The sequence below is a fragment of the Ursus americanus genome, chromosome 29 (genome assembly GCF_024610735.1).
Source record: "Ursus americanus isolate L20-20 chromosome 29, mUrsAme1.1.p, whole genome shotgun sequence".
Lineage (NCBI taxonomy): Eukaryota > Metazoa > Chordata > Mammalia > Carnivora > Ursidae > Ursus > Ursus americanus.
Window position 1 is genome coordinate 26,271,036 of NC_142155.1, and position 72,089 is coordinate 26,343,124.

General features: G+C 40.9%; 1 protein-coding gene across 2 annotated transcripts; it reads right to left on the bottom strand.

Moving 5' to 3' along the window:
* Positions 1-4,203: 4,203 nt before the first annotated feature.
* Positions 4,204-60,327, bottom strand: TFAP2D (transcription factor AP-2 delta). Of its 2 annotated transcripts, XM_045805226.2 has the most exons (8): positions 60,289-60,327; positions 58,789-59,286; positions 55,182-55,242; positions 45,616-45,781; positions 45,346-45,464; positions 29,222-29,363; positions 23,425-23,538; positions 4,204-4,783 (listed from the first exon to the last, which is right to left on the bottom strand). In XM_045805226.2, the coding sequence occupies exons 1-8, from the start codon at positions 60,325-60,327 to the stop codon at positions 4,564-4,566; spliced, it is 1,359 nt and encodes a 452-aa protein (XP_045661182.1). In that variant the 3' UTR covers positions 4,204-4,563. The 2 variants fall into 2 exon arrangements, with proteins under 2 accessions (XP_045661182.1, XP_087713031.1); XM_087856905.1 differs by lacking the exon at positions 60,289-60,327 and having other exon boundaries at positions 58,789-59,337.
* Between the last annotated feature and the right edge of the window lie 11,762 nt (positions 60,328-72,089).

The following is a 72,089-nucleotide window of genomic DNA, read 5'->3' on the forward strand; positions in this document are numbered from 1 at the left end:
ACATAGACAGCTCTGCTGTTTCTGCACTCTGCTAGGAGTTCTTCCTCCCTGGCCTTTCCTCTGGGATGGAGACATAGTTCCCTCAGTCCCCAACCTCACCCCCATTCTCTGAGAGATCAATCACAGGTGAGCTTCCCTACTTTTTTGTCTCCTTCTTTCCCCAACATAGGGACTATTTTCTGGTCTCCAGTGCATGTGTGTGTGTGTGTATAGGGAAAAAAAGCTCCTGACTGAGATGCTTTTAAACCTCAATTCCTCCTTAGGGCCTAAAATTTTAAAACCAAAAACTTACACAAAAGTTCAACTCTTTTGTGACCTGCATTCCACTGGGTCACATTCCCACCTTGAGGCAGTAAGGCAAAATGTTAGCTGCCCAAGAATGGGGGAGGAAGGTAGGAATAACCAGAAATACAAGGTGCATCTGTTAATTTTCAAGATAGCATCCTGCCCCAAATGGTTTTAACTCACCCAGAACCATAACGTCTCTTTTCCTGATCATCTTTCCCTGTCCCTGGTTGTAACCCCCACCCCTCCTCCCAACTTCCTGGACGGTGCTCTGGTTTGTGTTGGGACAACTTGTGCACATTTTCACTATGACACTTACCATATTCTGATGGCTGGGGTCTTCACGGGAGACTGTGAGAAGCTTGCCAAAAAAAAAAAAAAGTTCTATTCTACTTTGTATCTTCAGCCTCTAGGACAGAGCCTGGCATATAGAAACGGTCCAATAAACTGAGGAGAAACTGATATCTAGATTTTAAAAATTGTTTGCCCAAACTAAGAATTAGAGACAATAGCTAACATTCACATAGCACTAACTATGCCCTGTTTGCTCTTAGCAGATGGGATGCATTAATTCTTTGGTTCTGGCAGTGATTATGAGAGTAGGTATCTATTAGGGTCCTCACTTTACAGATGGGGAAGTGGGCGTACAGAGAGCTTCAGCACTTTGCCCAAGGTCAAGGTCACGCAAAAGCAAGTAGAAAAAGCCATGATTTGAGCTGGGTTATTTGGCTTCAGCGTCTATGCTCTTAGTCACTAGGCCAGGCCACCTTGCACATACTGACTTGGCTTTTACAAGGACACGGAATGCTCCTTGTGTAAAAGATTCTGATACATCTTTTAAGTCATGCCATTCTAAAATGCCTCCAATGAGGCATAAAAGGAAGAACATATGGGGCAAAGAAATTCTATTATTTTACTTATCATTAACAAGGATAATTTACCGACACATTTGCCTTAAAAGCACCAGGTGACAGAAGGTCAAATTCTTATCACTGCCACAGTAGGGTCGGGATGCTCATAGGTGTGCCAAAGGGACATGTTCTGTCCTAGACATTAAAGAGAATAGACCTTCAAAGAAGGAAAAGGAAAAAGGAACTGCAAAGCCAGAAAGAATTATCCCTATTTTTAAAGCATCTGAAAAGAAGTGAGCAGGAGAATAGACTAGAAATCTTACCAAGTGCTCTGATCTTTCCAGAGGAGAAAAATATAGAGTAGTTCAGTTTCATTTCTTTTTCTAGAACCACTAAGCTTAACTCAAATGGTAACTCTAATGAAATACCCATGGAGGTGGCATTTAAATTGGTTATTGAAACAGCCGTAGACATTTCTTTTCATAGGAATTTGGCTTAATCTTTCACAAGTTTAAATATAAAAATTGCACATTTATTAATTGTGGGTGAATATGAGATTTGGACAACTTTTCTGGGCAAGTAGTAACCTGAAAAACTTTTCTGTTGCCTTATTATTTCTTATAACACTGAAAATAAAATAAATTTTTATGAGCTACCTTCCTTTACTATAAATTAGGATACTGATTATAACTTCACTTTTGTTAAAATTCGGATACCTACCTAGTTTTCTTTATTGTTCTATATTGAGTGTATCTACCTGAAACCAATATGAAATAGAGGAAATGTTATCTTATTCAAATAAAAAGAGCTATTTATAAATTACTATGAAAGAAGCAAGCCAGATTCAAACACTGAGTATTGGGAGGAAAAATCAAAAGTAATAGGTCCTTTGGCCCATTTTGGACAAAGAACACACACACATTCATTTACTCATTTATTTAGAAAGTGTTGAGTACCTTTTATATACAAGGCAAAAGTTGGTATGTTAACAATGTCTATTAGAATATGATAATAAATGACTCTAAACATGACCAGTCCATCAATTCATTTATGGCCTAATGGCTGGTTAAGTTAAACAATGGGTGCTGTCCATTTAAGGCTCTTAAGACACCCAGAATCCTGGTAAATAATATGCACTGTAGTTATTTATAGTTATACTTTTGTTTCCAAGGCTAATAGAAAATAACACCCCACCAAGGTGTTAAGAACCCCAGCTAGTCACAACTATGGGTGGAGAAGTTGGTACTATAAGCCAGATCTAATTTTTCATCTGATTATTGGTAACATTTGACATGGTATATAACTACATTAAATATCTAGCAGATATGCATATCAAAATGCCAATATTAAATACATATGTAATTGTTAATAATAAAAGGAATAAAAGTTAATGTGGAAATTTCATTAAGGAAATATTAATAGCCCGTATTATCTGTATAGAGCCTTCCTATTACTTATTAAACTGAAATAGTCATCATTTTTGTTTCATGTGTATATTTTACAATATGGGAAATTTCATGTAAAATGGAATCATTTACTTTGTGATGAAATTTGGAACTGCAGTAGAATCCCTGCTTTATTCTACTTTATTTCAAAAACTTTTAAATCCACGAATAATGGTAAAATTTAAAAAATGGAACTAGATAAACACATGAAATCACAATTCATTACTTTCACATTTATTTTAAGCTCTTCTATGGTATCACTATAAAACCCTTTTATCACAGAATTCCTTAGTAGTGTCTTCTCTTAATTGAATTTAGTCTAGCAAATTTAGAGTTTCATTGATTATGGTTTTTTCTGTACAAGGTCGAAGATAAAGATCAGATAATTTTAAGAATTATTGTTAGGCAAAAATATTTTGTGTGTTCTCTCCATGAAAAATCTCGAGCAATTTCCTCTCAATTAAAAATACTAATATTTCCCATGGGATTATAATATGGCAGAGACTTTTTGAAAGTAATTGAAATGTGTTAGTAAGAGGACAATATTTTCATGCTAAATTTGTATCAGGAATCCATATATTATTAAAATAATTTTTTTTCATACACGATGACCTACATCTTTATTTGCCTAGAAATCTGAACATTGTTAACAATAGAAAGGTCAGTACAATGTGGTACCAATCAGGTTTCTTGACACATTCAGGTTTAAATGGACCAAACTTTCATTCAATTAGCCCCTGGCTTTTGCAGCCAGGAACCTCTTGTTCTCAGTGTCTTAACTAAAGGACAGTGAAGGTATAAGAACAAGCTATAAAAAAAAGAGGGATTTTAAAAGCAAAAGTCTTCTCTGATCATCCTGGTTTTGTTTTCTTTATTGAACACAGACCTGGATGCTTCTGTGCCTCTAAAGGTTTAGAACACAGCCATCAGGCATGTAGAAGCACAAAGGTAGAAAGAGAACAGCTCTTACTGTTACCATACAATCATTGGCCACCAGCGCTTCAAGGCGCCTCCACGAGTCCCCTGCGCTCCTCTTCTGTCTCTGAGGGGCAAGGATTCCTGGAAACATCACTGCTCCTATTTCTGTTCTTTTCCAGGCAACACAATATCACTGCTTTCCTTCTGGAGCCTGAGTGGCAAAGCTACCCTTTCCTGTGTCCATCCTGCCCCAAGCCACTAAGTGCAAGTCTATTTCCTTGAACTGTTGGGTTGGCAATGTGAAGAAAATGAATAGAAGAGTTCATCTCTTAGCTCTTCCATATTATGCTGTTTTTTCTTAGTTATGGGTGGGGGGAGGTCCTAAGGTGCAGTGGGAATGTTCATACCTAAAGAGGGCAGAGTTTTCTGGAATTTTTAAAGACCACCAAGGCACTGGTAGTTAAGTGGGCTAGGGGTGACCAAAATTTCAGAATTTCTGTCAATCCACAGGACAAAGATTCGTAACTGCCCTTTTCAGTTCCCAAAGCATTTATTGATGGATTGATTGCCAGACTGGTCTATTTAATGGAAAGAGGCACTCTTCTGTTACCAGGGAGTTAAGTGAAGACAGACTGGAGCTGTAGCACTGGTGGTGGATTCCAGCTGGTCATGCTTTCTAATCCCTAACTACGTAGTTGGATAAGAAAGTGCATCAGTTAGATGTGAAAAAGCATGGGCTGCCTCTCCAGAGTCCAGAAGTGCTTAAAAACTGTGATGTATATAATCCGGAACAATAAATTACGTGCACAAAGAGTTTATCATAACATAAAATTAAAAAGTGACAATTTCATCACACGGTTACACTGCTGTTTTCCTTTTTTTTCTTTTTTTTTGGGGGCGTTTTGTCCTTTTTGTTTCATTTTTCATTTCCATTTTTGTTTTTTATGGAGAGTTGGGGGAGGGTAGAGATTTGGTCCACTGAAGATTAATCACCCTCAATGATATATATATTAGAAAAAATATCAGCAGCAAGACTCTCTAGAAATAGATTCTGTTTGATGTAGCTAGTCTGTCTTTTCTGTTTTGCCCTCTTTCACGGCAGCCTCTGAAGTTTTCCGCAGGGGGGCTTTCTCCGAGTTGGCATGTCCTTGGCCAGAATCCGCCGCTCCGCCATTTTTGTGGGTAGTGTGTTTTTCCAAGTAGTTCAGCATTTCACTGAGGACTGTTTGGAAAGTGCTTAGGGCTGCACATATTGCTGGAGTCCCAAAGCCATGAGTGATCAAACTGGAAATGAGAAGTGGTAGGGAAAAAGAAATGAACAACTTATAGTATGATACAGAGCAAGCATGTGATCCAGAACATTCAATTAAACAGGCATTTATTGTGTTCCTAAGTGGTGTCAAGTATTAGGAAAGATAGAACACAAGTCAATGTATCGCTTTTGACCGTAAGAAGTTCAGGATGCATTTAGAAGATTTGTCATTGATAGACTTGATATACACTAATGATCAGCAAGCCTAAGTATTTAACACGTGATTTGGCTCTGATTCTCTATCTCATTAAGAGAGCCAAAAACTACAACTTTCTGTGTGTGGGAATCATCTCATTTTTGAGAACGGCATATATGCTTGTATGAGCATAGGTCGCACAAGAAGAAATAAAGATTGGCTGAGAATGCTTGATGGCTAGCTGTTCCTCCAACTTCTTTCTTCTCTTCTTCATAGTAGCAAAGTTTCATCTGGCTACACGGTCATCTAGCTGGAGACTACATTTTTAAGCGTTCCTTGCAGTTATGTTTGGACGTGGGACCGACTTTGCCATGGTAGGACATGAGGGGAAGTATTGTATGTGATTCCCACCTGCTTAAAAGGAAACTGATTGCCCTTTATTTTTCTCTCAAAATAGTTATGCAGCTCTGCCGCTGGTGGGGGTAGAATAAGACTGAAGAAACCCACTCACCTTCAGTGTCCTCAATGAGAGAAAAATAAAATTCTGTCTTATGTAAGCCACTCTATGTTTGGGTTTTAGCAGCTAACTAATTAACTAGTAATCATAAATAATGGAAAATGTAGGGAGTGTTGTTGGCAACTTCAGCACAGGTAACCCTTCCAGTCATGACAAATACCATCTCTAGCTGAACAAATACGTAATTGTAGATTCTGTCTTGTGAACAGCCCCCCCCCCAGGTTGTTCATTTGGTCAATTGTTTCTGAAGTGAGACTCTGTCAGGTTGCTCCCATAATTAATACCTTGTAATAGTATAGAAAGATATGCTTTGACATATATTATGCATGTTATAATGTATACAACATAGTATATATATTACACATTCAATAAATAGCGCTATTAACTGCTCACAAGTCCTAGTATCATTGTTATGACATTAGCAGTTTTTAAATCGGACAGTATCATCTTCCATAATATGTTAACTAGCTTGTTACCCCTTGTAAGGTATGTAACCTTTAGGAGCAAAAAGAAGAGTTTAAAACAATGCAAATGAGGAATTTACAGTCCAAGGCAGCCTGCTGATATGCCTGAGTGGTGATAATAATAGGATCTATCACATGGGATTGCTTATATTAGTCCATAAGAAGGGCTCAGAATGATGCGAGACCTATAGTAAGTTTCCAACCCTAAATGGTAGATACTGTTGGCTATGGGATATTCATGGTAAGGGTAAAATTTTCTGCATGTCTCACATTATACTCCACGGGTTGTTAGCATCTTTCATCTGAACATTTTACAAAGCCTGCTCTGTGCCTAGGTCATAATCAACATATATTAAAACGGAAAAAGTCTTCAGTCTTCAATTACTTAGAAAATAAGAATGGTTAGTGCTTAGGCAACTATGCACACCAAAATCTGAAGTATAAGACATCATCATAGTTCAAGCATCTGCATATCTTTGCTACAGTATCTTGCATTGCTGAGCCAGAAAACTGACCTCAGCTCCATTTCTCAATGAGATAACTAGAAGGGAATCCATATGCTTTAAGATCTATCAGGGAATCTGGCCCGCACATGGTATGGATTGGAGTGGTGGAGGAATTAATTGTGGCTGCACCACAAACACAAACGAGCGAAGCCATTCATTAATGTCTAAATCCTTGGCTCTGGTTACACACTGCCTCTCTGCTCACGCTTTCTTCCTGTTTCAAGCTCCTTGTACCACTGGATGAATTTTATTTTCCTCCAGAGTGCCATGTCCTCCTGGTGGGGACCACCCTCTTTATCTCCGGCGGCGTATGCAGAATTTACTTTCACTAGGCTAAATATTAAAGTTAACAAGCCGATATTTGAGTTCTGAACATATGCCAGGCCCTGTTCTATGTGTTTCCTTCTGTATCACCTTCTACAATTCTGGAAACAACACTAAAAATTAAGTATTGTTGTTTCCATTTTTACAGATGAAGAAACCAATGCTCAGAGAAGTTAAGTAATTTGCCTGAGAAATCTAATATTCTGTATTGCCTCTGTGCTTATGTTCTCAGGATGTGGGCGTGTTTTAATTTTTTTTTTTTTTTTTTTTTTTTAGAAATCACATTCTGTTGGCAGTTTTAGCTTCATTTCTCAAATTTTGTTCAGTCGGCAGACTTGTAGGCCTGGAAGATGAGAATTCTTCTTATTCTTCTAAGATTGGGGTTTTTAAAAATCAAGTACAAAGTGGGTAGGCCTACAGAAGGGCTTTAATTCTCCAGGTGGAGAGGAGGTGTCCCCGTAATGAAGGATTCTTAAGCTGGTCTCCTTTCTTGGCTGACGGCCTTGCTTACTTCTCCACTGTGCACTACCGTTAGCAGGATGCACTCTCGTCTCTGCCCTGCCCTGAGGACCAGGCATGCCAAGTCTTCACACTGGCTCTGACTTTACACACTTTGTGATCTGGAAGGAAGAAGTTATTTAGCTTCATAAGGTGACAAGGGTCTGACTAGGACATCTGCACGTTCTTTCCAACCCTAACCTTCTATCCACAGCTGCTAATGCTCTTCTTTAAACGCAGGACATGGAAAGAAGGTTATGGATATTGGAAGACCACTGAGCTGAACAGAAAAGTCTGAAATTGATTTTGGAATCTTCAACACGAGAAAGGTAACTGTCCATGTTGAATACCTGAAACTAATGTTAACGTTGTATGTTAATTACACTTCAATAAAAATAAACAAGACTTAAAAAAAAAGTAAAGTAACTGCTTGAAATGTTATCTTTCAACATGGAAGACATCACGTAAATTGTTAGTTTCCTTCATTTAACATTTCCCGCACATCAAAAAAACATACGTGGCACACTGCATAGGATGATAATAGGTACAAAAGATAGCTTCTATTCTAGCAGTTTTCAGTGAGGTTTATTAATTCAAGTAATTCAAGTAATTTAATATTGTATTAAAAGAGCACAGAAAAAAAGTGTGAAATCACAGGATGATTAAAAGGAATTTCTGGAAATATCATGTTATTCTGTTGGCCCCAACCACTCCAGAAAAATAAGTGTATATCTCATTTACAGTAACATACAAAAAGGTGAAAAGGAATAATGTAGAATCTACAGAAAAATAATAGAAAAAACTGAAATAATAAGTCTGACTTTCAGTCCTAGACAGAAAATAAACTGAGGTCATCTGTTAGTCAAATCTCTAAAATCTTTGATAACAGAGATCAATTTTTGCCTTTAGAAAATATTATTTTTCAGCCACAGACTTAATATTGACTTAAAATTCCTATTTCAGGATAAAGATTTTTCAGCCACATTCTTTGCATTTGCATACATTTTCATCAGATTAACAGGAGAGGGTATTTCACAGGCAAATATTACCTGGGTTAGATAGTAGCCATAAATGGTTTGAAGTAGGTAGTCAAAATTTAGAAGTTCTTCCAAATTTTTTTTTTTTAAGATTTATTTATTTATTTATTAGACACAGAGAGACAGCCAGCAAGAGAGGGAACACAAGCAGGGGGAGTGGGAGAGGAAGAAGCAGGCTCATAGCAGAGGAGCCTGATGCGGGGCTCGATTCCGGAACACCGGGATCACGCCCTGAGCCAAAGGCAGATGCTTAATGACTGAGCCACCCAGGCGCCCCAGAAGTTCTTCCAAATTCAAATTCATCTAAAAGTGTATCCTCAGGAACGAGACAAGTGAAAGCGACAACGAGCATTGTGTTCAACGTGTCCTCTTCATGCCACAGTTTCAACATTGTTGCTGAAGGTGGCAGCCAGGCTTGATGCTGTGTCAGATTTCCTATCATATTTGCATTTCTCAGGCCTCCTTCCTCCCTCCTTTGCAATCATGTGTTCTATTCTTTATTTTTAAAAGGCTTATCTCAGGCTCCTCTCTTCTCTATCCCCAAACCTGTGATGGTCATTCCTACTTGGGTACCTTCGTTTGTCCTCCCTCTTCTCAGCTGCTCTAAAGTCCACTGACCCATCAAAGCTCCTTGGATGATATGGAAAAAAGTGTTAGTTTCCTGGTCCCTTGATTAAGACATTGAAAAAGATGTGCTCCCGCCAAAGGATAGAAACTTGCCAAAGTGATAAAAGAACTTAAATAGAATTTTTAGGAGAACGGAGTAACATTCCCCCCCTGCCCCCACCACCAAATTGTACAACCAGAGCCTGGAAAGACCATGGGAAGACAAAGACAGGGGAGGGTAAGATCTCAGTCACCAAAGGGAGGAAGAGGACTGGGAGCCATATGCGTGGCCTTATAGCCCAGTGAGAATCAAAGTATGTAGATATTCACAGAGAGGCAAAGAAGATGCTGTACGTGTCTCTAAAACTTTGTGGTTTGAGCTCTTACTATACATTGGTAATCTAAAGTTATAGTCTCATCTTAAAAAATACAAAGAGCTGTTAAAATAAAAAACAAACCACAAATGAACAGCAACAACAAAAACAAACAGGGCTGAGATGGGACACTATCAGCATCAACCTACACTCTTCCTGACACTGTCAGCCGCCAGCACTTGGCTACTGGTGACCTCCTGAGGCAGGAGCATCGGGGGAGAGTGGTGGTAGGGGGTGGGGTACCTCAGTGTCTGGAATGACTGACTTACCAAAAGGCTAAAGTTTCCCTGGCTTCATTGAGGAGTCTCTGAAGCCCAGGGTAGTAGGATTCAAAGTTAAGTTAGGTTCCAAGAATAGGGAAGAGGAACGCTGCAGAGAAGGGCGGGGAGGGGTGGGGAGGGGAGATGGTGCTATGTTAGCAGACAAAAGATTAAATGGTAATTAAGATACTTGGCTTTCTTTTCAGACAGTTTAATGTTTAAAACTGGCAATGATAAAGAATGGAGTTGAGACTTTTTTTAAGTATAGGAAATTCCTATTTCAGGATAAAGAAAACAGGCATGCGTTTTTGAGACACCGAAGTTGTTAGGTAACCTTTGAAAAATCTTGTAAGATGGGAGAGAAGGTGTGAAATAGAACAGAATAAACTGCCTTAATAATCAAAATGGGGGGGGGCGGAAAGAGAAAGATTTTAGGCGCTCTAGCTTATTAAATTACATTTAATTCATCCCTTAACAAGTTTCTTACAATGGGACATTAAAAAAAAGATTTACTTATTTTAGAGAGAGAAAGAGACTAGAGAGGAACAGAAGAGGGAGAGGAAGCGAGAGAAGCTCCAGAAGATCTGCGCTAGGATAAGCTTGGAGCCAGGCTCCATCCCACCATCCTGAAATCAGGACCCTGAGATTAGGACGCTGAGCAGAAACCAAGAGTGGAATGCTTAACGGACTGTGCCACCCAGGAGTCCCTGTAATGGGACATTTTTAAAATCAGGTACATTGAATGTAAGCTTACATAGGGTAAGATTTATCCTTTTTAGAAATACAGACCGTTGAATTTTGACAAACCCATGCAGTTGTGTAACCACTACAATTACCCAAAACATTTTCTCCTGTTCCATGTCAGTCAACCCCTTCTCCCTCAGCTCCTGGGAATAAGCACTCTAATTTCTATCCCTGTAGTTATTACTTTTTCCCAACTGTCATATAAACTGAACAATAAAGTCTATAGACTATTATAACTTGGCATAATAATTTTGAGATTCATCCGTGTTGTGGTGTTTATCAATAGATTATTTTTTATTGCTGGTTAAGTGCTCCTTATCACCATTTGTTCATATAATGGGTCCTTACCATTCTGAAGTGTTAATATTTTTAAAAGGGAAGTGATCACAGAAGGGTTGAGTAAGGAACCCAATAAAGTAACTGCATTTTTTTAAAGATTTAAAAAAAAATTTTTTTAAGTACTCTCTACACCCAACGTGAGATCAAGAGTTGTGTGTTCCATTGACTGAGCCAGCCAGACTCCCCAGTACTTGTGTTTTTTCTTAACTAAAGTGTTATTAAGGGACTAACAATGTACTTTACTATAGGATTTTCGCAATGCATCTGACAAAATCTCCCCAAATACCATATGATAAGTTGAGGGGACAAATGAACTAGATGAGGGCTGACTTAGGAAGACCCACAGCTGGTTGGGCAATGGTGCCCCAAGTGTAGGCCTAGGGCATTTGTCAGCCTTGAAGGGTGTTTCCAGTGGAGTGCTGCCAGACTCTCCCATTCATCCCACTCTGCTTGCCCTGTTAACTGACAATGTGTTTGAAGGCGTCCTAGATTTAAGTGCTGGCATTAAGGGAGAGAGGAAAATTCCTGCATTAGATAAGGGAACCTAAATTTTTATATACCTTAATGTGGTGAAAAAGCACTGGTGGTGGGCCAAAATCAAAGGTGTGAAATTTAGGGGAGATTAGGAAAACATATCCATTTGCAATATGCTGACGGAGAGATCTGACCCAAGAGTAATTCTTAGGGAAAGGCTCCCCAGATCAGTAAATCTAAGCTCAAAACAACAACAACAACAACAAAAAAAAACAAAACAACAGGTCAAAATCTGAGATTCGCATCACAGCTAGTCAGGCTTCCAAGCTATATTTACCTTGAACTATTCTCTCTCTCTCTCTCTCTAACTAGATTCCAGCTCATTGATTTCATTTTCCTATTACTAATTTCACACTGAGGAGCAGGAAGGTTCTGACAACTGACTGTGAACAACACAATTACCCGCTGAGAAAATCCAGACTGTTATAGTTTATGGCACCTGATGTCAGAGAAAATGCAACTTCTATTTAATAGTCATTGTCTTAATTTTATTCATGGTTTTAAAAACTCCTATTCTGCTAGATCCCCCAATTAGCATTCTCAAGAGCATCTTTCTGCAACATAAAACATCTTTGCAAAGTGGCTGAGCTCAGGGAGACAGCAACTATGCTGGATCCAAAGGGGAAGTTCCACTTTTGACTTTCCCGGTAAGTGTTAGGGTAGGTTTGCATTTCAGCAACTGGAGGGGTAGCTCAGAGCAGAACCACCCTTTTTAGGGACAGAGTATGTCTCTGTGTGCGCATGTACCTGTGGACTTAGACTGTTCTTTTGTCCTTTCATAAGGTGGCATTCTGGCGGCGCCTGTGTGGCTCAGCCTGTTAAGCGTCTGACTCTTGATCTCAGCTCAGGTCATGATCTCAGGGTTGTGAGTTCAAGCCCTGCGTTGGGTTCAGGGCCCCACTTAAGATAAATACATAAATGAATGAGTGAATGAATAAATAAATAAATTAAATAAAAATAAAATTAAATAAAATAAAAATATATGGTAGCATTCTGATCTCTTCTTGACCAATGGGCCTTGACTCGTATAAGTTCTACTGATTATAGACTTCAACTTTGCAAGGGAAAATGTATTGCAACAGTTCAAACTGTACTCTCTATCAGTAGTGTTAAAAATGAAGAAATGGAGACAGAAATGACAGAGGTAATAATAGAAGATGGAAAAGAAGAAATTGCTATTTGAAAGAGAATAAGTTATAATCCTCTCTTCCTTTTCCCTGTGTGGTTTTGATAATAAGACATTAGGAACAATCCAGCTTTAACTCAGTGTTTATGCTTATAAACTACTTGCCGTGAATGATGAGAATAATAGAAATATATTTCTGTATATAGAAATATACAGAAATATATAGAAATATAATAGAAATTTCACAAACTTCTCTTTACACCTTGTGATCTCTCATTAAGTACTTTCTTTGCTTGTGGCTAAGGCCTTATAAGTTTATCTTGAAAATCTCCAGGGGCGCCTGGGTGGCTCGGTTGGTTAAGCGTCTGCCTTTGGCTCAGGTCATGATCCCAGGGTCCTGGGATGGAGCCCCACCTCCAGCTCCCTGATCAGCGGGGAGTCTGCTACTCCCTCTCCCTCTGCCTGCTGCTCCCCCTACTTTTGTGCACGCTCTCTCTTTCTCTCTGTCAAGTAAATAAATAAAATCTTTAATAAAAAAAAGAAAATCTCCAAAGCTTCAGTCCTTACTCGGAATATAAATTAATAGAGGATTCTGAAAAGACAACTACCGAAGGAACAAGAGCTATTTTACTTTCCTTAATGTAAGTAAATGTGGTTTATACTTCACTAGCTTTGCTGTAAGCTAGAGAGATGTTACAAAGCTGTTTCCATATGGCTTCAGGTGTCCTTCAGAAATGCTTTATCGTTACTTTTCATTGATTTGTCTACACTAATTTAAATTAAAACACTAAAGCTATTTTCTAAAACATAGCCTAAAGTAAACGCCTATGGAATCTTCCCCTGAATTCTTCTTATCTGGGCAAGAGTTGGGCCTAGGATCCAGCATACCCTTTCCAAATACTAAGGAAACACTGATTTAAGATGTATTGAAAAGGTGGGGCACCTTGCTGGCTTAGTCGGTAGAGCATGGGACTCTTGATCTCGGGGTTGTGAGTTCAAACCCCACATTGGGTGTGGAGTCTACTTGATAAAAAAAAAAAAAAAGTAAAAGATAAAAAATTAGTAAAATGTATTGAAAAGGAAATGGCAGCCTCGCTAGTAGTTGCTACTGAAGACTAGGTCGCTTGGGTGTGTCTGACAACCAAGGATGAATTTTTCTAGCTTTCTTTCGGGATGAAAAAAGCTGGACGTAATTACATACTATTATGCTGCAAACTAGGACACTGGACATGAGTAGAAATTAGCCCACTGCCATCATTTAGGTAATAAGACTAGAAGCTGATTTCATTTTGTCAAATTTCAACTTTCTACCTGGAAAATGTGTGACAAGCAAAGATCTCTTCCTGCACTTCTTTCGGTATTGTATAAAGGTTGAAATAGTTTGGGTTGTTATTCTCATTATTTTGTCCTGTTGCGTCATTCCAGTGGGTGTTTGCTATCATGCATCTTTGATTTCCTGAATTGCATACAGATGCCACTGTCACCAACCTCAGCTCTGTGTTTTGGCTTCCGGGAGGCATGCAGGCAGCAAGATTTAAAAGGAAGACAAGGCTCCTTCTCTTTCCCTCCTGGATTATTTAGCTACTGCAGGCTTAGGTCCAAATGTAGCCTGCAGCTCACTCTGTGCTCCCCACTACGGTTTTAGGTGGCAGCCAGCAAAATGCCTTCCACTCCTGAGAACAGTGGTGAGGGCAGCAGGCTGGGGAACGGCCCCTGGAGAACACCAGCAAAGGACTGTGGGCTTCTCTGCAAAACCTTCTTTTCAGAGCTACGAGGATAAGGCACTTCATCTCTTGGAAGCAGCACAAACCCTGAATATAGGTCATGGACAGAGACCTCACCCTGAGGAAAGTAACTGGGGCTTATCCTCCCAAAACATGATGGCATCTATCCTTTGTAGCCCAGCCTAACTGGCCGGGGACATAGAGGAACAGAAAAACTGTCTGATCGTGCTTATTGTCTACATAGATTATGTTGTCCCATGGCCCCAAGTGCTTTTAAAATGAAGTTTAATTCAAGTGCATAATTAAGGTATACAGTTCTCTGGTGGTGAGAGATTACCGAAATCTACTGATTAGCAAGGCCTTGACAGCACTCACAAACGTTCTGTGCTTCCTTCCGCTAGTGGTTCTCAACCCCAGATAACATAGAAAAGTCACCTGGGGAGCTTATTAAAAAAAAAAAAAAAACCCATATGTGGGTCCCACTCCAGAGATCCTGATGTCATTAGTTTGGGATGGGTCCAAAACATCAGTATTTTTTAAACAGTACCTATTCAATTTAAATGCAGCCAGGGAGCTGGGTATGTTCCCTCAGGACCAAGAAGTAACACCTAAGTAAGTACCACGTCTGCTCTCCTTCCCAGGAAAAAGAGAATGAGGAACTTCAGCATTTCCCCCAAGATCCTCTGTAGAACCTTAGTTTCATGGGATGTTAATAGTGACTCTGAGAAAAAAAGAGTTTCTGTGATCACATTTTGGAAACATGGGGCTGAGTATTTCTTCCATCCAAAGAGGGTTCTGGGGGGCTTTTGATATGCTAATGTGTAACTGGCATACTTCAAGCAGATTATAATAGGCAGGGTTTCCTGAGCCATAAAACCCTTGACCCGGAGACACTTTCAAGGAGCATCTCATGGGATTAGAGTTCTACAAAACTCAAAAACTCACTTTGGAGAAGCTTATTTACGACTGCCCTGAATCTCTGCCAGATTGGGATATGTGTTGCCCATCTACTGCCCTAAGGTCACGTTCCTCCTGTTCTTCTCAGCCACCTACTCAGGTCCCGAAAGGGATTGAGTCCTTATGACTCCCTTTTACTTCAGGCCAGCTCATAAGCAAAGGAGGCTACGGATATAATCATTGCACACGCAAAGTCAACACCAAAGTCAATCACGTCCAAGTCAACTTTTTGAAGGTAAAGACATTTTTGACATCTGCACCCTATTTTTGCATATAGGAATAGAGCTTTTAGGAATAAATGAACCATCTCCTTATATTTCTCCCTATCAGGCAATTCATATTTTCTTTTTTTTTTTTTTAAGATTTTATTTATTTATTTGACAGAGACAGCCAGCGAGAGAGGGAACACAAGCAGGGGGAGTGGGAGAGGAAGAAGCAGGCTCCCAGCGGAGGAGCCTGATGTGGGGCTCGATCCCATAACGCTGGGATCACACCCTGAGCCGAAGGCAGACGCTTAAGGACTGCACCACCCAGGCGCCCCAGGCAATTCATATTTTCTATTTAGAATAAGGGAATGGAAAGGCTGAGCTTAGGGCTCTTGTGCTTTTTGGGATGAATTTTATTCAGTTGTTGGCTTTTTAAAATGAATACATTTCTGAAACATAAAGAGAAAAAATGATATCATATGGAAACGCAACATAAATAATGATTTAACATGGAGTGGTAAATGGAAAATGGGGTAAAATATCATTGGTCTAGAAGAAGCCTTCGAGATCATCCAGCTTAACTGTATCAATTTATGGATGAACGTGCAGAGGCCAGGCTGGTGAAATGTCTCCTCTAAATCCATACTATCAGCTGGTACCAAGAGGAGACTGAGTTAGATCCCTGAAACCAATCCTGAGTGCTTCCTACAATCCTGTGCTGTCTCCCCAGACTGTCCCCCAATTCATAGCTCAACAAAGATAGAAATGATTTAAATAAAAATTACCAAATTTCTTTACCAACGATGCATTCCCCAATTATCCGCACATGTTGTTTTTACAGCGCCATGTTTGAAACTTGTTAGAAACAGTTGTCTCTGGTTTCTGTTGTTTGAATTACTAGTCTCCTACGTGCTGCACCTACAAATCCATGAAGATGTCATCAAGTGACCTTCAAGGGATGCTTTTATATATGTATCTCCTGCAGCATTTGGTTTGGTGCCATGCAACTTGTTAAGTATAATAAATATTGGCAATTGATTTAATTCTTCAATTTCCTGCTTAATGTTAAATGAATGTAAGTACTTTAATGTAGATTCATACAAGAAGTTCATCGTGATTCCACTTGTCTGCTAAGGGAGTGAAAACTGTTGCCTGTTTTATTTTTAGTCTAAATTTTACTAGTGAAAATTTTCAAGGGAGACTATTTTTACTCTTATGTAAATAGAAACTGTTCGTATTTAACTAGTGAATAAGACCTGACCATTTACAGGTATGTTTTTCTTTGCACCTGGGAATTGCACTCAGGTTTTGAAGTTTAAGTTGAATTTCAACCCTACATAAAGGAACTGAAGTGGGAAATATAGGATTTTTTTTTTCTTCACAATTCAGGCTCATGTTTTTTGAATATTCTTAAACAAAATGGTTCTAGAAGTCCTCTTGAATTGGCGGAACATCCTAAAGGAGGCTTAATAATTTTATTTCTTAAATGCTAAATCTCGTTGTATAATTCATTTCATGATGTTTTCTTTTGAGATTAGAGATTAAATTGAAATTTCTCCATTTTTCTTCTGACCTAAAGAATGCTTTCACGGGATTAATAAAATCATCCACTACTGATTACCTTCCCTACCACTTTCCCATCCCCCCCAAATGAGAAAAATAAAAACAAAAAACAAAGCCTATACACACTTTAGGCTCCTTGGAGACAACCAAACATGTCACGTTCAAGTAGAGACACACATGCTCTCCTGAGTGAGCTGCCGAGCATACGGCTCTCAGAAGACAGTAGCTGAGTTGACTGGAATTCATGTCACATGCGGAACATAAAGAAAAGGGGATGAATAGCCCAGCAAGAGAAAACTCAGACACCAGAGCTGTCTTTAGAAATCGGGAGGGAAACAGAATTAAACTGACTATGGAAGACCCCCAAGGAGTAGGACATTAGGGAGACAGATGTTGCCTCAGTGGAAGGAAGGCGTTTCAGATAGAGTTGTCGGAGATAGAAGGGCTGTCTGGGCAATAAAAGAGCAGTCTATCATTGAAAATTTTTAAGCCTGGAATGGGTGACAACCTGACAAGGATGCTGGCGAGAAGATCCAAATGTTGAAGGGGAGTGGGAAATGGGAGGGGCCTTCCAACATTGAGAATCAATAAAGAAGATGTCATCACCAGCAAATATACAGATATCTGGGAAGTGTCTATACATTTCCTATTTCCAGGAATTATGGGAGGAGTAGGAAGACCTATTTCTAAGAAGGTGTGATGTCAATTCACTTTTTGACTGCAACAGAAGAATTAAGCATATTGATCATTTCACTTCCCTAGCCCAAGGTTCAATTAAAACACCATGGCCCTGGGAATAACCCAGTGGAGAATACATCCAAGACCTAATAGAGATATTATCATAATCCACATCGATGAACATATTTATTGGGTACATACTATGTGTTAAGTACTATGGATAGATACATGAAAGCCTTTCTTAATTACCCCAGGTAATTACCTATATTGTGCTTAATCCTTTCTTACAAAATCTCTCATATATTATAAGTTTTTGAAAGTAATTTTCTGCCCCATTACAAGTTCCTAAAGAACGGGACAATCCTTGAGTCCCAATCTTTCACCACTGGCCATCACCACTGTAAAACACAAGAAACAATAACATTTCAGGCTCCAAAGGTGGGTGCTGAGAAAGAAAACTTCCTCATTTCTCTGATAGGCTGTTCTTTCTGAATGGAGTGTTAAAGAGAGTCTAACTCCCTCCCCTTACTTATGTTGTCAGACGTGCTTTTGCTTGACTTCAGATTCAAGGTGATTATGAGAAAGTAAGAGACCAAGAAGGGAAAGGTTGCTAAGACGTCCTGAGATCGCAAAGAGGGGAGTTCCTAACATTGCAGAAAATGAGGCCCCTGGGCTTCTGTCTGAGCTGAGTCTGTTCTGTGCATGAGGCCCCATGCCACCTTGGTCTAATTGCCACCGTTGTTCCTGGGAATTGTATCTGCGGGGTCTTGTGCAGATGCCAATCAATTCTCTTCCCCCTTCCAGTAGGTGTTACAGTGTCTGCTGTGTTCTCTACACTTTTGATGGTACTCAGTAAATTATAAATAATGAATAAGCCTGACTGCTGTCATTTTGATGGAAACAAACAGCTTTCCAGGCTATGGATTGTGAGAAGGGTCACTGCTGTACGGTTTCCCAGAGCACACGGATATGTCAATGACCACAGAAGGCTGGAAGTAGTTATCTGTGCTTTACGAGGTCAGATCATTCCCTAGCTTTACCTGGACATATTCAATGGGCCAAAAGCAAGCCACAGTCCGCAAGGTACCAAATCAGTCACGTTGTAAGGCGTAATTCAAATTGTCTACACTGGGATGGATATTTTGGCCAAGTAAAATAATAGAAAAGTTGATGTTACTAATTAGAGTGTTCTCTATGCCTATCTAATCACACTCTCTCCTTACTTCTTTCCCAGCCAGGACCCAGCAAAAACAGTAGAAAAATCAGACTCTGCCAATGGACTGTTTTCAGAGTCAGATGTGTTCTGCTTCCTTTCTAACTCATTTTTCTCTTGAGCTTATGCTTCTATAAAAACTAAGTAGGAAATTATGAAAGAGACACATTCCATGCTGACATGTTTTTTACCCAGAGTACTGGCAGAATAATAAATGTAGAATCCTTTCAATACGTTGGTATACAAGACAGAACTTTATATAATTCTCAATGTCACTTTAAAAATGAATTAGAATTGTTTTTCTTCCCAAGTTAAAAAAAAAACTAATAGTCTAGAAACATCTTAGGGCTGTGGTTCTTAAAGCTGTCCAACTATCAGAATCAACTTCAGAGTTCTGCAAAGAGCACAGATGCTCAAATCCAATTCTAGACTTGACCCATTAAATTAGATCTTTTGAAGTGTACTCCTGTCCTTGAGATTTTTTAAAAAGCTCCAAGAGAGATTTTGCTGTGAAAACAGGTTCAAGGATTACACTTAAAAAGTGTGACATCTTGGGGTGCCTGGGTGGCTCAGTCATTAAGCGTCTGCCTTTGGCCCAGGGCGTGATCCCAGAGTCCTGGGATCAGTCCCACATCAGGCTCCTCCGCTGGGAGCCTGCTTCTTCCTCTCCCACTCCCCCTGCTTGTGTTCCCTCTCTCGCTGGCGCCTCTCTCTCTGTCAAATAAATAAATAAAATCTTCAAAAAAAAAAAAGTGCGACGTCTTTTTCAAGGTCAGGCAACAAGCTGACCTTTATTGTCCTACTAAGCTATACTACTGAGGCTTCTTTTAATAAATGCACAGTAAAAAAAAAAAAAAAGACATACATTTAAACTTGATCTATATCAGGAGACTTTGATTTGGGTTTTAATTGGAAATGTCAACCATATATCTTTTGTTTAAAAGGACATAGTTTAAGACATGCAGAAAAATGAAGTTGGACATCTACCTTACCTTACATATAAAAACTAACTCAAAATGCATCAAAAACCTAAACATAAGACCTACAACTATAAAACTCTTAGAAGAAAACAGGGGGAAATCTTCATGACTTTGGATTTGGCAAGGATTTTGTGGATATGACACCAAAAGCACAGGCAACAAGAGTGAAAAAAAAAAAAAGCAAGTTGAACAACATAAAAATTTCTGTGCATCGAAGAACATAATCAACAGAATAAAAAGGCAACCTACAGAACGAAAGAAAATATTTGCAAATCATATGTCTAAAAGGGGCTAATATCCAGAATATATAAAGAACTTACAACTCAACAACAAAAAAAGCAAATAACCAGATTAAAAATGGGTAAAGGACTTGAATAGACCTTTGTCCAAAAAATGGCATAGAAATGGTCAAAAAGCTTTTGCAAAGATACTTCACTTCATTCATCACTAGGGAGATACAAATCAAAACCACAACGAGATATCACCTCATACCCATTAAGATAGCCGCTATCAAAAAATAATTAACATATTTATTGGGTACGTGCCATGTGCCAAGTACTGTGGATGGAAAGACGAAAGCATTTCCTAATTATCCCAGGTTTACCCGTACTCTGCTTAATCCTCTATTATAAAATCTCTTTCATGTATTATAAGTCTATGACAACTTCCCCCCCAAATTAAAAATAATTACTAGATAATAGAGTAATTCTACTTCTGGATATATATCCAAAAGAATTGAAAGCAAGATCTCAAAGAGATATTTGCATACCCATTTTCATAGCAGTACTATTCACAACAGCCAAGAGGCAGAAGCAATCCAGGTATCCATTAATGAATGAATAGATAAACATATGTGACACGGACATACAATGCAATATTATTCAGTTTTAAAAAGGAAGGAAATTCTGACACATGCTACAACACAGATGAACCTTGAGAACATTACACTGAGTGAGATAAGCTAGGCACAAAAAGACATACTGTATGATTCCACTTATATGAATAGGCATCTAGGGTAGTTAAAATCATAAAAACAGAAAGCAGAATGGTAGCTGCCATGGGCTGGGGGAAGGGGGGAAAGGGGGAAATGGGGAGTTGTTTAATGGTTATAGAGTTTCAGATTTGCAAAATGAAGAAGTCCTGGAGAGTTGGTGCATAACAATGTGCATACACTTACACTTCACACTGCTAAACTGTTCATTTAGAAATGGTTAGATAGTAAATTTTATATTAAGTGCTTTTTATCACAATAAAAAAGATATGATTTAGGAAGTTTGCTATAAAGTGAACTTCAGTTAAGTGATTTCTATCATCCTACCACCTTCCATTATGAAATCAGAACATCTCATCAAAATAAATAATCTAGAATATAATTAAGGCAAAGTAAATAAAAAATCTGGAAAATATTAAAAAGGCATAATAAATAGGAAATCATAACATTCTGATATCAAAATACTTAATAATATTTATAATACTATAATATGTATGCCCATATATATTCATATATAAATAATACCAAAATTTTATAGATGATACTTTTATAAGTAGATACACCACGTAGTGTTAAATTGTTTTAAGGTATGGCTGTATATTTCAAATTGTTGTGATTGAGAATCTGCAGCCATACATAATCTTGAGAGTTTTACACCCAAAATATAATCTCTTTTTTAACTGAGGAAGGGGGGGAGCAACATTCAATATATTTAGCTCTTTCCTGGACAACACGGGACTAGCTTGTTACCATATTCTGCATGGGGGGAAGTAAATAAGAGCAAATAAAGCCCAGGAAGGAAACATTCAGCTCAAGTTTAGAAGTAAAGGTTTTCTCTAAGGAGTTCTGTGGCATTAATTTGGCAACTAACTGAAGTATCAACAAATTAGCAGATTGCACCTATGCTGAGCAAACACACGGTTTGCCTATTTATTTCACAGTGTCGCTAATATTCAATTTACACATTGATGTTGTATTTTGTTTTGAGCCTGAAAAAGGACAGCTCACTGTCTGAAGGCTGTGGCACCTGTAATTGGAAATAACCTGGTAGCTATGATATAAAATCTGAATTGTCTATGTTTTAACAGTAAATTCTTCCTTAGAGTATATTTGTAACTTAACAAACTTCCTTAAATCAAGACTTGAATTTGTATAAAAATTAAGTTCTGAATTGAACTTCTGTAAAAACTACAAATATCTTTAGTGTGGATACAAAAACATGAAAAATATTTGTATAGGTATGACAGTGGAGCAAACCATACCTTCTACATCTGGATCAGTGGCGGAGTAAACAACGCATCATTCACTGAATGCTTACTTTATATTCATTATCTCATTTTATTTTTCATTTATTTGCTTATTTTAAGTAAGCTCTATGCCCCACGTGGGGCTTGAACTCACGGCCCCAAGATCAAGTCACATGCTCGACTGACTGAGCCAGCCTGGCACCCCTATATTTATTATGTCATGTTAGCTCATTGCCACCATATAATAGAAGGGTTCTTATTCCATTCAAAGCTAGGGAAATCGAGGGCTGGAAAGAATGCATGTTACCCTAAAACCACCCAGCTCACCTGTAGGAGGGTCTGGATTTGAAGATGGTTCTATTGACTCCGAAGCCTTTTCCTCCTAACTTCTGGGCATTGTAATTTCTACCAGTTTTATTGCACTCACTTTCACTAACCCAATTGAATGCTAGGAGAAAAGTCCTGTGAGATAGATTTTTGGTATATCTGGTGCATTTTTCGAAGGTAAACCCTAAATTTAGTCTTCAGGGGTGTATCTACTACATCTTGAGGGGCCTTGTGGATGATGCAAAATAAAATATTCTATTTAAAAGTCTCTGATGCTGCAGATAAAATTCCAGCTCATTTAAATATCCATTACTTTATATAATGGAGTATCCTCCTCAACAGCATTATAATCGGTGAGAAGTGCTAAAAACATTTTAAAATTTAGCATATAATAGTCTTTACTTAACATTGTTTTAATTTGTTTGTTTGTTTGCTTTGTTTTGTTTTAAGTAAGGTGGAGCCCAAGGCAGGGCTTGAACTCAAGACCCTAAGATCAAGACCTGAGCTGAGATCAAGATGCTTAGCCAGCTCACCCAGGAACCCCTGCTTAACATTGTTTTTTAAACTAAATGATGACAATTAAAAGACAATAAAATATTTTTTACATTGATGAGAAATATCATGTAAGGCTTTAGAATTTTAGAGCTTTAAAACTGGAAGTTACCTGAGAAATTATCTTGTTCTTTTCCACATTGCATCTAGGGCATAAATTAACCAGAAAAAAATATTCTGTTCTTTTCCAAAGCATCTCAGAAGACAAAATTTTAAATATGCTTTCAATAACACATTCCAGGAGCTTTAAAATATACTTGTGTGGTCTAATTTAAGAACCATTTGCAGTTTCTAATTGGGCAGAAATTATTAACATATGCCTGTAAAATCAGTGTATGATATCCCATTAATTTGTATCATATCATCTGTCCATTCGACAATGTGCCTCACCAAGATAAAGAAGTATTTAAATGATTTCAGAATCCCGATTCAAAAATGCCATTACTTGAAATAACAGTGTTCATTTTCAAAGTCACAGTTTCCTGAAAATTGCACAAAGACACTACATTTTCTGATCTAAAGTGCTTCATACATTAGCTATTTTTATAATTTGATCTAAGATGCTCACAATTTCAAAAGATTCAGTCACTATATGAATATATAAGCGATATCTCTAAACGGAACTGTGATAGGAATACAAAAATGTCCGGGTTAATAAAGATGGTTTAAGAATTTAAAAGAGTCTGAGGAGATTGGAAAACCAGTCTTACCTGAAATGTGTTAAGTGTCTCTGGATGTCAAGGTCTAGAATTGGAGTGGGTCTGGAGGACCCCAGGGGTGATCTATCTTGGCTCAAGAGGTCTTGGAATTCTTTACAAATTTGTCTAAAAAGAAAGATTCACCGTTGAAGTTGAAGTCTTAACAAGGGGCTTTAATTTCATCCCATGATATTTTACCAAAGGTTTGTTTTCTCATTTAAAAGAGGACTAGATAATAAATAAATAAATAAATAAATAAATAAATAAATAAATAAATAAAGTAAAATAAGATAGGACTAGGTCATCTTTCATAAAGCAACCTCCAGAGTTCCATCTACAACATACAGGTGAGGTTCACAATGGCCACTTTGCTCCCAAGCACTATGGGATGATTGTAAAACCTTGGAAGTGATTAATAGCCCACGAGCACTGACAAACCGTGTATATTTTCAAGGTGAACATTCACAGTTCTACCTCAGCATAAGGAAAAATCTACATAAAGGATCACACGTAATCATTGCTTTTAAAAAACTTAAAATATGATTTTTAGAGGGGATACCACATTTGTAAAAAGCTTAAATCAAGTTACAGTCTTCTTTCAGAGCCATCGTGATTCAAGTAGACTTTGGAAAATCCTGTTTCCCAGCATTTCATTAGAATTCAGACTCTTGTGAACTGAATTTATATTTTAATATTTAAAGTGCATAATCATTTGCCACAATTCAGCCTGCTAGCCTCACAAACGATGATTATTACGTCCCATGTAATAAAGTTTCTTGCAAAAAGGTACCCTTAAGAGCAATTTTTCTGCTGCTTTTCTTACATTAAACAATTGTGATTTCTGGTCAGTTTTAATTACCACGTTACTATATATATATTGAATAACAGTTAAGCCTTTGTGATATATAGTCCAAATGATATAATTCTAAAGAAGCAAAACATCTAAAGAAAACAGATTTTCTTAAACAACAACGACAACAACAAAACACTAGATTAATATAGTAATTGAAGAATGAAGTAAAGGACAGCCAAGGAATTGCTCAAAAGAATACATCATCCAATGTGAGGCCACTCCATAGTCAAGGGATAAAGTGATAGTGATTTGGGGTTTTCTTTGGTCTGGATTTACAACAGGTAGTCGTAAAAATCTAATCATTAGCTCTGATTATAATTATCAGTGTAGCCAAAGACAAGTACAAGAGTCAAATTATTCCAAGTGAATGTCACTCCAGGCACCCAGCCACTAATTTTTCTCCAAAGCATTTGTGTCATTAACAAATAACTACAAAAAAAAAAAAAAAGCGACAAAAATGTCTTGAAGCACAAATAATTTACCACTGAGTTAAAACCAGTGGAGTTTTATTATTAGGTGCCAAAAATTTCTTCTAAAGATCATTTGTGACTTTTTTTTAATGAGCAAAAATCCTCAGGTTTATTGCTTGTGTTTTCATATGTGAGTTCATAGAATTTGCCTTTTTCCTTGTGAACACAGTTGAAAGTGAAAGTGGGTCATAAGGAGAGGAAAAACAAACAAAAAACCAGAGCTAGCTCTTATCTGCTCTAAATCAAACAGGATTCTCCATACCCTCCTGCTTATGTTTTAGGGTCTCCGAGATACAGCATCTAAGTGCACACTTTTAACAACGGCATGTGTATACTTTCATTGAGAATATTTGATCTGAATTTATCACTTTTTTCTGTTCTGAGTTAGATTTGGTTGATCGACTTCCAGGTGTATTGCCTATGTTTTAACAGATGAATAACAATTTAAACTAAGTTTTTGATGCTAGTCGGTGGCATTTGGCAGGGCATTGTTATCTGTTATGCTTTATGTTACTGGATAGAGTTAGATCTACTGTTATCTTTATTTTTTTAGGAAATTCCTAACTAAAATTTTAAATCCAGATTCTTGCTATCATTGTTCAGACTGGCAATATAAATTACTATTGGGTAGAACATCAGTATGATCCATTCCTACAAAAAAATATTGGAGCTGTTTAAAGATGAGTCTTTCAATTTTATATCAGATCAAAAGACATTTAAAAATTCAAATAAAGCTTGAAACGTTGATTTAGTTCTTGTGGTATGATATTGGTATTATTTGGATAATTGAATAAATTAATTTACAAGCTGGTAAATCAACTTCCTTACTGTATAAACATTACAGCAAGTTGCAATAAACTTAAAGTTGGTGAAGAGGTGAGGAAAAGGCAAAGTGTGGAAAAATTTAACTCGTGCTAAGCAATTCGGCTACACCACACAGGAAGCTGTATTGGGAGAAGTTCCAGAATTCTCAACCTCTGGTATTTGATTCCGCTGCTCTTAACTCACTGACTTAGGACAGCTTCTCGACTTAAAAACAGATGACAATTTTGTAGACCCCCTTAGGCAGTTATGATCATCATTTCATTACGACAGTTACGGAGTTATTATTTTTATGACTAGTTTCATCGTTATTTAAAGTTTTATTTATGAAGCTATGATAAGAAATACTCATTTCTCAAAACAAAATGTCACATTATGAATTACATAACATAAGATGATCTTCGGTGAATCATAAATTCTAACTTTATCACTTACGTCACTGTTCTTAAGGACATAATTTTTAAGCTGATGTCTGAATGTCAAGTTCTGTGTTTCTCCTTTTGACAATTATTGTTATGGGAACAATTAAAACGTGTTAACGATTCTGCTTTACCCTAATGCAGATCAAATGTTAAGCATATTTAGTTCTAAATTCAATGAAGAAGTTTAAATATGTTTTCCATGAATCAAATGTTTTGTCCAGTACATATTTAGAATTCAAAAATGGTCTAATTCAGTTTCTGTCCCTCCGATATAATTGTCTAATTACACCAGGATGTTTGGTTAATCAACTAAACACAAATTAAGAGGAATTGGGGGCTAGACCCTTAGTCAATGGGCCTTTCATACAGTTGGCAACATAATTAAATACAACTGAATCTGTTATTCCTAGAGGTAAAAAAGACACGTGTAAGCCAATCCAACAATGCAGATCAGTTATTGGCTCACTCATCCAAAGATTTCGGATTTCATACGTATTTTTGATGCAACTGTCACAGTCTTGTGAACAAAGGTGAGCTGACTAGAACGTAATGAGCATCCATGTAGGCTACTTAATTTCAACGTTGAGCATTTTAATTGAAAATAGCCAATGCTTTACTATTAGAAAATTAGAAACTGCTCAGAACACGTTGGATCCATTCATATATTGCAAGAAAGGCATGTTATCCCTACACATCCCTTAATGTATCCATTTAAATTGATGACTACTTGTCTTCTATATATTTGCTACGACTGCATAGTCTCTCATTCTTGTTTCACGTTGTCTGATAAGAAGAGGGGATGGACATAAACAACCAAAAAGACAAAAAAATTATACAGGCTGTCTCCTAATTTCTAGATGCTTATGGCCTAATTACGCTTATATAAAGTAAGGCAATTGGAATCAGTGAACCCAATTCTTGATTATTTAATGGTCTGGAAATGTCCAGCTGTGGACAGAAGGATCAAAGTACATGCTCTCACAATATTTTATGAAATCAAAGTCCCAAATTTCATCTAAAAATAGACGTTATTGAGATCCTAGCTAAAAAGAAAATAACACTCTTGAGTTGAGACGTCTAAAATAGACGTCTCAGCATAACTTTGACAAATATGGAAGTACTTCCCTTAATCCCCTCAAGTTCTTCTAACATTGGACTTCTGTGAAAACAAAATCTCTGCATCAGTGTGAATGCACAGACATTTCAACAGAGTTATGGGAACTCTCAAGAAAATGGGTCCTTGTGTTCTGAATGTTAATGGTGGCATTGCTGTGGGTGGTAGAGGTGGGCAGCTATGGAACCATCCTGGGGAAAGGAGGACAAGAAGAAGGATTTCTCTGGATTAGGGAGTGAAAGTCTTAGAATATGCATGATGAAACTACAACCAATTAATTTTGTTATAGAAAATATAAAGGTGTCTTCTCTTGGATAATTCATATCTGGGGATAACAGTGTCACTCAGAGGTGTCACATGGGTACACATATTGGGAAAATCTGTATAATCCTGCCAGCTAGAAGGATTCTATGCTTTGGGAACACCTGGAGGACACTACCTAACTTTTAGCAGTATATTCTTCTCTTAATCTGTAACATGTCTTTATAGTTCTCCCAAGATGATATTAAGGATTCAGACTGACTACATGTACTCTCAGTTCCTCCTGGAGAAACTAAAATATTACTGATGCAGACCCCTCTGGGTCTTCACTTGCAAAGGACAAGAGTAGAAGCAAAACAGAAGTAAAGGTTCCCCAGGAGATTAGCCACACAAAAAAACCCATGATCAGCTCGTTTGACCAGCAAGTTTTCGTGCTTGCCTAGCATAAGGTCTATCCCAAAATCTTAACTCCACATTTTATACCAGCCTTATAATTTTCTTTCTCTAACTCCTGGTTTTTATTTTCTTTCTCAGCTGTTCCTTTCCCTTTCATTTCCTTGTTTTTACCTTTTTTCTCCTTTTGCCACCACCTTCTGTTTTCCTTCTCTCTGGGACAAGATGAATCATCTAAGTTATTCTTGGAAGGGCAATACCCAGATAGGTCCTAACCCAAACAGTGTCAGCCACAAGCGGCACAAACCCCAAATAAGGGACTCCATATCATGGGCAAGCCTGTTGCTTGGTAGGTATCCCATTTAAACTCTTAAACTTGTAAAAAAACACACACGAAAAGACCTATGTGACATTAGAAGTTGGTAGAAGAAATATTTAGTTTGGGTTTTATGCATTTTGAACCCGTTTAAATTTTAGCCAACTTGTTGTGAAGTCCTTTTCCATCAGTTTCTAAGAAGCAACGTTTTAAACACTACTTTGAAAGTTTTCCCCAAATAAGAAACCAATTTAGAAATGATAATTTAACCCACCTGGGACTATTAGTTCTAAGGTCTGAATATACAGTAAGGAAATTAGACAAGATTATTAATAGTCTTTTGTGTAGCATAACTTATTTTAACAAAGAGAAGAGAGCAAGAATTAGCTACCACCTGAAGGATTTTTCTCGAAAAATTTGAACATGACTTGCAGCAGCATTGACTGTTTTGTTGGGTTTTCACACAATCAATGATAGTTCATCTATTCCTGATCAAAGAGCTTTCAAGTTTGTGGGAATTTGAGCTCATCTCAGGCACTCTTCCCCTTTCCCACATCATCTCTGTCATTATTTTAATTCACATTTCTGTTGGGCTTTTTACAATTTTCAGAAGCTTTCTCATACATTATACCTTTTCTTTTCGACAGTATCAGCACCGCAGGTGGGGCAGTATAGGGATTAACTGTCTAATTATACACCAGAAAAGATGGGGGCACCAATGGTGATCCTTGGTCCCAGAGGTCTCTGTGTTACCTCTCACGCACCTGGGTCCTCTTTGGTCATATTCTCCAAACGTTCATAGTGTTTTGAGATCTTCACCCTCAGGTGTGAAGGCGCAGTGAGTGGTTTAGACCAAGTAGCAGCTAATGACATATTTGCCTGGAATCGACATTTCCTAAACATACTTTTCTCCCAAGAACTCCTGCGTATTCCGGAGAGGTTTTCTAAAAACTTTCATCATCACTGAACAAAAGCAGTTTGTAAATCCTGCTATGGGCACAAGGCCGGGAGTGGGGGTATGTCCTTGTGTAATTCACCTAACTGCTGCAACGTGAGACCCCCTGCTTTTGAGAACTGGTACTTTCTAGACTGTTTCCGTCACTCAAAGAAAATGGAAAACCTGAGAGAAGGCATATAGAGACCTCCCATTCTGCTTACTTGGTTGCTAGGATCATCTTTTTTCTTGCTGTCTGTTCTTTCTGTTCCATATGTTGTCTGGCAAGATGTTCTCCTACAGCTTTGGCTGGAAACTCTGTTTCACAAGTGTAGCCAAAATCCCGAGCCAAGTGTAGAGCCTCCCCTGTTGGCAGACAACAAAAGTCAGTTTTCCACAAATGTCTAAACGCAGGAAGAGTAACACTTTATATTTGCCTCAAGCCTCATCCCTCTTTGTGCTCAGATGGATCATTTTTTCCTATTTATTCTAAATAATCATGGGGGGGCGCCTGGGTGGCACAGCGGTTAAGCACCTGCCTTCGGCTCAGGGCGTGATCCCGGCGTTATGGGATCGAGCCCCGCATCAGGCTCCTCTGCTGGGAGCCTGCTTCTTCCTCTCCCACTCCCCCTGCTTGTGTTCCCTCTCTCGCTGGCTGTCTCTATCTCTGTCAAATAAATAAATAAAATCTTTAAAAAAAAATAAATAATCATAGGGAGAGAACTTTTGGGGTGGGGGATGGAGTAGGATGAGGAGAAAATGAGGAACAGAGAAGTTACTTACCACGCAGGGGTATGTGAAAAACTGAGTGGAAAACCAGAACAACGATCGAGGAGTTTTGACCCCCTCGGGGCTCTAGACCAGTTTGCCTTCTCAGATCCTACACATTAATGCCCAAGGGAAAAAGCTCCACGGGCTTGCCATTCTGTTGTGGCTTGACCTATAATCTATCCGTAGTATACTGGAAATATTCAGCTATCTTTCCCAGGAGATTGATCAAAATATTGACAAAGGGCCCAAGTAACTTTCCAAAGAAACTGGAACACTTTGGAAAGGGGGAGGCAATGAATTTTATCGATTTCGTACCACTCTATTGGCAAGGATGCTATAGTGTGTGATTATAGTGCCAGCATTATCCGGCTTCATGGCAGGCTTCAGTGCCTTTTAGCACAGTGCACAATGCTTCTTATCTACGTTAGTAAAAACACAATGCTTTTTAAGTACAATAAAATCATAAATCACTTTTAGTCTTTCACAAAAATCTTAAACTTGAGTCACTAGGTTAGAAATGAAGTAAAAATGGCTTATCCGCGAAGGAAGGTTTGGCGATATAGTTCAACCTTGAAAACAATAGTTTTATTTTTTATTTAATTTGGTAAAGATTTTATGTATTTATTTGTTGGAGAGAAAGAGAAAGAACGGCAGGCAGAGGGAGAAGCAGGCTCCCGGCTGAGCAAGCAGCCCGAGGTGGGACTCGATCCGAGGCCGCTGGGATCATACCTAAGCCGAAGGCAGATGCTAACTGACTGAGCCCCTCAGGCATCCCAAAAAACAATAGTAGTTTTATTTATTTTATTTTTTTAAAGATTTTATTTACTTATTTGACAAAGAGAGAGAGAGAGAGAGAGAGCGCATAAGCAGAGGGAGCAGCAGAGGGAGAAGAAGGCTCCCTGCTAAGCAAGGAGCCTGATGTGGGACTCGATCCCAGGACCCTGGGATCATGACCCGAGCCAAAGGCAGCCACTCAAATGGCTGAGCCACCCAGGTGCCCAACAACAGTAGTTTTAAAGCTCAAGCCAAGTTTCACCTGAGCATGAAAACTTAAAAAAAAAAAAAAAAAGAGCAAGCTTTCATTGCACGTATACTGAGCACATATCCTGAGCACTTAACTTTGTTCTAGGTGCAGTGCTATATAGGAGTAATAAGGGATATAAAAGGGCCATCCCTGTTTCTAGGACGATGACAATCATCCCCATAATAGTAGCAAAAAAAACACGTTAGTAGCACTTTCTAATTTACATTGCAATGGATATGAACACTATCATCTGCTCATGTTTACTGACATTATGTTGATATTATATAAAACACAAGCTATTGTACGACCAGGATCACATGAGTATTACAGGGAAAATGTTTTACAGATGTTCAAAGGGAGACAAGGTGCTCAACATGGGGAATTAGATCAGATAATGTTTTGTGAATTATGGATCATGATTTCCAACGCCCCCCCCCCCATTTCAAAGCAGTGGCAGGTTTTTAGTTAAGATTTTCATATTCACATGGTAGGAAAGATCCTTGTTAGCCGTCCATTCTGAATAGGAAGAGGGCATAACTATATGGAAAGGGTCCCTACATCGATGAGCCTGGATAGTGCTAGTTATGAAGGGTCACGGTTTTAGGTAAAGCTGCAATGTACAAGGAAAATTCTTAAGTGCTTATTACCAGCAGTTTATCCCCCTAACCGATTGGGAAAGAAAATGTGTGCATATTTGGAAGAAAAATGACACAAAGATTTTTTTGGGGGGGGAAGAAGACATTGTGGGACGCCTGGGTGGCTCGGTCGGTTAAGCATCTGCCTTCGCTCGGGTCATGAGCAGGGAGCCTTTTTCTCCCTCTCCCTCTGCTGCTCCCCCTGCTTGTACTCTCTCTCTCTGGCAAATGAGAAATCTTTTAAAAAGGACTGTGTAATGCCATATAGGATGGTCACTTTTGCTAGAAAAATGACAGAAGGGAGATAATTCAAATCATTTCAGATTTGAGGTACAAAGTCTGAAACAGTGGCCATAGCACATGACCGAGGATAAGCTCACGTGATCTTGGGACTTACCAGTATCTTGCCAGTAATACAATAACCCGTTCGCAGTGTCCTCTTTGAGTTATGATTATTGATATAGCTGCATGTTGCAATATTGTCACAGAAAGATACTTGGGTAATGTTTTCAAAGACATTATTATATATCTATTTGTCCTCCACTGCTTGTGCAGTAGTGGGAGAAGTGAAACAGTGGAAACAGGAGGGTGGCAGCATGTCTCTTAAATTTTATTCTAAAACCTGATTCTGGCCCATTATATGCAAAGCTCTCACCGTAGTGGTAGTTTTTAAAACAGTTTGAATGGAACAGCTGCTATTTACATTTACACTGACAGCCAGATCCTTCCTTCCCTTAGTTCTGTTTCCTGCTTTCTCTTGCTTGCAATGTAACATTGTTCCTGGATGTATAGCGATGTTACGTCAGAGAAGTGGCAAGTGAAGACACTCTGATACGTAGTTAAGATATGTGTATCATGCCCCAAAAGCTTTGTGTGTAAGGGCCCAAGAATGAGTGAAAAAATGAATCCATGAATTAAAATATACATGATATTCAGTAAGGGGGACAAATCTGTAGTTCAATCCTGTACAGCAGGTATCTTAGAGTCTAAGTTTAAGAAGTTTAAGAATAGGAATTTTAGGATCAAAAAAGCACGTGAAGGGGTGCCTGAGTGGTTCAAGTAAGCATCGGAGTCCTGGTTTCAGCCCAGGTCATGATCTCATGGGTCGTGAGCTCAGTGGGGAGTCTGCTTGAGATTCTCTCCCTCTGCCCCTGCCCCCATTTACATGCTTCCACACACGTGCGTGTTCTGTCTCTCAAATAAATAAATAAACCTTAAAAAAATTTTTTTAGGGATACCTGGGTGGCTCAGTGGGTTAAGTGTCTGCCTTTGGCTCTGGTCATGATCCCTGGGTCCTGAGATCGAGTCCTGCATCAGGCTTCCTGCTCAGAAGGGAGCCTGCTTCTCCCTCTGCCTGCTGCTCCCTTTGCTTGTGCATTCACTCTCTTTCTCTCTCTCTCACACACACACACAAATAAAATCTTTAAAAAATGAAATAAGATAAATCTTTAAAAGCATGTGAATAAGATTCTAGGGGATCTGACTGATTCATGAAGATAAAGATCAATGAGCTTCTCTGTCTCTGTGGTGGGACAAAATGCCCACGTGAACAGGAAGCAGGTGCAGTAATCTGTAGTGGAAGGGTGATTCAGGAAGGGCTGAGAACGTTCTCCTTCTATTTCCGTACGGCAAATATTGCTGCGTCACCGCATATCCTTGTGAGATGAGGTAGGATGCCCCAGGTCTTCGTTTGCAAAACAGGTTTAAGTCATTTTTACATTTTAATGCATCGTGTCACTTGACAAACCAGTACCTGCTCCACTCTTTTTTACACAACCGAAGCAATACGCTAGCTTCAGCGTGGATGACCGTTTTATATCATGTCATTCCAAGAATATTTTAGAAGGAGGATGGATGTTTGGGGGGTAGGGTTATCACTAGCACAGGAGTATGTTAAGTGCAAGGCTTTAGGGTCTATAAGCCAACTAGTGCTTACCCCCCTTCCAGAAAAGCAAAAACCCCTATTCATTTTTTCAGTAATAACATCAGCAGTAGGTGAGTCATACTGAGTAAATTTCTCAAAAACCTAGCAGAAGTAAAATGACAAAATATGAGAAGAGCATAAAAAAAAATTTGCTCCCTGATGTCAGGGCACTTGTTTTCCACACTCAAAAGCAAAAAAGTGAACCAGTAGGGGAAAATATTAGGAAAAGTTTAAACGTCCATCCTGATGCAGCCTACGTGTGGAAGGTTAGTGGGAAAATGTTCTCCAGATCACTTGTTTTACTGAGTTTCTGGGCTCCCACATTATTTTACAAGAAGATCTAAATGTATTTTTAAATAGAAATAAATAGACCTGATTTTCAGCCTTTTATAAGTCATTCAGGATTTTTCCTCCCTTTAGAATTGTGTTTTAGGAGAAGATGTACTTGAGACAATTAAAAATCAACACCTAGTGCACTAATTTGCACTAAAGGATACTTCTACATTGTTACCACCAGATAATTCATACCACCTGCCACTGTAGCGATATTGCCTTAAAAATGATTTGTTTAACTTAGTATTGCAATACCCAATGTTATTAAATAAAGGCAACAATTCATACGTGTTAACTTCTAGTCACATATCCATGATTTCAATTTGATTTGTATGTATGGGAAACTAGCACTTTGAAATCTCTCTGTGGGATTATTCCAAGAAGTACCTATTAGAAAGCAAATGTGAGAGGTGTCTGACTGGCTCAGAAGGTAGAGCATGTGACTCTTGATCTCGAGATTGTGAGTTCGAGCCCCACGCTGGATGTAGCGGTTACTTAAAAAGAAAGTCTTAAAAAGAAAAGAAAGCAAATTTGAGAATATTTTCAAACCTGAATAAGATATTCTATAAAATAAACTGTTCAGAATATCAAGCTATTGCAAACGCTAGAGCTGAAGGATGAAACTAATATATTACAGGTTTCCCAAACTATTCTGCAAGGAATGTATTCTATAGCACTACGGATAACACGATCTATGGTAGAAATTAGTGCCTTATAATGTGGTAGTTCCCTAGTTTAATGATGATGTTGCTTAAACACCAACACTTTGTTTTTCAAAGCAATAATTTTGTTCCCCATTCCACACACACTTAGCACAGCACCTGATTCATAATAGGTACTTAGTAAACATCGGTCACACGACAAAGCTTCCAAATATGTTATTGGTTAATGAAACAATAGTCTTGTGAAGACTTCTAAAGAAAATGGTGAAAAACTAGAACAAAGAGAGTTGCTAGAAAGAATGAACTATATAGAAAATCCAAAAAAAAAAAAAAAGAAAGAGTATATCATTGTATCAGTGTGGAGCCATTTTATAAAATAGAGTCTATTTATACTTTTCAACACTTGCTGCTCCCATAACCTGGGGTTTTTTGTTTTTGTTTTTAATGTACAAGTGTCACCCCATATCAGTTAATCTCTGGGTATGTGCATGCTTTGAAGCTGCTGAAGGAATCTCAGGAAACATTAAGAACGGCTGTCCTAAGGTGAAGGGAAAGCATCATGTAGGGATTAACTGTACACCTTCACTAAATACAAGAAGTCTGTGGCTTATATGAAAGGAAGGCAGTCACTATCAAGTCAATTTTAAACTCTAAAGACCTCTGTCTATCTGGGCTCTTGCATAAAGAGTTCTGCCTTATTTGGCTGACATAGTATAAACTCTAAAAACAAAAAAAGGACAGGCACCTGGCTGGCTCAGTTGGTAGAGCATGAGACTCTTGATCTCAGGGTCATGAGTTCAAGCCCCACACGGGGCATGGAACCTACTTTAAATAAATAAATAAACAAACAAACAAATAAATAAATGAAATAAAAAATAAAAAAAAAACAGAAATGTGGTAGAAGTAGAGACAGACAGCACTGTTAAGGAAACAAAGTCATCAGTCTACTAAAAAAGTATTTGTACAAAGAGATGTGGTGTGAAATGAAGCTTGCTTTTCATACTAGTAGGGAAAAGATGGGTTTTCAAGAAAAGGTGTTGGGACAACTGGGTGGCCATCTGGAAATAAACAAATAAAATTGGATCTATACCATGCATCTAATGACAAAACAAGGTCCAGATGGATCAACAATTTAAACATAAAAAAGTAGAACCACAAAGTAATTGGAACATGGCAGAATTCTTTTATAGTCTTGGAATAAAAGAAGTATTTTAAAATATTACAATTAAAACTAAAAACCATGATATAAAATATATGAGACATATGATTATACTCATATCAAAAAGTCCGTATGACATAGACCTAAACAAATAAGCAAACCAACAGAAAACTCGTAACAGCAAACAGACAAACCAAAGCTAGTGGTGGGGAGGCTTTGCAATGCAGATCAGAGACATACAGCCAGTTTTCTGCTATATAATGAGCACTTACCAATCAATAAGAAAAACATTTAAAAATACCTCATAAGGACAAAGTAAATAAACAGACAGAGAAGCTCATTAAATTCTTCTAGGAATACTCAACTCAACCTCCTTCGTAAGTGAGGTAGCCTTTTTTTTTTTTACCCCATCAAATTAGCAAAGATCCAAAAGTTGATAGCACTCTGTTTGGGCTCAAGTACAGGGCAGTACTATCATATATGCTCCTTGCCCCCCCTTGCTGATGGGGTTATAAATATACAGCCACTATGGAGAACAGGTTTCCAATAATCTGCTAAAATTACAAACACAAATATCTTTTGACCCTGCAACATTCCTAGCAATTTATTGAATAGATGTACTTACATATTTGCAGAATTATTTATGTAAGTGTGAGGTTACTCATTGTAGCACAATTTGTAATCGCTGAAGATTGAAAACTTCTATATAATATTCAGTAGGGAACTGGTTAAATAAATTATGAGACATTCAAACAAGGGAACATCATGAGTGTTTAAAAGAAAGGGCTTACAACTTGTAAGCCCTGAGAAAAAACACTATTATAAGGTGTGAAAAAAAGAACCCAACAGAAGAATAGTATGTATAGAATACTATAATTTCTTTTAAAAGTTAAAAAATCCTTGGAAGGAAATAAAGAAACCGTTTGTTTAACAGAACATTTGTTTTCTTCCAGGAGGGGAACTGGACAACTAGGGAATAGAGTGAAAAACAGGCATTTTACTATACACTCTTCTGTAACTTCTAAATTTTCTTCTATTTGCATAAATTATCTATTTAAAATTATATTAATTCAAAATTAAAATTACTCTGACTCTGTTCTTAGATTTATTTATTATTTTTTTAAAAGATTTTATTTATTTATTTGACATAGAGAGAGACAGCCAGCGAGAGAGGGAACACAATCAGGAGGAGTGAGAGAGGAAGAAGCAGGCTCCCAGCGGAGGACCTGATGTGGGACTCGATCCCAAGACTCCGGGATCACGCCCTGAGCCAAAGGCAGATGCTTAACAACTGAGCCACCCAGGCGCCCCCCGTTCTTAGATTTAATTCTAAACTCAAATATTTGTTGTAAATTAAAACACAAGCAATTCGCAAACTGCCATTGTTATTCAGCAGTATGTAGACAGACATCAGTAGGGAGAACTACAGTCTATAATTTTATTAAAATACCTATGAATTTTGATAAATGTAAATCATGGAAATAAAGTAGAAGCTGAGTGTTTGAAAAGGACTTTAGTCGAGACATATACGTTGAAAGAGAGAATAATGGAAAGAAGAAAATAAAATCATGAGGGAAATAATGCAGAGACGTGTTTTTAAGTGAGCAGCACAATTTGCAAGAGTGAGCAGTGAGATGGACCAAAGTGGGCAAGGGCAGGCAGGACTCGGCCAAACAGGCTTGGAGACACTGCCTTTTTGCAATGAGTAAAAGCAAGAATTTAAGCACACTCCAAGCACATAGTCAGACACAAAGGCATATGGATAGTAGCCTATTACCTCTGTCCCTACATGTACACACTTTTCCCCCGAAGGTGAGTGAAATCATAAGATGCAGGTCAGGGAAGCAATATTACAAATGAAGAACACGTTTCCTAAGATGGTATCTATTTGTCCACAACGTTGTCTGATACAATCTTCGTTCACTGAGATCAATTCTTGAAAATTCGGATAAGTACTAGTTCTCAGATATAATATCTAATTGTTATCTAGTTACCAATTATCAAAGCAGAGGCTCTCAGAAACTCTTCCACAATTTAGAATAAGTAGTTTACAGATAAGGTGGGACCTATTAGTCTAAGAGGGGAAAAAAAAAGCTTTTCCAAGACAGATCTTAAAATGACTCACATAGGCTCTACTAGCGTTTGTTTTATTGAGCCCAATGCCGCTGACAGCTCTGAAATACAAAGACTGTGCCCAAGACATTGTCCCTGCCAGGGTGTTTGCATGCAAAAGGGCACACTAGGTTCTGCTAGTGATGGAGCTCTTCCATCCGACTGTCTGACCACAGTGAGCACTAGTTAGAGCTATTATCACAAAGGGCCGGTTTATTATTCTTTTTATATCACACACAGTTTAAGAAGGAAGCTGGAAACCTTCATCCTGAAGGAGGGTCTAATGTGGGAATATGAGTCTGGAATGGCCAGCCGAGGAGTTATTTGGGGATGAAGGTCCTTTCAGGCTTACAATCATGCCATGGGTCCCTGAAGGCTAGCTTTCAGCTCCAGATTTCCATAGAAACACCACTGGGGTACCATGTGAAAGTAATGAGAATATCTGTTTTGTTCTAAGTTTCATGAGAAGAACAACCGAAGCTGAGCATGCCCCGTGCGTGTATTATCACTAATACTTGGCAAAGGATTTTGGTGTTTGAATCCTATGAGCCTCAAGCAGTGAACAATACTTCTTCCTAAAATAAAAATTCATGGACTAATCCCATCAAGAAAACTTGGTATACCTATACTCATTCGCTATACCTCATCTCTAGGAAAGTTCATTGCCAAGTCAGTTGTCCCTGTCTGCGTGAGTGTACTTAATCCTACGTAAGATGTGCAAGACAGATGGGGCAGAGATGAGTGAGGGACCATCAGAGATTTGTCCTTTCTTTACACACGACACAGCATGGCTGCTGAGAAGACTCTGCCCAGCTAGAGACTACTTTTCTAGTAGCCCCCACACCCACCTCTGGAATTGGGTGTGGCCACATGACTAGTTCTTGGAATGGGGTGTGGCCACATGACTAGTTCTTGGAATGGGAACAGTAGTAATGTGGGTCACTTCCTGGCCAAGTGGGGTTAGAAGCTGTGTACTTTTGCCGCCACGTCTCTCTTTATTGCGAGCTCAATGAACGGGGCTCCTAGGACCTAGAGAAGGGAATAGCTACGGATGAAAGGACTCTGGGTCCTTGACTAAACTGTGAGAAAACGCCCCTGGTGAAGAATGCCCACGTCAGACTATGATGAGAAAGAAGCTTCTATCATGGAAAGCCACTGAAAATTTGGGAATTAACTGTTATAACAGCTAGCATTATCCTAACCATTACAGATATTATGATCTTTATTTATAAACTCAGAAAATAAAGCTGAGTCAGGTTAAGTAACCAGCTCAAAGTCTGACAAAATTTCAACAGTGTGGGGCGCCTGGGTTGCACAGCGGTTAAGCGTCTGCCTTCGGCTCAGGGCGTGATCCCGGCGTTATGGGATCGAGCCCCACATCAGGCTCCTCCACTATGAGCCTGCTTCTTCCTCTCCCACTCCCCCTGCTTGTGTTCCCTCTCTCGCTGGCTGTCTCTATCTCTGTCGAATAAATAAATAAAATCTTAAAAAAAAAATTCAACAGTAACTTTATTCGGGGCAGGGGAGGCGTACTTGCCCAAGGGAAAATACATTTTGCAAGTGAGACAACTAGTTCATATGAAGTAAGACGTGCAGGGCTGGGTCTGGAAGCTTACATTTTCTGAAACTGAAGAACGAAACAACAGCAACAAAGTATTTAAACTCGAAAAGAGTAAATGGAGATAATATACATTATTTGTAAATGAGCCCCTTTCTTTTGCTGGTATATATTCACACCCTTCTCTGCCCCACACTGTTTTGAAATACACACACACACACACACACACACACACACACACGCACACAGAGGATTTGACCCCTTGTCACAATAAACTGCAAGTCAAGGTATTTATGTTTAAGTACTTAAATGGTGCTTTCAGAACTCCCAGTGTTGCCCGAGAATGTTACATGAACTTTTGCAAATTCAGCGCAACTGTCCCAGAAAAACACCCCACTCCAGTGAACACTCTGCAACTTTGGCCATCCTGGAAAAACCTCAAGTGAGGGGGGAGCAATGGGTAGGAATAACTACATCATTGATTCCTCATGTTTGTTTTAACAACCACCAACTCTGCAAAGATTGTTCTGGAATAAAATACGGAAAAGGCAGCTAACAGAAGCTGCTGATTCATAAATAATAAATATATAGTAAGAGTATTAGAATCAGAACAATAATATTGGCCAAATTCTTTGAATGTTTTCCAAAGATAGAATTATTGCCACTATAGAAGAGGCTGGGATTATCCCAAGATCTCAGGAAGATATGTGCATTAGGTTAAACAACTCTAATCCACCATATTTTCCAGAGAATAACATCTCTCTGATGTCACAGATAACCAGAATGAGACAAAAGGGAAGTCACAGCAATATGACTAAAACAAGGGGATACAAAAAGAACATCAAGTTTATGATAAAGTGGGAAACAAGAAGTTGTATCAACCATTAGTTACATATCAAAAACCCATTAGATGAAGACATATGGATAAAAAGGGGAAATGATCTACTTTTACATTCTGAGGACTCTGAATTCAAATATTTATGTTTCATTTTAGCTCAAATGTTTGTTAGATAGACCCAAAAAGTCCCCACTCTAAATATCTGCTTTACCAAAATGTTCACTTTTCAAACAACTTTGTGAGGTAAAAAGAAGTCAGTTTCAAGTTCTTCATCCCAGTGGTTACTGGGTACAATGATATTTGTAAACAGAAATGTTGTAAATTATTTAAACATAAATTTTCATTAAATAGCCCTCTCCTTTAAGTTCCTAAAATAATCCCTAAATAATTACTTTAATATGTTGATTTGAGAGCAATGTTAGGATGGCACTGTCAGTTGAGTGACTCCATTTAAAAGAAATACAGGGGGAAATTATTATAAAACAATTAAAAACAGAATGATAGAAAGCCCAAGGCAAGCATGGAAATTTGGACTATCATAATGAAACTACTGTTATGTCAGTAACAGCGGTAGTTTTTGAAAAACAAATGTTCATTTGCTAATTTCAATCCTCATTATAAAAAGCACCTTGCTGTTCACTGACTGGATATTTACAAGCTTGTATCATCTCTGTACGTAGAGTTTTCATGCACTACTTTTTTTGGGGGGGGGATTTCTATCAAAATAGAAACAATTGACAAGGCCGTATCCAAATCTTCCCCAGAAAAGGCCTGACAAGTGCTGTAACACCATGGTAGGCTGATGTTCATGAAATTTATTTCTACATCTGGTGTATGAGAAATAAAGCCAGTTAGATATTATCACACTTACGCTTAAGTCCTGTAGCAAAATTGGGCTGGGGTGGGGTGTGTGACTGAATGCTAATAATATATTAGACCATCAGGATGTTTGAGAAATAACTCTATAAGAGTCTCAATCAATAGTCTTAACAGACATTTAAGATACATCAGAATAGGGAAGGCTGGGTGGCTCAGTCATTAAGCGTCTGCCTTCGGCTCAGGGCATGATCCCAGGGGTCCTGGGATCAAGCCCTGCTCGGGCTCCCTCCTCTGCTGGGAGCCTGCTTCTTCCTCTCCCACTCCCCCTGCTTGTGTTCCCTCTCTCATTGGCTATCTCTCTTTTTATCAAGTAAGTAAATAAAATCTTTTTTTCAAAAAAAGGTACATCAAAATAAAAAGCTGCACAGCAAAAGAAACAATAAAACTAAAAGGCAACCTGCAGAATGGGAGAAGATATTTGCAAATGATATATCTGATAAATTGTTAGTATCCAAAAGGTATGAGGAACTTATAAAACTCAAAACCCAAAAACCAAATAATCCAATTTAAAAATGGGCAGAAGACCTGAATAGACATTTTCCTGAAGAAGACATCCAGAAGGCTAAGAGACACATGTAAAGATGTTCATCCCCACTCACCGTTAGGGAGATGCAAATCAACACCACAGTGAGATATCACCGCATACCTGTCAGAATGGCTAAAATCAACAACACAAGAAACGACAGGTGTTGGAGAAAATGTCGGGGAAAAGGAACACTGGTGCACTGTTGGTGGGAATGGAAACTGGTGGAACCACTGTGGAAAACAGTATTGAGGTTCCTTAAAAAGTTAAAAATAGAATGGCCTTACCATCCAGCAACCACACTACCCTAATTCAAAGGGATTACATGCACCCCCATATTTACAGCAGCCTTATTTACACTAGCCAAGATATGGAAACAGTCCAAGTGCCCATTGATTGAAGAATGGATAAAGAAGCCATGGTAGATACACAATGGAATATTATTCAGCCAAAGAAAAGAATGAAATCTTGCCATTTGCAGCGACATGGGTGAAGCTAGAGAGTATAGCCTAGGGGGAATAAGTCAGTCAGAGAAAGACAAAATGCCATATCATTTCACTCATATGTGGAATTTAGGAAACAAAACAAATGAACAAGGGAAAAAGAGAGAAAGACAAACAAGAAACGGATTCTTAACTATAGAGAACAAACAGGGTAACCAGAGGGGAGGGGGTGGGGGGATGGGTGAAATAGGTGATGGGGATGAAGGAGGGCATTTGTTGTGATAAGTACCAGGTGATGTATGGAATTGTTGAATCACTATATTATACACCTGAAACTAATATTATACTGTATCTTAACTAACTGGAATTAAAATAAAAACTTTTAAAAAAGAGAGCCATTTAAGAGAAGCTAAATTACTAGGTACTGGTATTCAAAAATATATACAGGTTATTGCAGAAAATCGAGGAGATAAAGGGGAGATATCAGTAAAAATGATAAGAAAAATATTATTCCTTCCCATAAGACCACAGACTTATAAGAAAGTTGATGGACCATTTTTGGGGACTAGGAATCTAGTTTTGAAATTTCTGAAAAAACTAATCTGAAATGTTGCTGGCTCTTACAAAATACATTTGATAGAAGAAGAAGAAAAGTATCACCCAAATACATGGTCAATTCAAAGTCTTATCAACACCAACTGGTAAGTATGGGGAACTTTTAATTTACCACTTAAATCTGAAAGAACTGGATCAGACCCATGTTAGTTCAAAAAGGATCAAGATTCCAAAAGTACTGAAAAGAAGCATTAACTATGGCAATCTTCCAGGGGCTTGATAAATCAGAAATGCGTCACCATTATTTTGTATACATCCAGCATCATCTACAGGATTCCAAAGACATGAGCCTAATGCAGAAAATGGCATCTTGCTGGCTGGAAAAGAGTTATCAGCTGTCATCACCAATCCAACCAAAATGTGGGAATAAAAATATACAGGAGAGTCCTCAACAGTAAAACTGCTCTTCTCGTCAGCCCAGGGTGAAATAAAGCCTATTTTAATTTAGATGGACTGTCCTTGTTCTTCAAATAGTAGGTTCTCTTCATGTCCTAAGACAACTTGTAGTTTTTTAAACTGTGGGTCATGACTCAGCGTGAGTCTTGAAATAAATTAAGCAGGTTTATCATCAGCATTTAAAAAGGACACAAAAATATGGACTAGAATAAAAATCAGAGAATGTAACACATGCTAATAAAACTTTAAAGTGTGTGTGTGAGAGAGAGAGAGAGAGACAGAGAGACAGAGAGACAGAGAGAAAGTTGCGTGTGCATTTGAGGGTTATAATAGGTGGGGAGTTAAGGGATGCAAAAGATCCCTTTGCCTCTAAATGTCTTTTTCTCAGTTCCACCACAGTGTCTGGAATTAAACAAAATTAACAAAATTAAACAAAAAAGATGTAGACATCATGAAGATTTGGGGGATTTCAAAAGCATCCAATTAAAGTATCTGGAAAGCTTTAAATCTTAGGTTTTATCAGCCAAGGCTGATGTAACTCCTCCATGAACACAAGCCGAATTAATAGAACACACATAGGACACACATAGATACTTCTATGGTAGGAGACATATGTTGAAGAGTAGATGGCAAGACCACAAAGATCACCCTAGGAGGTCCCATATTTAACTTTCACCTCTTCTGTTAGCACTGATTGATGATTCCCACACAGGATAATTCAGTGTGTGGCTACCATAAAAATCAGTCAGAAGAGTTGTGAATATACCCTTTTATGTATGGCTCTTCAGCTTCTATTAGCCAGTATATTCATGGACACCACAGAAAAGTCTTTCTTAGGGCCTTTAATTTTCACACCAGTTACAAATTTCATGAGAATTCACAGTCAGTCCATCCTAGGAAGTGGAAAGGATCTCAAGAAATATTTAGACCAATGATCCTTAAACCTCATTATACATCAGAATCACTAGGGATGTTGAAAAAAAGTATAGATGCCTGGGTCACAACCCGCCCCCCGGCCAGAGATGGAGTTTCAGTTGGTTTAGGGAAGGGGCCCAGGCATTTTTTAATAAACCTCCTGAATTGATTCTCCTGCAGAGTTGGGTTTAAGAGCCAATCAAATCTTACCACCGATAGGATTCTTGAATCTACCTCATTATACTCGAAATAAGTGTTCTGTTCTATTGTTAAATAGCTATAATTATAATTATCTTCTTACTTAGATTAAGCAGGAATCTGTCTTCCCTTAGAATCAACTTGGGTGTCATTTTTCCTACCTTGTCCTTCCCCCAGTACCCCCAACCCATATGAGTGAATGATAGGTCAACTTCCTCCGTCATCTGTCAGTTCTCTGTATCAGCACACACAAGCAAACACATCACAAGACATAGAACACAGTCACAGTAACACTTATTAAATGTTGGTGGTCAATAATATTATTGTTGTTATCACTATTACAATTAGGGAACAAAGTAAAGATAACTATTCTAATCACCAAAGCAATTTTGCCAAGACCGATGTCTAGAACACACTACTTCACAAAGTTGTACAGTTAATGGGAGGAATTGATACTCTGGATAAAGGCAAGATGTTTGTTTTTGTGTTTCCCTTACTTTTCACTTCCTATAGCGCCTTATAGACAAGAGAGTAACCAATGCAAGAAAACTGTCACTCACAGGTGTGTTCAGGTGAGTTTTGGTAGAAAGGACCCTTTGTTCGGATTGAAAACAATAGCATTTCTGGGTTATGGAAGAACTCTCTTTTGGCATTCAAAACTCCCCCACAAAGTCAAAAATAAGTCTCCAATAATACCTCTTCTTGAAAGAAGTTTGAATAAGATTATATAGTTTAGTTCTTACAGAAGAAACAAAACGGGAAAGGTGAGGTGGGAAAAAAATAACTTCTGGGAATATATTTTTACCTCTGTCTCTGTATCACCGGTTAACCTTAACCCTTCTGTGACTCGGCTTATCAACCCAGAAAACCATGGAACATCACTGTACTTTAAGAGATGCCTAATAGAATTAACACAATATGCTCTCAGGCTTGGTATCATGCCTAGGCTTCTGTGAACCCTGTATAAAGGGTGATTATTTATCCTATAGATCATGTTGCACTGAATAATAATGAGTTAAGCTAGATTTATCTGAACTCTAAAATAAACAATAATAAAAATGACAATAGCACAGCCAGTTTATTTGTTGCTGTTATTTAGGAAATACTGGTTGAAGTACTTAAATCTTGCATTGTCTTCTTCTGCGTTATTGCCAACATTAGTATATTAAATGACATTTTATGAATTATCTAAGACTTATGTTGTCTAATTTAGTCATCTTTATCATGATTAATTGGGAAATTCACCTGTAACTGTAAACTGCCTTGCTTTACAGACAAAAATGAAACAGCATAATCTAACAAACCTGAATTCCAACGAATTGCTAACTTTGTATCATTACTTTGCAGAGCTGAAAAATCATACCTTCAACTAAGGAAGTAAGGAGGGTAACATTGGCTGCTTTCCGTCTTCCTGCTGGCAAATTCAGGCCAAGCCTATCCAGTTTCTCTCTCAGACAGCGGCCTCCATTCTTGGATTTTGCTCTGTCCAAAAACAAAATAAAAACTATGTTTTGAAAGTTCACATTCCGAGGGAAATGATAAGAAGATTTGACCAGATGGGGAATTCAACATGAGACAGAAGGCCTAAGGGCTTAGTTAGAAGACGCGACGTGCCAGAAAACAATGGTCTTACCTTCTCAAAATGCCTCCCAAGAGCGAAGCATTGAGGCATTCAGGTGGTGAGAGGCGTCTCTTCACCTCAGCAATCGTCACCTTGTATTTGGAAGTTGAACTGAGAAGGGACAAACGGCCAGGGACAGAGCAAAACAAGTCTGTGGGGTTGACCACACAGGTGCCACCTTGGGGAGGGGGGTGGGGAAGTATATTACATATTAGCGACAGTGAGAGAAGATAATTGCATAAAAGACAGTTAAGATCAAGGCACTACTTGAGATTTGGGAATACACGACAACAATTGTTCTCATGTATACATGACCTGGATCCTCTCAGAAAGCTGCCTGAAGATGACCTTTCAAATAACAATGAAGGTTTTAGTTTTCAGATATCATATAGAACATGTTTGTGGGGGTACAATTTTTTAATTTAAGCAAAAATTAGCATCCTACGTAGTGCTGGCTGGCCCATCAGTGCTAATTTTGACATCATACACACCAAAAAACACTTCAATTCAAAAAACCCCAAACTCCACCAGTTAACCCTACAGAGGGGATGTATGATTTTTCCATGGCTCTGTATATGTGTGTGCATGTATGTACAATATACACAATGGGTGGATGTATTTTATCCGTGACTTACTATATAGACAAAAGTTTTGAAAACTGTTTTTCAAATTGTTTGAAAACTGCCATCTCTTTTCCCTCATCCACCTACGAACTATAGGCACTGGAATCACTCAGTCCCCAGGTATCACCAAAAATAATCTGCCCATTGTCATAAACTTTCAACCCATGTGGGTGGATGATAGGTCACATCTCTCTACCACATGTCAGCCCTCAGGACTGGCACACACAGTCAAATGTTGCACAAGACTTAGAACATAGGAACAGTCACATTAAGTGTTAGTGGCCAATAATATTATTGTTTCGGTTGTTGTTGTCATTATTATTAGGGAACAAAGCAAAGATAACTGCTAATAGCAAAATCACCAAAGCAGTTTTGCTATGCTGGGTTCCTAGAGCAGAAGTCTTTGGTCTCCAAGCTCCAGAAAGTCCCTTGAGCTTTGCTCTCCTCCAGGACAACAGAGTACATTCCCTAACCTCAGGCACCCCTAGTAGACTTGAGGACCCAAGATGATAATCATTCAGGAGGGTTTCCTGCTGCCCAATGCTCCCATACTGCAAAAATCCCGAGCCAATGTCCATACTGCTAACATGGCGGCCATGCAGCCCTGGCATTCAAGGCTGCCTCCTCCCACATTGAGCAATCTCAGGGCAAAGCTAATAGGTTCACTGGTAAGTTCAAATTCAAGGCTTGCTTTCCTGAGCATACATTTGATTTCTTCAACTATGGGAGATCTTAAGTCTCCTCTCCATAAAAGGTCAAGTTCTATGACAGAAAAGAGAGAAAAGTAGGTAGAGGAAGAAAAACAAGCAGGAGAGTGTTGTCCAAAATCTTTTTCCTCAAAGGGTGGTCCTCAACTGGCAGCACTGGCATCTCCTGAGAGCTTGTTAGAAATATGGAATCTCAGGCCCAACTCCAGACCTTCTGAGTGAGAATCTGCATTTTAACAAGATTCCCAGGTGGTTCATGAGCACGTTAAAGCTTGAGAGGCCCTGGTCTAGGACTCACCACTTGCTTCCCACACAGTTCCTCCCCTCCTTTACTAAGCTGCTCAGGTAGAATGTTGTGTTGCTGGGGTCCCTGGCATTCAGATTGGGGTGTGTTCTCTGAGCACAGTGGCTAAGGAACCTGGGAGGATGTTTAAAAAGTGAAGGGGTCCTGGACCTGGGTGGAGAGAGCAGGTTAGCTCTATCTCACTCTTAAAGTGTTTCTACCTCTGTACTACCTGGAATTCTTCCAGACTGTCTTAGAGTCATCCAAGTTTCCCCTGAAAGTACTGGGACCAATGTCTTTCACCTTCAGAATTCTGAAGCTGGTGATCACCCTGAATGACCCCCCAAAACAGAAGAGAGGATATTGAGAACATTAGAGTAGGCAGCCCTCTCCAGACTGGAAGATGAGTCCTGTACACTTGGCTAAATTCCCAATGTTAGTGCCTGGAAACTGGCCCTCAGTCTGAAATCTGAGAGGTCACAATCTCAACTGTCAAACTGCAATCCTTTTCCTGGCATTAAACTTGTGGTCAACAAAGTGGAAAACCATGCAAATGCCTGCCTCAGGAGCCCCAAACACAAATTCGTCCATGCTTCCCTACTTCTCATTGTCATAGAGAATGAACAGGATATCAATGAAGCTAGCTTTTAACTTCATATTGTCAGAATCAGGACCCTGATAACTTTAGGATTTAGGTCTTTGTGGAGTCATCTGAAGCAAAAATATTAAGGAATCATAATGTCTATATTCAAAATTCACAGAGCCCTCTTCCAAAAATGGGCCTCCACCCATGGTCATGGAGTCATAAGCAAATTCACATTCTTACATAAACCCTCTTCTCTTGTACAACAGCCAATACACAACTGAGGACACAAGGAATCTCACCCAATGGGTCTCAAGTAAATTATGAGAGAAGAATGTTTGTGTGTGTGTAACTTTCCCAGAAAGCCAAGGATAAAGAAGGACACAGGTTTAGACCTTTCCTACATGTATTAACCTACAGTGGGTCAGAAACCTAATTTAGGGGGTCAGAGAAGATTATAAAAGATTTTTGTAAAAAAAAAAAAGGGGGGGGTTAATCAGGTTTTCTCCAATTGGAAAATTGCCCCCTGTTGGCAAAGTGAACCCCATGTGTTGAAAGCCAGCTGCTCCCAGGAAAGTCACTGGATCTGCTACCAAGCCAAGTGCTATCTCCCTGGGCTCTGGGTCTTTCTCTCCTGCATCCAGGTTAGGCTTCTGGCTTATGCTCAGATAAGCATTTATTAGGTAAGTTACACAGGCTGCATATTAAGAGTATGCTTTATGCACACACAAACTGCCTGGAGGATTTATTTTGTATTCAGGATTAGCCATCAACTCTAGAGTCTTTTATTTTTTATGTCACAGCATCTTTAAAGGGAATTTCTGTTGCTTTGATAGTTGGCATTGCTGCAGCCTTGGGGAACTCTCCCATCCTGGCTAAAGATTTGGCAACTTGTAGAGTTTACAGCAGCATGGGGCACCTGATATCTTTCTTCCCAGTGGTTAATTTTTGGGGGAGGAAGAAAAGAGTAATAGGTCAAGATAACCAGATTTTTGCATTTACGGTGACGGTCCAAGGAGGTGGGACTTCTTTAAGGGGATCCAGACTACAGATAGCAATGATGAGATTTCAAAGGAAAGCCATGAGATTCAACCATGCCAAGGCATTTACAGTATTCATCCCCAGTGTTACCAGCTGAAGTTCTTCATGGTGCCTGTGTTGCAGGTGGGAACTTACTGAAATTATGTAACATTCTTTCTAGATCCAGCACTCTAGTTAGAGGTGCCTAGTGCCAGAACCAGGCTACTCATGCTGAACTCTAGAATACATCTCTTTTCCATTCATAGTGCATGGAAGTAATACTTCTATGGAGGGCACTAGTTTCAGAATTGAAATTTGGAGATGGGGCTTCCTATTTCCAGTGATGCTCAAACTCAGATCTGTAGCTATAGAAACAGCATAAGAAATCAGGGACTATCTACTTAAGGTCACTTGTCTAGAACATGACTATCATAAAAGGGATAACTGCGCCATCGCTACAGGGAAAAGTCAGCCAGAGAAACTGTGCAGGGGACAAAACCAGGCATGAAACACACAGATGCAGATCCTTCACCTGCCAGACCTTGTTAGATCCCACGAGGCCAAAGAAAAACAGGGTGGGGCTGCGCCCTTCCTGGTGTGGCTGGAGACATCTGGCCCTGTGTTGGCAGGCACAGTGTGGGGGACTGGAAAAAGTACTGGACTGCAAGTAAGTGGTTGGCCAGCTAGCAATCCATGCAACCTTTGATGAATAACTCTGGGCCTTGGTCTGTCCATCTGAAAAACGGGGATGCTCACGCTTACTCAATTTATTTCCCCAGCTCGTGGGAGGTGCAACGGGAAATGGACGCACACGTGCTCAGTAACCTGAGTAAAGCCCACCCAACTTCACCACTGTGTTGAGCAACTACCACGGCTCAGGAGTGAGAGCTGTGGAGCGCAAGAAGATCCCTACCCACCTTTTGCGCGGCTACAGGATAGAACGACAAACGCGGACGCCTGAGTGAGCTTTTCCTCTTCTTATCCAGGCAATTAGGGCGGAGGAAACAGCCGCGACCGTCTCCATGGAGCTGTGGCTCTCCTGGCGCCCCCAAAGCTGCCTTTAAGCCATGCGCCCCCTCTGGGTGCCTTCGTCTCTAACAACAGAGCGGGCGACGGCTGGAGGCCCTGCGCGCTCTCCAGGTGCGATCAATACTTCCTGGCTGGCTTCCGGGCGCGGGGCCCTTGCGCGCAGCCTCTCCAAAGCCGCAGCGCCGCCCCACTCCCCGCCGCTTCGGTGTTGACATAATTAGACCAAATCTTGAGAGCAAAATAAATGTTCTGTTCGCCTTACAGCCAAACAGATGTTTACAATTCAAATGAAAGAAATACAAACGGCAGGGATTTTTTTTCTCCCCTTCTTCATCTCCAGTGATCGCTCGTTTTTTCTGACACATTAAAAATGTGTAAGCGATTATAGGAGTTTCCTGTCCCTGTTTGTTCTGCGGGTGCATTTCTGTGAGGTGCGCGTGTAAACTGGGTGGAGTAAGATCATTCTCCGCTGCTTCCTCTCTAGCCTCTCGCCCTTCTCAATCCCAAACCCCTCGTGTAATCTCCTCCTCGCTCCTCCCCCCAACAGATATTAATTGTAATCAAACAGCAAAGGGATAGTGGTTTAATTGCAATCAAATAGGCCTCGAATGATGCATCAGCCGCTAACTGCGCTGTTTGAGGGGAGGATATACCCTTACAGGTATAACTGGATTACCAGGTTTGAACGCGCTCCTCCCTGTGCACATTCCAGGCAGAACAAAAGAAAGGGAGGTCTGCACAGAGAGACATTGGTTTAATGTGGCTGTGGGTGTGTAATTGCGTGTGTGTGTGTTTGTGAGAATTAATCCCCATTTCTCAATGCAGGGATTGCTTTGATATTAGAGAGGAAGCAGTAGGCTACGGAAAGGGAGCTCCCCGCCCCCGCAAAAAAAAAAAGAAAAGATTTTTAAGAAACCATGCCTACAGATCCTTTGGTATATGAATTTTAGTCTTTCATATAAAGGACATTGAATTCCGAATCTGCAGCATCTGTATTTGGGGACTAACGAGGCAGGAGAGGTGTATTTCTGCTCTATTTTCAAAATGGATGAGCTTTAGAGATGAGTTTTGGTGATTCTAGTAAAGAGAGATTCTGGGGGCCCTGACAAAAGAAGAGGAAGAAGGCTTCTCTCCCCCCTCCAATCTTACTCCTTCTGGAAGCTGCTGAAAGAGCCAGAGGCTTTTTCTAACTCGAGTTCCAAAGCTCAGGGCCCTTGCAAAACTGAAAGAGCAGAAGCAGCTCATTCTCCTGACCAAGCAGCCTGTGGGCAGCCAACTGCGGGGGCTGCAGAAGGGAAGAGCGGTCAGGTCCACCCACCCGTTATTGGCAGACTGGGCGATTGATGCTAAACTCTGTTTCACAGAAGCATTTAAAAAAAATTAAATCAGATCTGACAATGTTTGTACCGCAGCGTAAATGCCTCCTCCTTGGCGCGCCAGTCACCTCTAAGCGATCTGACAAACTCCAGCTCTCTTAAAACGTGCGGAGTTCAGATCATATTAATTCCCCAAAAATGTTTTGATTCAAAGTAGTTTGTATTTTGTGTAGCCACGGGCAATCCGGAAAGCGCTCCCGCCTGCCCATGGCCGGGTCCGCTCCCTCTCCGCGTGGCCCAGAGGCTATGGCGGTATTTAAGCGTCTGAAATTAGCCTGGGGCTGCAAGGCAGAGTGATCACAAAGCGAAACAAGGGCGCTTCCCCTCTTCACTTTTTTCATTTTTTTCTTTCTTTCTTTCTTCCTTTTTTTTTTTTTTTTTGAGTATGCGATTCCGATTTCTCAAAAAAGACCAGGGCCAAAATGTCACTTCTCACCCAAATATGGAAAAGCTGGGTATTCTCATCTCATCTCCATCCTCATCTGAAGGCCACAGCCCCCTATCCAATTGAACCCCTACCATTGCCATTCCAATCTGGATCCATTCATTATTAGCATCATCGTCATCGTCATCATCAACATTGTTCTCCTACTATTAAATTCTCAGAGCGAGAAATGAAAGGGACCAGCGCCTGACAAAGGGGAGGGGGCCATGAGGGAGCCTCAGAAGATTCATGGGGAAAAGAAGAGTGGGTTTTCCTTTCTTTTTTTTAATGATTAAAAACACAGACGACTCCTGTAAATAGAAGCCTCATTTCTTCAAGAGACGCCTTTTGAAACCCAGTATCTGAATATTCAACGAAGGCAAAGCTCCACTCTGTACGTACAACATTAATATGATCTCTGCAGAATTTGCTACTCAGAAATATTAACATATCAAAGCTGAAGCCGGAGGCGAGAGAAGCTATCGATACGCGAGCACAGGGTAAAGTAAAGATTATTGGTTCTGATGGTTGGAGTGGCGGAGCTGCGGGCAAAATCGCGCACACCATTAAGCGAGAGTGAGCGCACAGGAGCTGCACCTCCGAGGCGGTGGCAAATATTTTATCTAGGTGGTAATTACCTTGCCGCTGCCCCCTTTCCATGCTTTCTTTGGCTAGCCGGCCTTCATTATAGGCAAAAACAATGTAACTGCCACTTACCGAAGTGAGTCAGAGAAATGGTATTTTGTTCTTTGCAAATAGAAAGGGCCAAATTTAAAGAACTGAATGCCTCTCCCCACCCCCTCCAACACACACACACACACACACACACACACACACACACACACACACTGCAAACCAGGACAGCCTCTCCCTGGTAAACTCATGTGGGGCACTTAGGGATCTTTCTTCTAGAAGAGCACTCAGGAGTCTTTGGAAGTAAAATCTGTTTTGTTCCTCCTACAGTAAATTCTGAAAATCACTAGAAATGTAAGTTTGTCAGAGAACTTAGCAAGGGAGGAAAAATGGCAAAAAGTTGTGCTTTTCAAGGAACCACGTTTCCTGTGGAGACTCACCTGTAGACGTGGATTAGAAGAGAAACAGACATTCCTATCTAAACAAAACCATTACACAGTATGGCAATATGGCAGAGTGCTTGACTTAGTGCCCTCCTGGTGTTTGATGAACGAAGGTGACTTGAGCTGTTTATATTAAGAATCTGGTGCACTACAATGACAACAGAAAGAAGGGGCTTCCTTAGGTTTTCTTCAAAAATGGGGAGTCCTGAGATGAGGGGCTGGGCAGGTTCCAGGAGGATGTACAAAACCTTTAAAGCAAGACTTCCTTGCTATCCATCCGTAAATTGTTATGAACATTGATTGTTTCAGAGTAACAGACATGCACAGACTCACACTTGGTCTCCGGGGCTCAACCAAGTTAATTGGCCTTTCTCTAAGACATGTGGAAATGGAAAAACCTCAGCAGCTAAATTCTGAATTCCTTTGCAAGGGGTGGGGGTGGGGAGGACGAGGATTTAGTCAAACAATACAGATAGAAGCCCCAAGTTACCACCCCTTTCTCTTTGGAGCTGTGCTGTTCTCCTAAAAGATCAATATTTGGTTTAAAATCACAGGCTCCACGCTGATTTTCAGGTGAAACGAAGTGACACCGAATTCTACAAGAACAATAAAACATCACCTAAGGAAGACGATTTCTGTGGCTCTAATAGGACAGGACCGCAGTTCCCATTTTGTAGTTACCCAAGAGCGTAGGCCTTTCTTGAGGGAATGCTGAGCGGGTGTCCCCTAAATCTCTCTCCTAAAACGTCAACTGATTACACAGCCACCTCCCTTCCAGCTCCCGCCCTCGGTCTCAGATAATTCCCACCCTCTGCCCAGCTATTGTAAGATCTGATGCAATTTCCAAGCGTTTGAGAAGGTGATCGCGGAGCAAGTGCGGAACTGAACGCGTCGACCGCAGTAGCGCCGGCCGGGCTCTGGGAGGAGCCGGCTCTGGGCGCTAATTAGTGGCGCTGTCCTTCAGCACCACCGACATCTCCATGCGCCCTGAGTGCTCAGCCTCACCTTTAGTGTGACCGCCCCAACAGACCCGGATCAGCACATCTCACCTGACCCCCGTTTCACTGTGCACCCCTCCCTTCAACAGTATGTGTATTTTATTTCAATTTCACTAGTCTTGGGCCTATCTCATGTCACTTCAACATGGCTGAATGTTAGCCTGGCGGAGAAGCCTAATATTACTCATTTAAAAAAAATCCTTATGGAGCAACACTAGTGGTTTTTTGAAAAATAGTTTCAACTCCCCATGGAGTGAAACTACAGAGTTGAATAGCTATTTTACATTTAGTGGAAGTTCCAAGTATCCACTATGACAATCGTCTTTGTTTTCTTTCCTCCTCAATTTAAACGGAATTTCACATTGGACACTGGGTTGTAAAACATGCAGTTTAAATATGAAAGAATCCATTGCTTTCTTTGGAAAAGCACTGGAATCTTTCAACAAGCTTTGAAAAGGATGGACAGGAACTGAAGGACATTTATTTGGTGCCATCAGAAGTGACTCATTCTTAGCAGTTCAGTTACTATAGAAAACTACGGCCCTGGAGCCGGAATTAGTCCTGGTGAATAGGCCACATCTTATTAATTCGTATGAAGTTGGGATAACAGCTGGTCCCCTTGCCTGTGTGCTCCTCGGGTTACTCAGCTTTGCTAGGAAAATAAGCTTCAGAGGCTCTGGGTACAGTTAAGTGGGGAAGCCAGCAAAGTCTGCACTGCCTTGAGGCCCTTAAAATGTCATAGTTCAAAACCTTTTGTCAAAATGGAACATCTGAGATGCAGCCCCCTTCCGTGTCTAAGCCAAAATCAACAGATCTCGACTCTTGCCTTCCCCCCACCTTCCAATTCCATGGGTAACTCTGGATTCAGATGTTTTCCTCAACAGATGGGAACAAGAAAGCTTTATCCGGTACAGTTAACACCACCTCCTCCTCCCACCTCCCTTAAAGAAAGAAATGTTCTGGACACTTAGAAAAATAAGGGCAGCTACAATATTGGTGTTTCATTAGCCTTCCCTGAAGCCTCAACGAATCTTAGCCTTTCATAGAATCCCTCAAAGCCTCAAGCTAACACCATCACCTCAATCACCCAGGCTGTGCCTGGCACATTCAGGGCTAACAGAGACCAGAAATTCTGCTTTAGGATGTGCTGATGGGGAAAGGAGGTGTGACAAGGATTTTTCCCTTTCATTTCTTTTTTCTTTATCCCCCCCTCTAACTTTGATTCTGTCACTGTTCCATGAAAAACAGCAAATCTCTTCCATCATAGCTCTTTGGGGCACAAGCTGGGTTCAACTTTAATGAAGGAAGGCAGTATGCCTGTGTGGGACAAAAGTAACTGACCAAGAGTAACTGTTTTTTAAATCATCAGACAAGGAATCTGATGCTTAAAAGCACTACCAGATCTTCAAAACAAAGTATCAGATGAGAGAAGAATGTTTCATTTTAACATATAACTTACCTCTTCTTATCACTCCACCTTGACCATTGAGAACAAGCCCACACTGGGCTTCCACGGAGCCCTTAATAAAAGAAAAATAAATAAAAGCACTCAAATAGATACTAATAGATATGACCACGTGAGTTAAGTCTTTCAATCTGCCCCATTCCTGAACCCCATATCTCCATAGTAGGCATTTAAAAGCAATCATTGAGCTGGAGCGAGTTTGGCAGCACACATGATTTTAAGGGAAAAAAGTGCCAGAAAAACCACAATCTAAAAGTTGTATAAATCTTAAGGTATGCATTTTGCAGCACCATACAATATTACACTTCAAAGCACCTGAGTGCCTTTCATCTTGGCATAAGGGAATGAGAAGCCCTTTGAGTCCCCATCAAGGCACGTAGCATATATAACAGACCATTTCCACAGCACTTTCTGCATGGAGCATATTACACTAAAAGCGTCAAGTCTGGCACTGTGGGTTTCTTGGGAGCTCAGAGGAGCCATTTCAAGTGCAGCCTTCAAGATATCTGATGTTGGTTCTGCTTTACCACAGAAGTAGGAGTATCCTACCCAAAATATGCCTTAGAGAGGAAACACCATCAGATTCACTCACTGTAGATCTCAAGCTTCCTAATGGATTGAAGGATCATTTGAGCTGGGAAGAAGGAAAGGGTTTGCTGATTTTTGACTAAGAAAAAATAAAAATTTCTCTCTGTCTTTTTTCCCCTGAGTTGAAATGTGTTAAAGGCTCATTTTCCTTTACAAACAAACGAGGTATTGGACATGAAAGAGGCCTTGAAGGGTGTTAACCTACCCAACAGCCCGTGAAGAGTTAAGTAAATGCGGAGAGAGTCGGTGCATAATAAAAACCCACTTTACAAAACAACCTTTACAGCCCTGGCTCCCTTTCGCTTCCCCATTTTCACCATATTGAGGCAGGCCTGTAAGACCCCCCTTTTCAACCTACTCACGAGCTCTTTCTTATTTTAAATGTTCTGCCTTAAAGTGATTATCAAATCAATATGAAAAAAAAAACTTGGAGACTGAGCATAAATTAAAGCGGTGATGGGAAAAGGTGTGACAGTTTCCTTTGTTGGCCATAGCAAATCTTTTTAGGGGACTCAAAGATGGAACTGAAGCCACAAGACTGTTTGCATCTGTTAGGCAGACTTAGACCGCCCTGCAAACCATTGGACTTTCACTTAAAATTCTGTGCAGGGAAAAGTATATTTACATTTGTTGCATTTGAAATGAGGCATATGCTGATGAATGTTTTAAAAAGAAAGAAATAAAAGGAGAGAGACGGGTTTCTCCCACACATCCCCTCCCTATTTCTCTTTTTAAAAGTAGCTATTACTTTTTTTCTCTTTCTTTTTCATTCTGCCAACTAAGTCCAGGAGGAGTGGAAGAAAATAACTTGCCAGATTTACAACTTGCTTCATATATATATATATATATATATATATATATATATATATATATACATATATATATACACACATACACAATGATATATACATATATAGTTATGTATATAGACATAGATACATAAATACATCACATATCATACTCTTCAATTTCTTCTAAGATCTTGGAGTGTTTCTCTCAGTATGAATATTCCCTCAGTACGAGCAATAAACTGAAAAAAGACTATAAATATAAAAAAGACACAGACTGGGGGAAAAAAGGTCTCAAAATATCTGAAATGTAGAAGGTAAAGGGCCTCGAAGCTCTCCAAGGGAGTGAACCACTCTCCCTCTCATTCTCTGGCGCACTGTTAAGATGTTTATTTTCTTAGAAGAAACGAATCTTGGTCTCTACACTTAACAAACTTTCCCCCCTTATAAGTAAAACATGTTGTTTGGTCGGATGACATTGCATAAATGACCAGTTGAATGGCACTAAGTCGAAAATTGGATAAACTACGGTGTTCTTTTGCACGGGATTCGCTCTTTGTCTGGTGCTTGCAAATGTTCTAATCCCCTCTTTTGAAAAATGCCCGGCTTTGTGCCTAGCACAGAAAAAAAATTTGTACAGATACAAAAAAATCAGCAGCAGACGCGGCTATTAAAAGGAGTAAATAGGTTTTAGTTGAGCTAAGCATTGAATGGCAGATTTTTTCCCCCTTGAGACAGAAGAGGATCCTTGTGAAAAATGTAAAAATGTTCTGAGCGTATAAAATTATTTTGTGAATATAAATGTAGAAAGTCAAGGTTTATGGATCCAAATCTTTTTTCTTGTGTGCCGATCTCGTGCCCACGGCTCTTTGTTGGGACTGGAAGGGCTTTCACTTTAATTTTAAAATACTCCCTTGCTCGGAGGTAAATGAGGGGCAAAGATTTTCTGTGCGCAACAAGGGGTCTCTTATGTCTCCAACTTGTGCTCTTGGAGTATCTCCCTTTTCGTTATGGAGGCTGTGGAGAGGGTGGCCAGCTTTGTGCAGACTGAAAAAGTACGGACTCAGCTACAGCTGTCCTTTCAGCCCAAATAAGCTACAAATTCATGTCTTTTGAGGTTGTTTTTTAAATTTGTGGGTTTATTTGTTTGAAATGTGGCTGTGACAATATGTTTGCAAAATTATAAATTCTATTGTTGGTGAAGAATGTGCAAAAATACATTAAGAAAGAAAGTAGGAGAGAGACCATCTGATTGATGACCTCCATAGTATCTGGATTCCTTCCTTCCTCCCTCCCTCCCTTCCTTCCTTCCTTCCTTCCTTCCTTCCTTCCTTCCTTCCTTCCTTCCTCCTCTCTCTTTTTGCTCTCTCCCTCATCCCTCCTTTCCTTTTCTCCTTTCTTCTTCCCTTCTTATTTCTTTTCCATTTCCCTCCTCTCTCTTCCTTTATTCTTCATTTCCTTCTTTTTAAGAAGTTGGATCTTATGTAAAAGTTAATAACCTGAGAAAAATAAAGTTGTGAATTACCCAACTGGGTGGTGGGACTGAGTGCTCCTTAGAGAGAATTAGGCTCGACCCCACAGCCTGGTGAAGTGCATTGTGCAGATTCTTTGATGGGTATAAATTTTTAGACTTTCATTTGCAATTCTTTACTATCCACAGCAATCTAGTATATTCGGAAAAACTTTTGCTAGAGCCCAACAAAGTCTCAGGGCAAACCAGCCCCCCAATTCTTAGTTTCCACAAGCTCAGTCTGGGACAAACACCTGGGACGCACGGGTAGACCAAGCAAAACACAGAGAGGGAAGGTACAATTGGTCATCATCTTATCGGGTCTCACTGAGTCCAGTTGGCTCAACCCAGCCTCTGTGATGTCCTCCACCCCATCCCCTCAGGGACAGAAATGGGGATTCACAACCGAATTCTGTGCAGAACTACTGAAAGTGGGGCCCTGCAGCTAGCCAGACTCCCTGGCGCCCAGGTGAAATGCCTTGATCCAATGAGAGTGACAGAATGGCACACGCCTCTTCTAATTGTTTTGATAACTTTCCATAATAAGTGGGGTGTGTGTGTGTGTGAGAGCGAGAGAGAGAGAGAGAGAGGAGAGGAGAGGAGAGGAGAGGAGAGGAGGAGAGGAGAGGAGAGGAGGCTTACATTTAGAGCTTTAACGGAGTGGGAGGGGGAGGGCAAAGAGGGGAGGGCGCAAATTCGCTGCATGCTTATTTACCTGCAAGTCGTCTGCTCCCGCGGCGGCCAGCCCCAGGCTGGGCCCTGGCAGGAGTCTTTGATCTGGGTGCATTCCATACTGAGAGCCATGGCTCATGAGGGACAGGTCGTGGCGGCGGTAGGCATCGAGGCAGCCCAGCTCCCGCCTCTGCTCGTCCAGGCAGGACGACTTGAGCGCCCGCGCATTGTGCAGGTTAATAAAGTCGGTGGGCTCCCCGTGGTGGATCTGCTGGTAGTACTGTTGCGAGTGGTGGAGCGAGTTCAGAGAGTAGGCGTCGGGGGTGACGGCCGGGTGGCTGTGCTGAAATTCGTAATGGAAGGACTGGTGGTGGAGCGGGGTGTACTGGTGGTTAGTGGAGAAGTAGGGGGACGCAAACTCGGTACCGGTGGTGGAGTAAGTTAAAGGAGAGGAGGAGGAATAGGCGACAGTGGAATTGGCTACGGACTCCAGACAGCCAAGCTGCATCAAACGGTAGCTGTTTGATCCGTCGTGACGTATCTGGAAGGAAGAGGGGGAAAAGGGAGAGCAGAAAAACTTGAGGTTTGTCATTTTGCAACCGAGGCGCCGCTCTCCCGGAGCCAGGAGCTTTCTCTGGCTCTCTAAGGAGAGCGCGCACGCAGGGCTGGGGCCGAGCCGCAGCCCCGGCTCAGCGCCTTTGCCAGAGAGCCTTTGCGAGCAGGCGAACTGGGGGTGGGCGGCCTCGTCCTCACAGTCGAGAGGGCGGAAAAAAAATCCCCCACCCTATATAGGTGCGGGTGACACACCACACACACACACACACACACACACACACACACACACGGCCCCTGCCTAACTTGCACAGGGAGCTGGGCGCAGGGAGCCAGGTTTACGACTGACTCCGGGGCGGCGGGGAGCAGAACCAGAGTCCACACGCACAGAACGCGGGCCGGCGCCTCGCCACTGCAACCAGATCCCAACACCGGGATTCCGCGACTGTCCATGCTGAGCTGTTCCGCCAGAGCTGCTCAAAATCATTATCCATATATTTACAAAATCCAGTCTGTGCAAATCGTTCAACTTGCTCATTTCCTTAACCATTTGGGGCAAGGAATCCGACCCCCCTCTTTCTGCTTCACTTTCCTAGAATAAGCCCATTCCAAAAGGGGTGCGTTGTTCCCCACCCCCCTTGTCCACCTACCGCCCCCCCATCAATCTCTTTACTTTGCCTTTCTATCTTTTTTCCATCTCTATCTTTTTCTCCTCACCCCCTCCTCCCTTTCTTTATTATTAGGATTATGTTTTCCCCCTCATTATGGCAAATGTTTCTTAACGTGGCAGAGAGTTGCCCTTCCTGGCGACAGATGTCATAACGAACTTTCTCCCCTTTCCTTCCTTAACTTCCCCCGAAAGCCAGATTATAATTAATCGTAACGGTCCAATATAGATTAGAGACAGGGAAAGCTGCCACCGCCGCCGCCACCGCCGCCGCCGCCGCCACACACACGCGCGCTCAAAAAAAAAAAAAAAAAGTAATAATACCTCGGCATCGTGGACTAGTCCCGGAAAGGTAGTTGACATGTTGGGTTTCTCCGAAAGCTTACGATGCAATTTCCCCCTCCAAAAAAAGAATCGGGAAAAAAATCCAAACTTCTTGTATTTTCCAATTTTTTTTAAGGAAAAAAAAATGTTCTATAGATAGAGATCTAAATTGTAATGGCTTTGCCCGGATCAGATAGCTCCTTGCCTCGTACCCACTTAAAAACCTGTAGGAACAAAATTTTCCCTCTGCACAAAAGCAGCTCCCTGGAACAGATTTTGTACTTGCTGAGTATTTCTTTGGCTGATGTCGTAGGTCCCTTGGTAATATAGAAGTTTTGAAAATTAAGCATCAGCACTGAGAACTGGGAGGACAATAGGCAGAAGAGATTTATCCCAGGAGACAAGGAATAAATATTGTATCTTCGCCTAATAAGGAACTGGAGGTTCTTTCAACATTTTTATCCATTTTTTCCAACCTTTATCATGCTTTTCTATACCGACTGAGGTGGGGACTCATCTCTACAGAGAGCATTTGCACACATTTTATTGTGAAGATAAAGATCCAGCCCCGATATGTGTATATTAGAGGTAGAAATATATATTAATTAAAGCTTCCTTTTGCATGAGTAAGTGTTCATTCCTATTGGTTCCACTCCCTAGATGCTGAAAGCTGCTTTTTCCAACAAGCACCCAAATCAATTTCACCCAGATTGGGGTGTCTGCCTTTGCCCAAGTGGAAACAATACTGCTCTTTCCATATTTACATCGAATTTGGGTTCTTTTCCCTTTTTTGAAAGGCAACACCCTGCGGTAGCTTACACTTTCAGCAGCTTTTAAAATAAAGAGCCACAGTGGACAGCCCCAACTTTTCATCATAAAGAAATGGTGTAACTGGCAATATATTTAAGAAAAATACAAGAGAATAAAGATGTGTGACAAGATTCTACATTTAGGTAAAACGTTGTCTTCCACTTCCCAACCCAGCCCATTTTCCCCCTCTTTTGTGTTTTCCTTCTTCCCTTTCTGAAACAGTGCTGGATGGGGGTTGGGGGGGGTGTAGACCATTTAGCAGTGACACAAGGTATTTGAACACTACTACCCCAAAATAACCCTTAAATATTTGAAAGTTCTCTTATACAGAGAGGGCAGGAAGGAGGCAGTGCACATCTATCTCTGTCTCTTTGGTGGATTTCTCGACTTTCAAACAGTATTTGAGCTTTACTTCGTTCAAAATTCAGCTTCCTGCACCAAGTGTTCTAACACCTGGAGGGGGTAGTGGTGGCTACATGCCCGCAATACTGAGGCTTTGCAAGGTCCGCTCTCCAACCCTGTCTATCTCTTAAGAACTCATCTCAGAGATAGAAGGGGTAATTTAGTCTTAATTGCCATTTCATTTGGTTAGCTTTTAAGTGTTTAAGCTGAGAAGGTGTCTTAATAATAAGCCGCAGGCAAACAGGCATGTGGCTTTTTTTTTTTTTTTTTTTTTTTTTTTTTTTTTAGGTCGGGGTTTGGGAGGGTTTATTAGGATCTGCTCATGCAGGCTAACTGGGGCTGTCACTCAGCGCTCTTTGCTTTATATAAATGGACAAAGGCACACGACAAGAATTGAAATGCACTGTCTGAAATGGAGATCCGTGATGCTTCAGTCCCGCACAAGGGTCAGCAGCCAACACTTGCTCTCTTTTTCAAGGTGCGCAAGCGCTCCCCCTTCTTGAAATTCTATATTTTGGTCTAACGAAGTCAGGAGAATGAGAGCCCAATGAAAATGAAAAGAAAGAATGCCCAACTTGATCTTTAAGTAGGAGGGGGTAAGATGAGTGCCCTTGGCACTGAGGGGCTGAATCCCAAAATGCTTGCAGCGGAATCTTTTGTTTGTCAGGACTGAGTGAGGCCTCTATATTCTACCCACAGAGGAAATAAATAACCGTCTGTGGGAGCTGGGGTCTGCCCCCACGACCTTACCCTAGGAACCCCCGCCTCCGCGAAGGTGTAACACCCCTCTCACACACCCCTCCCCCACCCCGGGAACGGGTAAAGCCCGCAGGTTATCTTGGGAATTGCCAGAAGCGCTTTTCTAGGTGGATAATGTTGGTTTCCCTGCCTGTCGGAGCTCAAACGGAAAAGGATGGCCCCTTCTCAGACAAGCAGCAAACCCCTCCCCCAACTGCCCTACTGTCAGATACGTCTTCATTGAAGGCGAAGGGACCTTCTTTCCCCGGCTTAGGTCCAGGCAGCAGACGCAAAACCCTCTCCCCTGGGAACAACCAGGAGGCTCAGGACCGGGTGGACGCCGGCTCTGCCTGCTGTGCCAGCGCGTTTGGCCCATGTGTTTGTCCCCGTCCGGGAAAAGATCCACACACAGACCCCGCACTGCTGATACTCTTGATAATGAGCTCTGGCCTGGAGCTGAGTACATCCACAGAATGACCTCTAGTTGTCTCCTCCCTCTAAACACTTTTGGACCTCACGGAAAAACGGGCAATCTTAACTCTCCATTCCACTCCTTATCTCCATTTCCTTTTCCTGAGTGACTTCTAGATACCAAGACAAAAGGTGTCCAGGGGTCATTTACTGTTTCTCGAACCCCCGCTGAATTAGAAGAAGCTAAAGATCTCTCAGAATGAGAAAAACAAATTTGTATTTGTATTTAAAGGAAACGAAGCCAGGAGGGTAAAGTGCGCCTCTTGGCTTAAGGGTCTACTTTGCCAGGGCCCACATCTGCCTTGGAAAGCTCCAGTGTCCCAGCTTCCCACACCAGCGTCTGAACTGTAGGGAAACTCCATTTGGCCAACTGCTCCCTCTCGCCTCATCCCAACAAAAAGAAAAAAAAAAAAAAAAGCTGTCTGTCCCTGAAAGAAAAGTTGGGGAAATCATCCGCGCCATATGCACATACTGGTCAGCGCTCCCTTCCATCTGCTCTGGGGTTGCTCGGCGCGCCCCTTTTCTAAAGAAACTCATCAAGGCAGGTGTGTGGCTGTGCTTGGTGTGTGTGTGTGTGTGTGTGTGTGTGTGTGTGTGTGTGTGTGATGTGCGCGCGCGCGGGATTTGTTTCTGTCAGACAACCCCCCAACCCCCACCATCTCCCCTTCCCATCCAATTAATAGTCCTTAGCAATTAATAAGTGCCATCCTGCTTGACCCAAAGGCTGGGCTTTTCAGCAAAGCTAATTCCTCTTTCTCTGCTTTGCCCCTTTCCGGGAGAGCGATTGGCCACACATTCTCCAGCGGGCGCGTAATTGAATTAACTGGCCTCGGCGAGATGGAGACACGGTGACAATCGCCTGGGGCTCCCTCCCTCGGGAAACCCGTAGTGAGCATCCCAGCCTGGCCGGCCGGCTCCCACCCACTAGAGATAGTTCATAAAAGCACAGGAGAACCCCCACCAGCCTCGCACCCTAGAAGCTGAATAAGGGTCTCTCTCAGCACCCAGCGCTTCTGTTCTGCCTTCTGATTCCATGCTCCACACCCCAGGAGGGATTGTTCTACTGCAGTCGCTTTAGGAATCTGCAATCTTTGTATCTATCATTACTGTCTTGGTTAGGATCCAGAGCTAGGAGAGAGAGTTTATGAACTGTTTCCTACAGTTCAGATGCTGGTGTGGGAAGCTCAGGTCTCTTCTTGAGCTTCTGGGCTGTTATAATACAAGTCACCACAGTTTTCATCCAATCCCAAACATCTCCACTGAAAGGGTCTGCCACCTACTGTGTATTTGAAGTTGGTGGACAATTACCAGCAAACAGTGCCTACCCCAACTTTATTAAACACATGTTTCTCTTTTTCCTCCTCCTCTCCCTCCCCCTCCTCCCAGCACTCCTCCTATTCTTTCCTTTTCCTACTTGGGATTTCCTTTGCTCCTCCAAACAGATTTGGTGTGTTTTCCTGTTGCCTAAATAGATTTTCCCCACAAAATTGCCTGCACAATGCTAAGTGAAATGGAGTAAAGATTGTAATTATTGTAATTATTTGGACACTTTTAACCAAAATTATTTCCTTGGATATATTCATATACATGAATCAACTAGAGTATCTTCCTTCTCTCCTTTTCCTCCTTCCTTCTTTCTTTCCTTCCTTCTTCTTTAGCGATTGAATCCATTAAACTTATGCCATATCAGGGCATGTGTGTACATTATCTAATAATGAAATTTAGTGTCTTCTGCTCCAGTGGGGCATGCAGTTCCATAACCCAGACATGAGTTTGTACAATAGGAGATAATTTTCATGATTACAAAGACCCAGCTTTGGAAGGGTACTAGTATGGGGAAAGAGCAGAGCACCGAAGATCCAACACAGTAGGCGAACCTTCTTTCCACAAAGCAAAACAAGAGGTATAGATCTGTATATCCTAAACTTTCCAATCCTTTCCTTCCATGTTTTTGGATGCACATAAAGAGCAGAGGGGCCTTTAGAGAGCTGAAAGAAAGCCAATGACTGCTGTGTCCTGTCTTATTTTCTTTTTAAGTAAGTTCTACACCCAACATGGGACTTGAACTGAGGACCAAGAGTTGCATGCTGTACTGCCTGAGCCAGCCAGGCACCTCTGCTCTGTCCTATCTTAGTTGTGTCTGGTTCTACCCTCTGTTAGGCACCCTTCTACCTATTCTTGAGTCCCCTGCCCTCTGAGTGACTCTACCCTGGCTGGATAAGCTTCTGACTTCAGCCTGGGGTTCTTAGAGCCAAAGAGAGGGAGGTCTCAGGGCCCTCTGGGGGAGAGGGGTCCAAGTTTCACAATCTCTTGGGATTTTAGTGACAATAGAAAGGTCTTATCCAAGGACCTGCTCTGGTGTGATTCCTCTAATCTCTCCCAGCTAGGGATGCTGTGGGTAGATAGGTGGGTGGGGACAATCCTTCAAGTTATTGAAAGGCAGACTTGTTGGGTCCACCACACAGTATTCCAATCCCTGGTTCATTCATTTTTCCTCCTTAGTAACGAATGCAAGATGGAGAGAGAAGAGTGTTCCAAATACCAGGAACATTCTGGTCAGGAGCCAAGCAGCTAAAACTTGGCCCCGTTACAAGGGCCAGGATATTTGAAGAGAAAAAGCTTGGGCAGCAGGGGTGTTCGTGCGTAGGCACTCCAGGTCAGACCCCCTCCCAGCCAAGGATGAGTTGCCTGCCTTTCCTACTTCTATGAGCCCGAGCTGATGCTGACCCTGGATGTCTTTGGGAAGGTCCCTCCAGACCTTTTTGCAGTCAGGACGTGGTAACTCTTCTACCTTCTCTTGGTATTCTCTCCCCCCGACCCCGATTGCACTTTCAACAACAGAAGGGCGACTTTGCGTAAAATGTTACCTAATTCCAAACGAGAAAAGGCAGACCATTTTTAAAAAGAGCTTTGGGATGTTTAGGGGAAATTAACATTTCTGACAGACTCTCCAGTCACTTCAGTTTAAGGGCTGTCATTGATTTTTCTAAATTCCTTTTTCTTACTAACTTTTTCCCCCTTAAACCTCCTCGCCGCACGACCTTACCCCGCCCTCCGCGCTGTTTGTCAAAAGCCTAATGCGGATCTGTATTCCGCTTCAGCCTCGCAGCCGACAGGCAACACGGATTCCATAATCGTACAGAGAAGATGCATTTGCAAGCAATTAAAAAGCCTTGCGAATGTATTAGTCGAAAATTAAATAGAGGAACTCTCGTCTGAAGTCTTCTCTTTGATAACAGTGCAACTTGGAGCCTAGGCCCTCACGTGAGAGGCCAGCCTCCTTGGCCTCCTGCCTTGGCTGCCCAGCTGCACCCAGGCAGGGCACGGGCTCGCGCACCGTCTCCGCGCGGCCGGGGCGCCGGGGGAGCCAGCCTCGCCAGCCCGGCGGCCTCCGAGGGCGCTCACCCCTGGCAGCCGCGCGAGCCCGGGAGGGCGCGGCGCCCCGGAGGCTTCTTGGCTGGCTGCGCTCTTTGGGGCGGGGAGCCGGCTCTTCAGCTCAGGTCTTGCTTTCCCCTGGGGACACTTGCTCCTTTCCGCAAAGAACTGCGTGAGTTCACCAAGGGCCGCCGTCTGTCCTCTCCTCCTCCCTTCAGTGTTTCACCTTGCCGGGCGCTAGGGGTGTTACAGGCGTTCTGGCCGCGTCGGGAGCCTTCCTTTGCTAAGCACCTTTACAGGTATTGACTCATTTGATCCTGAGAACACTCTCTTCCCCACAACGCAAGGAGGAAGGATTCGCATAGTTCTTACTTTGTCTTTATGGAGCAAAGAATAGCACAAAGTAATAGCATAATAGCAGGAGCGAGCATTTATTGAGCACTTACTATCGGCAGGCTGTTTGGGAGCATTAGGTCGTTTTATCCTGACAACAACCCTATGAGGAAGGTAGAGTGTGTGCTAATATTAGTTGGAGGTAATGCGGTGTAAGTGCCCTCCGGGGGAGACCGAAGCCCTTGGCAATCGCCCAGCACTCTCCCGCCTCCGGCAGGTAGGAAGCCTCCGGAATGTGAGGCTTAAAAGGGCAGGAGTGATCGCCAAGGTGTCCTACTGCTACATCTTCTGGCCCCGTGCTGTTGCATGGAAACTTTTCCAGAGTTTTCATTTTCTCCTTTGTATCCCTCCTCTACATTCCGTTCTAGACTCCTGACAGAAGCCACTCACTTGGAGACCCGGTCCAGGTTTCCTTTGCCCTAAGAGATGTGCCACCTTGACGCCTTCCAGCGGAAGTCTGCCGGACTCCGGAGGCCTCAAATCCTCCCTGATCTTGCCCCTCTCTTCTCTGGTGGCGACTGTGTGCCGGGCTTCCGGAGTATGTCCCCTGCCCCGGAGCGTTGGCCTCGGAGGCCCTACTCCGGGAAGTCAGTGGCTCAGACCTTCTGGGAGCGCGGGAGCGCAGCAGCGGGAGCCAGGCCACCGGGGCAACCCGACCATCCCGCCAGTCTCCTTCAGCACCTGCTCCCCGGCAGGATGGCGAGTGCCTCTCTGTGGATCCAGCGCTGGACTCCGGGATCCCCTCCTAACCCCTGCAACCACAGGGCCTGGGGCTTCAATCCCGATTCTACCTCAGCCAGTTACTTAATTTTCTCACCTGTAAAACGGGAAAAAGACTATGAACACTTAGCTTATCAGGACATTGTGAGGTTATATATATTCTATCTCCCTTTGATTGGCCTGTACCGAGGGAAGCCCTTAAGAAATGTTGGGTATTATTATTTGGAATAAGGAGGGTTGCTAAGGAGGTGATTGAAGAGAGACATTATTAGCAGGGCATACTAGCTTCCCTCGAGTCGGTTTTTTGCAGCCCTTGGACAGATGGCACCAAAGAAAATCCAGCTGGGGGAGATGTAGGAGGTCATTGGGTCCTACCCTTTGCTGAAGTCACACAGCTAAGCAAGTGACAAGGCCAGGGTTGGGGCTAGAACGCAGAAGCTTGCATCCAGTTGGTCCAAAGTCTCATCAGGATCCAGGGAATGGACAGCTCATTCCTCCTTCCGCAGACCCTGATTCCTTTTCCTTTATGGTTAATTATGTCCAGTATTTCCTCCTGGATTAATGAGCATTTTGGTCTTCTACATTTTTGAGTTTAATTTCTTCCTCTCTTCTTCTCTTTCTTCCTTTGCCTCCCTCCCTCTCCTTCTCCGTCCCCCTCTCCTCTTTCTCTCTTCTTCCTTCTTTTCCTCCTTCTCTCCCCCCGCCCCCCACTTTTGTCCCAGGGCCTACATACACACGCCCTCCTCGGATTCTGCTCTGGTTGGCTCCCTCCCTTCCAAAGTCCACAGGTTTCTGTCTCTCTTGGGCATCTTCTCAGTAACATGGGGGCTGGGAGAGTGTGCGTGCTTCTCCATTTGTAATACTTCAAGTTCTGGTCACTTTAGTACGTATCACATTGTCTACCTTCTAACTGACCCCTGTTGATGCGTCTGGTGGCTGATCCTAAGCCCCTGCCTCTTCTCCCTGTTAGTAGCCTTGAGGAGCTTTGAGGCAATCAAGGCCTCCAGTTACTCCCCCCCTCCAAACAGCTTTGTCTTCCTCTTCTGTCAATTACCCCAGCAAGCCTCTCAGAGGTCCCGTTTATTTTTCCATTGACCTTTTCTTCCTTATGTACTGGAACAATGCCTTATTATTTTATTTATCTTAATCTCTGGTGCAATCGCCCTTTATTCTTCAACTTGGCTGTGCTAGTGTTTGCCTTTACACTTTCTTGACTTCATTATGTAATCTTGCCGAATCTCCATGCTCTGTGCATGCTGTTTAGACCTCACGTCTGTCTTTTACTTACCCTTGAATAGTTTTGTTTTGAAACTCCTGGTCCATCCATATTTACCTTATTCCTTTGTTTCCTGCTATCTGTCTGCTGCCTGGAATGTTCAGGGATGTTGTCCAGAAATGTGTACCAGTTCTGCCTTATTATGTATCTTACCTAACAGGACATTCCATTAATTTTTTTCCCCCTACTTTGGCCCTGCCACTTTTGGTCACCTGAGGTAATGCTCCTTCCTCCCAAGTCACTTCTGGTTATAGGCATCATATGGGCATTAGACAATTGCTAGGATGAATTTATCGCTTTTGATTTCCCTTTGAGCAAGTGGAGGATGGCGAAGGGTGTATAGATTCTGCCACTGATGGCTCTGTGATGTCAGGCAAGTCACTTAACCACTCTGCTCTCTTTCTTGGCCAGTTTATAATAAATGAGGGTAAATATATATGAATCAACTTTGTAGTTGATAATGCACTTTAAAATGATTAGGTAAGATTTATTTCTGCAAATTACCTTCCTGTTTGTAGGCCAACCCTTCTCATGGGTTTGTATCAATCCTAATAGTGATGAAGAATGTTGCTTCTCTTTCGTGACCCATCCTTCCCAACACTAAATTCTGGTTTGTCTGTCTTCATTGTAAACATTTCTACTGATTTCCATGTCAGAGTACTATCATTTTGAAGTTTAGATTCAGAGGGGACAACTTTTCCCAGGCTTCTTCCCCATTCTGGTGTTATGAAAAGTCTTGAAGGAACCTATAGACATACTCCCAAATCCCCTCTGTCTCTCAATGTTCTCTGCAAAAGATGGAAGTAGCGATCCCAGGAACACCCTATCATCAGTGCTGCCCTTTGCTCATCCTCTCACTATTAATATTTTTTCCTGCTCTCAACCACTCCCTTTCTCTTGCTTTGTCTTCAGATAAAGCATCTTTACTAAAGAAATTACTGCAGAAAAGAAGACAACCCACTCTAATGATTCTTGGAGTCTTGACCTCTTGGCAGTATCCTGCTAATATGGCTGGGAAGAGGGCATGTCATGGAATGTCCATTTGAAGAAGTTCAGTGAAGTGGGGATGGTACGGGTTAATGTAAATCTTCAGATGTAAAAATAACATCTCTCAAGCCCTCCTTTTGGAAAATTAGAGACTAAATCTAGCATTGAGACTTCTCTCTAGTATAAGACACTGGAAACACGTATAGACTATGATGTATTAAATATGTACCACATATTAGAAATATCTGTAATGAATGCAGACATTCTGATAAATAATACAGTGTAAGGTTCTTTGTATGATTGAACACTATCTGCTTTTCATATATTTATGTGCCAGCAGTTAAGGAGAACAGGTTTCTTTCCCTAGTTAAATACGTTGAAACAGCATTAGTCTTTCAGGAGTGTGTTCCAATCTGAATGCTAAGATTTAGATGGTGACAAAACTAAGCACTTGTAGATGCTCTGTGCTGTAGAGGAGGAAGCTCTTCTATGAGTTACCTGCGCTGTGGCAGTGCAGGAGGAGTAGCAATGCGGAATGTCACAGAGACATCATTTTAATGTACTTTTCATTTACAAGGTCAAGTGTGTCTCAGGTACAGTTGGCAGCAAAATTAAAAATCCTTGAGATGTAGAAATTATCGACCTTGACAATGTGCTTATTTACCATCATTATATAGATTATGGTGGCCAACATAACCCAAAAGGGTTATTTTAAAAGGTCTGGGATTTCACATTGTTCATGCTAACATTTTTTTCTCCCTTTTCAAAATCAACAAACTAAAGATCACTCCAAAATCTGGGACTTTCTGTAGAACAAGGAACTTACTCATGTTTCCACAGAAAAGTAAGACTACTGGCCTCTTAGGAAATAAATATAGAAATTTCATCCTGTCCCTTCCCATGGTGGTATATCTATCATGAGACAGTGGCTTTTTTATGATTCTTGCTAGGTTGGGAAGAATGCCACTTGGTGGCTTGGAATGACAGAGTTAGGGTTCCTATGACACTATAAAATCTGTTCTCAAGAAGTGATTCATTGGCTGGAAATCAGGAAAAGTTAAAGGATAAGGAGATGCTTCACTCACTTTATTTAACTGCTCATGGAACTCTACCTTAATGTGAAAAATTGGGTCATCTTGACACCTAATTACAGAACTCTTTACCATGAAGTCAGTACATTACATTATAGGGAAAGGACATAATAAAAAGAGGGAACAAAAATATCCAGAGTTCCTTTTAGCAGTGAAACTTGCAAAAACTTTTTACTCTACTGAGAAATGTCCCCAGTCAATGTTAGTCTCCAGCAAATAGACACAATCAATTTCAAATTGTCTATAACTGTACTGTTTTATGCCTAGCTACATGTGGCTATGGAGTGCCATTATGGACCGAATTGTTCCCTCCAAAATTCATATATAGAAGCCCTAACCCCCAATGTGACTGTACTTGGAGATGAGGCTTTTAAGTAGGTAATTAAGGTTGTATGAGGCCATAAGATCAGGGCTTTAAGGTGGGTGGGTGGATGGGGTAATTGGGTAATGGGCATTAAGGAGGGCATGTGATGTGATGGGCACTGGGTGTTATATGCAACTGATGAATTATTGAACACTACATCTGAAACTAATGATTTATTATATGTTGGCTAATTGAATTTAAATAAAAAAAAGAGTGGGGCTCTAATCCAATATGACTCATGTCCTTCTAAGAAGAGGAATAGGAACCAGGAATGTGTACCCACAGAGGAAAGACCATGTGAGGACACAGCAAGAAGGTGGCTATCTGCAAGCCAAGGAGAGAGGCTTCTGAAGAAACCAAGCTTGCTGACCCTTTGATCTTGGACTCCAGCCAACAGAACTGTAAGAAAATAAGTTTCTGTTATTGAAGCCTCACCGTCTGGGATATTTTGCTATGGCGGCCCTAGCCGACTAATAAAAGCACTTTGAGAAAAAAACTAAACTACCGCCCCCCCCATTACCCCCCAAATGGCTTCTGACATCCAGGAGTTGAGCTAGTAGTATCAGCTAGACCACGGTGTTGCTACAGGTTGGCCTAACTCATAGTCAGGTGTTGGTGTTCTGTTGAATACAAACCATCTCACAGAACATCAACATGACACAGGGCCACTCATCTAAATAGATGAAAACAAGACTACTCTGTAGTCATGTCTGAACACAGACAAGACATGAACATTGTTCCACCTGAAAATACCCAACATACTCCTTTCCTGGCTAATGGGAGGGACTGCTGCTTCTTTACTAACTACAACTTTTGCTTTAGTCTTCCCTCAGTGTACAACGTTTATTGCAATACCTAATCACAAATGTTCCCCCTCTTTCTGAGAACACTCAGTCCAATGTGAACCTCTACTTACTTGGACCATTCCTGAAAAAAAAACACAACCAAAGTTCAAATCCTATAATTGATCCTTTCTAACTCCCTTTTTTAAGATGTTCTATGATTCCCTATGAGGTGCATACAGGTTATAAACCGAATTTCTTCAACTACAAGTGGGTGTTTGGTGATTTTTTTGGCTAGGAGGTATTGGCAATTTGAAATAAAGTTAGTCCAAATTGAGATGTGCTGTAAGTATAAAATAACACACCTGATTTTCACATACTTATTTGAAAAA

What these genes read in the sequence shown, in the direction of transcription:
- TFAP2D (XM_087856905.1), bottom strand. Translation starts at nt 59,337, where the DNA reads ATGACAAACCTCAAGTTTTTCTGCTCTCCCTTTTCCCCCTCTTCCTTC. An exon ending in CGGGAGCAGACGACTTGCAG is followed by an intron (nt 55,243 to 58,788) that starts GTAAATAAGCAT and finishes TCTTTTATTAAG; the next exon opens with GGCTCCGTGGAAGCCCAGTG. An exon ending in AAGATGATCCTAGCAACCAA is followed by an intron (nt 23,539 to 29,221) that starts GTAAGCAGAATG and finishes CTTTCTTTTTAG; the next exon opens with ACAAATTTGTAAAGAATTCC.